We start from the raw sequence: 72089 nt of genomic DNA, 5'->3' as shown, positions 1-72089 counted from the left end.
GCATAATGAAAAAAATACATTCAACTTCCACTACTACTACTACTTATAATTTCTAAAGCGCTACTAGACGTATGCAGTGCTGTACACTTGAACATGAAGAGACAATCCCTGCTCGACAGAGCTTACAATCTAATTAGGACAAACAGGACAAACAGGAGATAAGGGAATATTAAAGTGAAGGTTGATAAAATAAGGGTTCTGAAAAAGTGAATAAGGGTTAAGAGTTAAAAGCAGCATCAAAACGGTGGGCTTTTAGCTTAGATCAAGCTTCCAGCAGAATATAGAGCTATACACATATACCCCAAATTCTATATAGCGTAATCTTAGTTGCCCGTACAAATCTAGTTGTATTCTGTTTTGTGCACACAACTTAATTGGCTTATCAAGCCAATCAGCGCCAATAATTGCCACTTAACAAGCAATTACTGCCACCAATAGGCTTTAATTACAATTTACGTGCACAACTTTCTAAGCATATTCTATAAAGTGAAGAGCATAAATTCTAAGATGAAGATCTGAAAAGGGGGCATTGCCATGGAAGGGGCATGGGTGGGTCACGGGCATTCCTAGAATTTACACACAGTGTTACAGAATATGCCCATTTTACGTGTAACTTAGGTGACAGCATTATACTAGGTTTTAGTTTGTTAAATGGCCATGACTGTTACGATCTCAGAGAAAGTGAGCCCTCAGGCCGCTGCTAGATACTGGCTAGTGGCATGCGACCCACTTGGGCAGGGCAGAGCAGAACACTAAGGCAGAAATCAGGCAAAACAAGGCTGGAGCTGGAGACAAGCAGAAGTGGGGCTGGGGTCAGGCAAAGCTAGAACTGGAGGCAGGCAGGGTTGAAAGTAGAGCTGAATACAAGCAGAGCTGGAACTGGAGCCGAAGATAAACAGGGCTGGTGCTGGAGTTGAAGACAGGAAAAACAGGTAAAATCCAAAACAGGAGAAAACACAACACCAGGCATGCACAATTAGGCAGGAAACCTTGTTGTGAAGGCAATGAATGAGAGTCCCATTGTTTTTTTTTGTTACATTTGTACCCCGCGCTTTCCCACTCATGGCAGGCTCAATGCGGCTTACATGGGGCAATGGAGGGTTAAGTGACTTGCCCAGAGTCACAAGGAGCTGCCTGTGCCTGAAGTGGGAATCAAACTCAGTTCCTCAGTTCCCCAGGATCAAAGTCCACCACCCTAACCACTAGGCCACTCCTCCTTATAAAGGCCCTCAATAATGATGTCACAACCTCTGGTGCTCTGGAATGAGGCTTGGAATGAACCGAAGAACACAGCAAGGACTCTAGAGAGAAGCTAGAATACTGGGCTATTGACTGAAGCTTAAAAAGTCTCTGGAATGAGGCTAGAATGCTGGAACATCAGAGTGAGGGTTAGATAATCTCTGGATTGGAGCTCGGAAACAGGAAAACAGGTAGCAGAGGCATCAGTGCAGGAGGAATGTAGTGCCAGGAGGCAGTCTGGAGACGCTTCGGAGCCCAGCCACTGGAAGAAAAGGTGAGTCGGGACATAGGGACATGGCCATGACTGTAACAGTACCTCCTCCCCAAAGCCCCTCCTCCCTTCAGTCTGACCTTGAGTCTATGAGAAATCACTCAATGGAAACTGCTGATGAGCTTTGGAGCATGAGTGTGGACCGCAGACTGGTGCTTGTAGACAGGACTGGATCTTGTAGAGAGGACTGGTGCTTGAGAACAGGGCTGGAGTAAAACAGCAGCCAGCAGACTTCCACAGACCATAGGCCCATCTGGAATCAGGGATGTCCTGGACCCCTTATCTATGATCCAGTTATTCGGCCATGGTACACGACATCGGAGCTTGAAGATGTTTCTTAGGACAACCCCTAGCTAAGGGCTGAATCTCGGATACATAAATTGAAGAGGTCTTATTTAGAAGAATGCTCCCTCCCAGGAGGAGATCTGCAGCATGCTCGCACATTGGACATGGGAAACTTGTCACAGCTTGCTGCTCAGGATAGGCATTGGCCTGAAATCCACTGGTCCAGTGCAGAACATCAGGAACACTAGCGGTGGATAAGTTGATAGCAGCTGACTCAGAATCCAAGCAATGTTGTTCACAGGTGTCACTTCAAGCTATAATCTCACCTTTCTCCCGGTCTACAGGGTTGTGTTTCTGTAGCCAGGGCTAACCCAAGACGATGGGCTTCATGGATGTCTAGAGGACATATCAAGTGATGCCCTCCTTGTGGTCACCAATACACAGGTACACTGGAACAGTCTGGGTTTTCAGGTGTCCTTGAACATTACCATAGACTAATGAAACTGGGATGGTCTTAAACAAATCTTGCATAGGGATCTTGAAAGGCTGGGCCAGAGCTATGTAGTTTCCGCCTGCCTCAGAATCTAGGAAACCTCAGTATTCTTCTCTCCTTGATATAGATTAAGCACTGCTAGAACTAAGAATTGGGTGTGAAGAATCCCTGGAGGTGGACCTAGCATTGTACCCATGGCTAGAGGTAGGTTTGAGGGTCCAGACTTATTTGAGCACTTAAGTGCATAGTGTCCACACTCGCCACAATACAGACATAGATTAAGGGTCTGACACCTCTGTTTCTATTGTACAGAGAAGGGAGAGCAATTCACATGCCTGGGTTCTACATGATCGAGGGTGGGACTGGGAGCACATAGAGGGTACTGATAGCTAGGTGCCTTGTCAAGGCCATCTTTCTCTGAGGAGCGCCATTTCCAGGCTTGCTCTTGGAATCGAATATCTATCACATTGCATAGACCACTAATGTCAATCTGATAGGTCTTGCCTGCTTTTACTACATTCTCTGACAACAAATTCTTCTCTGACAACGAATTCCAGAGTTTTTACACATTGAGTGAAGAAATATTTTTTCCAATTTGTTTTAAATTTACTACCTTGTAGCTTCATTATGTGTCCCCTATCCTAGCATTTTTGGAAAGAGTAAACAAGTGATTCACGTCTACCCATTCCACTCCACTCACTATTTTATAGACCTCAATCATATCTCCCCTCAGCCACCTTTTCTCCAAGCTGAAAAGCCCTAGCCCTTTAGCCTTTCCTCATAGGGAAGTTTTTCCATCCCCTTTATAATTTTTGTCACTCTTCTCTGTACCTTTTCTAACTCCACTATATATTTTTGAGATGCAATGACCAGAATTGCACACTATATTCGAGGCGCAGTTGCACCATGTAGTGATACAAAGGCATTATAATATCCTCATTTTTGTTTTCCAATCCTTTCCTAATAATACCTTTAACATTCTATTTGCTTTCTTTGAAGCTGCCACACACTGAGCAGAGAGTTTCAACGTATCATCAACAATGATGCCTAGATCCCTTTCCTGGTTGGTGACTCCTAATATGGAACCTTGCATTACGTAGCTATAGTTCAAATTCCTCTTTCCCACATGTATCACTTTGCACTTGCTCACATTAAATATCATCTGCCATTAAGGTGCCCAGTCTTCCAGTCTCGTAAGGTCCTCTTGTAATTTTTCACAATCCTTTTGCGATTTAACAACTTTGAATAACTTTGTGTCATCAGCAAATTTAATTACTTCACTAGTTACTGCCATCTCTAGATCATTTATAAATATGTTTAAAAGCAGCGGTTCCAGCACAGACTCCATCTGCCCTTCTCCATCAAGAATACTGACCATTAAACCCTACTCTCAATCTTTTAACCAGTTTTTAATCCATAATAGAACACTACCTCCTATCCCATGACTCTCCAATTTCCTCTGGAGTCTTTCATGAGGTACTTTGTCAAACACCTTTTGAAAATCCAGATACACAATATCGACTGGCTCACCTTTATCCACATGTTTGTTCACCCCTTCAAAGAAATGTAATAGACTGGTGAGGAATGATTTCCCTTCACTAAATCCATGTTTCATTCTCAAGACCAACCCTCTTCATCAAAATTCAAGATTTACTGTATATTGCAAACTTCCATTTATCAGATAACTTGAGAAAGAATCCTGAAGCAGGCCTAGTGGTGGAGTGCAGAATTACACTTGTAAATAATTTCAGCAGATAAAGACACAGTGTTTGGGGTTTCCAAAGAAAACTCCACACACAAAGGGGATTCAACACAAAATTGAGTAAATATTTTATTAAATAACAACAATAGTCATAATAATAATAACAGTAATAATAATATTAATAAAATAAAAAAATGATAACATTCAATTATGTTTCATTAATGGGGTACCATTAGTCGAGGTAGGATGATATTACAGCAGAATGGTACCAGGTGTTGAATACTTTACAATAAATAAGAACAGTAATAAGATGTCCAACTTAGCAGCAATAAACACTTCAGTACTTTCAACCTTAGCTATCCTAATTATGCAAAATACCTTCCATATAGAGGGTACTGATAGCTAGGTGCCTTCAAAGATATTTTCTCTGAGGTACGCCATTCTTGAGCTTGCTCCTGGAATCAAATATTTATTATATTGCAGAGACCAATAACGTCATCTAATCTGATTTGGATGCCTTGCCTGCTTTTACTACATTCTCTGGCAATGAATTCTAGAGTTTAATTATACATTGAGTGAAGAAATATTTTCTCTGATTCGTTTTAAATTTACTACCTTGTACCTTCATTACATGCCTCCTATACTAGTATTTTTGGAAAGAGTAAACAAGCGATTCACATCTACTTTTCTTAGGTGGACCTTTCTCTTGGAAGCAGGTGCGTCAACTGGGACACACTTTAATTCAGGCTTTCTTGGGATCTGGACATACAGCTCTGGTGGGGCAGTTTCCTCTTCAGGACAGGACTTCATTTTACTGGGCAAACTGTCATAGGGCCAGCTTCACTCTCTCTGGACTGGGGCACATGCAGCTGGACACACACACAGACTGAACTCTTCAGGGATGTGGGGCCCCCAGCCACACCACTCCCTCCCAGATTCTCGCTCTGGCCCTGCTCTCCTCAGCACTGCCCTGGACTACACGGCTCCTCACGACCAACACTCCACCCAGCACAGCCCTGCACTTCTCCCGGGGTGGTTCTGCCCCAGTCTCAGCACAACACCACTTCTCAGCACAGTCCCACTGGTTTCTCTGCCTCCCTCTCCATCTGGGCTGGTCTCTGTTGTGGCTACTGTGGTTTCACACCTGCCTTACAGCAGCTCAACTTCTCCTGTGTCCCAGCTTGCTCCAGAACCCCTCCTTTCCCTTACTTGCCTGCTTCCAGTACCCTACACTTCCCCAGACTTGCTTGGAGCTCCCACTCAGTCTCTCAAATTACTCACAGTTAATGTTTCTTTCTTCTGTGTAGGCTCACCTCTCTCAGCCTCTAGCTATTGTCTCCTCTACTCAGGCTTGTACTCTCAACAGCATGCAAATCTTTCTGTGTGCTGGATTGCCTCTTTCCAACCTGCAGCTTCCTTGCATCTCAGGCTTTCTTCCCTGCCTTCAACCAGCATGCCACCTCTCCTGTCCAGGTTTATTCTCTTTTGTCAGCATGCAGTCTGGCTGGCTCACTCTCCACATGCCTTTTACAAGCCCAGGGTTGTTCTCTGTTGCTTCCTTCTCCCAGTTCTTCCCTGGGCTGCCCCACCTCCTGCCTCCCAATTGATTAAAATGTGTGCCCTTTACCAGGCCCTGGCTCCTATTGGCTGCCTTCCACACTGCCCTTCAGGCTTGCCTCACATGCCCCTCAAGCTCCTAGCTTCCCTGGGGCCTCCAATAGCCAGTCAGGGACCTTGTAACAGACCTTCCCACTGCCCAGCCCCACAGTTTCCAAACCTATAAATATTAAATAGTAAAACTCCTTTGTCTGGCTCTTAAACCTCTCACACCCTTTGAGCCATGCTTTAGAGTGGTCTGTGAAAACTGCACTGTGAAATGTTGCAAATTATGAGTTTCCTGGATTGGGGGTTAAAAGTTATTTTAGCACTTAAAAGAAGGTCACAGCTCACAGCTCTCCTCTGGCAGGCCTGGGCACCTGAATTCTCAGGTTTACAACATTAAATGAGCATTAAAAGTATTTTAAACATTTTATTAAAAATAAAGGTGTCAGTGCCAGTCTACTTTAAGAGATTGGGCATGTGCTGTAAATTTGTACCAGAAACAGGCTCCAAGGAGCTTCCTCTGCCCCCCACCCTCACCTCCCAGCATCACTAGAACCATCAATAACAAAACATGTGAATGCACAGTGGACCCCCCCCCCCCCCCCCCAGCTTGAGGCAGTGTCAGAGATGGAGCCCCTCCTGCAGCTCCGCCTCCTAAAACTAGCCTCTGCCAGTTCAGGGATGTCCCTACTCATCCCGGACTGCTGGCTCCCGAGGCGAGACTGCCAACAGCATGACTCCCACCTGTGGGCACCTTCAGAGGCCTCCTCCATGTCTGAGACACCCTGAAGGTAATAAAAAAAAAAAATATATATATATATATATATAAACTTTAACTTCTGGTTACAATACCAACGCCTCATACACTCTGTTTCACTTGGCACTTAGTCCAGAAAAAATTAGATCCAATCTTCAGCAAATGTGGTGAACAAAGTACTAATAATGAGCTGAAAAATGCTTAACTATCACAGTCTTCATTCAAATGCGATATCCAAATAATTGCACCTTATATATTTTTCTTAAAAGTGGAGAAACAACCTCAGTAATCAAAGCATGGCAACCAAATAATATTTATATTTAATGCCAGCAATCACTTGATTCCGTTCTTATCATTGGTCTGTAAACTCCACTTGTGTGCAAGTAAAAGGCTCTACATGAGATTATATATACCCCATTAAGAACACCTTAGGCAACTGCTTAAATAGTCATGTTACGTAGCTTTATTTGGATACCGCATTTGAATGAAGACTGTGATAGCTAAGCATTTTTCAGCTCACTTGGCACTTAGCCATTTCTTTACCAGACACATTCACTTGGCGATTCTGCAAGTTTTCTAAAGAGTCTTTCTCAAGACCATCCCTCTTTATCAAAATTTAAGATTTACTGTATAATGGAAACTTCCATTTATCAGATAACGTGGGAAAGACTCCTGAAGCAGATCTTTGGCCGAAACACAGTACTGTGTCGAGTCAACCCACTTAATAAAATAAATTAAGACTTTCAAAACCATTTTCCCGGTCCCTGGAGTTCATGGTCTACTTCCTACTGTCCTCTGCACTTCGTGTATCTTCCATGGGAATTCAACGTTCTTCCACCTTGGTGGATTTTCTCTGGTCTAAAATGGATGACAAATATCTCCTGGTACATAAACAGTTGTGTTGCTATTTTTGTAACATAAACATACATGTACTGGTGAATAAGCATTTATGTGCCCATATTGACCTGTTAATATTTTAGTTTATGATTCTAAAATGAATGTTCCAGCCACATATAATTGGCGCATAAAGGTGCATTATACCATGTATTTTAGACCAGGCTCTACATTTGCAGATCCTATTCTAAAATACTAGAACTTGAGAAGTCCCAACACAGACATCCCATGTTCTATCTAAAATTTGCCTCTAAATGTTTAGTTATACCTTATCTTTCTGATTAATATGGCAAAGGCTGGATTCTAAAAGTGGGAACAAGTTAACTACAGCCTAATAGAGGAAATCTTTGATATAATGGCTAATTATGGTACATTAACAAGCAATTAAGCAATTTAAGTGAAAAGAGAATGATATGGTTGGATAATGGATTTGTGACAATTACACATTAAAGTAAATCTAGAAAGGAACAAAGAACAGAAAACAGTTATACGCTCAAGGCATGTTTAAGGGCTTAATTATGGTGAAGCTTTTAAGCAGAAGGAGGTTTCAATCTACTGAGTGCACACTGAAGGGGTAAATCAAAGAAAAAAAAAAGCAATAAGCATCATGTTCTTGAGTATCTATTAAATCATTATCTTAAGATATCTGGTAAATAGCTCTGTAACATCAAATTAATATAACATAAATCAAGGGTATGCTATGAGGCAATTTGTGCAGGTTGAAGAATAGTGCAACATTCTATTATCTCTTGTGTTGTAAATTTTGCACAATAAAATTGCAAAGCAGGTCAACATATGGGTCTTTTACTGTGTACTATCTAGTATATAATTTAGAAGAGTAATGAAAGTAGTACAAACACATGTATCAAACTGACTTCTTCTTACAGTTGTATAACACCCTAGTTCACCAGTCACAAGTGATACTTTGGAATAAGCAATATAAGTTCTATGCCACAGCTTTCTTTTTTTAATAATGCAGAATCCAATGAAATAGTGTTTTGAAATTTTCATATAAATAAAGGATAATATTTCAACATGACCTTTTGGTGTCAGTCATGCTGAAACCTTTGTAGAAAAACAAGAATTAAATGTTGAGTAATAACAATAGACTGGTATAATCAAAATAATTGGAGGGGGGTATATTTAAAATGATTTAACAGGTAGGAGAGGTTCCTTCTTAATTAAATCACACTGGCTGGATGATCCCCAGAATTTCAGCAGCACGTAGCCAGATTGTGCTGCTGAACATAAGAACATAAGCATTGCCATACTGGGACAGACCGAAGGTCCATCAAACCTAGTACCCTGTTTACAACAGTACCCAATCCAGATCACAAGTACCTGGAAAGATCGCAGAAGAGTAAAATAAATTTTATGCTGCTTATCCTAGAAATAAATAGTGGATTTTCCCAAGTCCATCTTAATAATGGCTTATGGACTTTTCTTTTAGGAAATTGTCCAAACCGTTTTTTAAACCCTGCTAAACTAACTATTTTTATCACATTCTCTGGCAATAAATTCCAGAGTTTAATTACATGTTGAGTGAAGAAATATTTTCTCCAATTCATTTTAAATGTACTACTTTCTAGTTTCATTGCATGCCCCCTTGTCCTATTTTTTGTTTTAATCAAATAACTATCTGGTTAAGCTAAGCAGCACAAAGACTGCCCTTAGCTATCTGGGTACCAGTGATAAAGATCAGCAATACCCAGATAATGGCACTGGATATCTCTGCTAGTATTTCCAGCACCACTTACCAGATTAGCAACTGGCACTGAAAAGCTAGGTATAGGTATATGTTTAATACATCAGCAGGCATTTAAGAGAAATGCCAACCATGGAGTTTAAATATCAGGGAAAGGGGCTATATCTAAAGCATTTTTTTTTCTTGGCCATTCTGTTTCAGTAGAAGCATTTTTGAAAACACAGTCTAAAATGCTGCAAGTCAAGTATTTTAATTTCAGCATTTACACTGTAATTAAGGTGTATTATAAACCTTTTAATAAATTAAAAGTGATATTGGGGAGAGTGGCTAGATGGAGTGTGGAGTAGTAGCTATCCAGCAATAAAACTCTACCCAGGAGTAGTTAGTACATAACAGTTTTTTTCTGTTTCACTTCTTGTCAGGTTTGATTGAGATCTTGATAGCGAGCCACATTCTACTTTTCTATTACAGAAAAAAATGAACCTGACTGCAAGAACTGAACCACCTAACTTATACTTTCTAATACAAAGTGACAGCTTAATTTAAAGTAGTGCTAGGAGCTGAAAAGACAATTAAAAGCACTGCTTAAGCATTGTCAAAGGGATGTAGATCAACTTCAGAAAGCTAAAAAAGGGTGCAAATAAAAGTCAATGATTTAGAAGATAACCTCTGAATTGATTTTCTTTGAAACCTTTTCAATTCTAATAAATTACATATGATCAGTGTCTGTAATGTATAATTTGAATATATATATATATATATTTTTTTTTTCTATATGTGGAGGTTAGAGTGTATATCTTTTCATCAAAAATGTCATATTTGCAGGTTTCATAAGGATGGTAACCTTCATGAGTTCCTTTTTTTTATATATTGTGATCACATCAATGTCAACTGAGGTTTCTTTTTTCTTCTTCTTTTCGACTGGCAGGCCATGGGATGAATTTCAATGAATTGCAAACTGCAGAGTTCCAAAAGTTGCCTTAGTTCTAGAGAAAATTGAATTCTTTGCATCCCTTGTTTATTTCAAAGCCATACTGATGATTTATCATCTTTCTTATTCTTAAGACCAAGATTTACCTTATATTCCATTGGTCCAGTTATTACATATAGTTGAGACATGTACCTTGTTGTAGTATGATTTGAGTTTAATTGTCAGAGTTATTGATTTTGCTGTATCAGATACAAATGTAAAAATATACAGCTGCAAAGACTTATTGGAACAGTATCAGATAAATTGGTCTGACCATCACCCTCCCTTAACAAAGGCTAGCTGGGTGGATACTTACAGTTAATCAACACATCTCCAAAGAACAAAAATCTGAAGATGGACAGCAATCACAGAGACTGGAGTTAACAAAGACATTGAAACTCCACCTATTCTCAGACAACGACTCAGAGACTGAAAAGCCCTTCTACTTATGTAATCTGACAAAAGAAGCCCACTTACTCTCAGACAAAGACTCTTTTAATCCTATCAGATGCCTTCTGAATGTATATCACAGCAGATGTCCAGACAGAAAGTCTTATGATGTCATTAAAACGTGACCAGTTACTATGCTCCATCTCAAAACTAGATGAAACCAGTTTTCAGCTATCCCTGAGTTTTCATTGGATTGAGTACACCCCACCTGACTTTAGCCTATGGTCCAATAAGAGATTATAAAAGCGTTGAAAATACTCAGTTGGCTCTTGCTCTTCTCTCTTGCTCTTGCCTCTCTTGGCTCCTCGATTCCTGATCTGCACCTCCATGATCCTTTCTAGACTTCACACACATCTAAAATAAGAGTCTCTCCAGGCTCCAGCAACAATTCTGCAAAAACAAGACTTCTTTTCCAGCAAGGATCTCCTTCATCACTCCAACCAGCAGCCTCCATCAAAGTGAGCTACCATTAAGCCAGCCTAATTTATAATTCAGATTTGCTATCTTGAAAGCACATTCCCCTTGTGAAAGATCTCTGAAAAACTGCCTCTCTCTTGTAACATTATTATATTACCTGTATTGTAAATAAACATTTTAAAGTTAAATATATGGTCCTTATGTTCTGAGCACATGTCCTTAAACCTTACAGTGCAGGTTAATGTAATTCAACAAATATAGTATTTAATTCCCCCCTTTCTTACATATTCTTATTCTTATCATATTACCTTATATTTAATTGGTGGAGAATAGAATATAGAAGAATAGAATATTATATTATTATTTTACATTTTAGTCTCATCTCTGTCATTGGACCTTCATTATGACACTCATTGCCAGTTCTATTGGGACATAAAGCAGATTTTCTTAGTTTTTGAAAGCATCTGAAAGCTTTCTTTCTTAAGTAAGCTTTCTGTTGCCTGCAAAGGCAGGATTTAAGTCAAATTTTTATTTGTTTAATTCTATCCCATCTATTTTTGATTTACAACTTTTCCATTCTGTCAGCAGGGATTGATTAAGGTTAATGACAATGAGATTCTCTTGAGTTCATTTGCTAGTAGTAGAATGAGATGTTGTGTAAAATATTTATAAATCTCAATACCAATACGGTTGAATTGCCCAAAGTGGAATATAATCAGTATAAAAAAGTGAAACAATACTAAAAGCATCAATATATATTTAAAACATAAGAAAATGACCACCTAACACATAACCAATGTGGCTTTAATTATATAAAGACATGGAACCTCTGGCAATTGCTTTTGGGACAACTGCAATGATTTACATGGTTGGTATCCTAATAATCTATTAGATAAGTAATCAGGTGCATTGTCCAAAGGTGCTCTAAAATTCACCTTCAAATTTTTACATGAGGTTGTAGTCTTAAATGGAAGACAGTGTTCAGTGTCCATTAAAGGAGAATAATGTGACCAATGGGAAGGTGGGGGGGGGGGGGGGAGGCAGCACAATCGCCATAGTTGCGGCATTCTGTAAATCCTGCAAACAATGAGGCAGTTTCTCTGGGAGATTTAGACATGGACAATTATAGTATTCCAGATGAGAAATTACACCTGAACCACTGAATGAATTCTTTGCTTCGGTCTTTACCAAAGAAGATGTAAGACATCTACCTGTTCAAAAGAATCCACCAAGGGCGGAGAACTCAAACGTCCCATGGGAAAACACAGAGGGAAAACACAGAGATAAGACAAAAAAAGTGGGAGTTGGACCACGGATGCCAAAGACTGGAAAGACGTGTATTTAAGATAAAAGGTTTATTGAGTGGAAAGACTCGACACAAACGTTGTGTTTCAGCCGCTAGGCCTGTATCAGGAGTCTACAATAAAAATATACATTCATAATGAAAATAGTATAATAAGTGAATTAAATTAAAAACACATAAAATAATCAAATATAGAACCATACACAAATACATAGAGACGATGTACTTGGTTATAACATATGAGTGCAATAATAAATATAAATGCTACAATAAGTGAATTCAATTAAAAACACACAAAAAATAATCAAATCAAAGAATGATAAAAATCATACACAGATACATAGAAACGATGTACTTGATTATACCATATGAGCACAATGATAAATATGATCTGGAAAAAAGTTATGATAAAACCATATGCAAATGCAAAAAAAGTACTCGGTCATAATATATGAGTACAATAATAAATGCTGTCTGAAGAAAGATAGACAAGTTAAATAACTTCACAGCGCATGCAGATATATGAAAGGAATTATATTATTACGTAAATAACTTCACAGCACTTGCAAATATATGAAAACAATTATGTAATTAAGTAAAGGATATTTCAATATATGTACCAAAAATGTTACATAAATAATCAAATGAAAAAACAAAAAAAGAAAAATAAAATAAATAATAAATAATAATAAAAATAATAAACAAAAGGAAGAAATTGACTAAGTAAAAAAATAAAAAAATAAGAAATAAAAAAGTAAAAAAAGTATACAAAATAAGGAAAATATAAAAAAATAAAAAATTGAAAAAATTAAAGAAAATTAAAAAGAATTATAAAAAATATATTTAAAAAGTTCAAAAATTAAAAAAATCAAAATTATATATATATATTGTAAATTTTAATATACAACTTATTGTCGATGCTTTATCTAACCATGTTTTAGTAAGTAGTGTATTTAAAGAGATGGAAAAATAAATGGAAAAAATGTATATATGTGTAGATGCAATAAAATCATTGGATTAGTTTAGTGAATAGTTTCCTTTTATCTAGCAGTGTGTTGGTATAATAACAATAATGCACATGCATATATTTAATCAGATAAACCATGATTTTAAAGATTTTTCACCATATATAGATATATAAAAAATATGGACAAAGAATATACAGAAAAAACGTATGTAAATTGAAACCGGAGGATTGTATCAATGCATATAAATGAAGTATAGTGAAAACAATTAATGGCTATAAATTATAAACATGTATTATCTATATAGGGAAAAGACAACAACACGTCTCTTTTAGTGTGGTATGGGGAATAGTGCATTGCCATTGAAATGCAAATATATGCGTTTAAAAAGAAATGACGAATGCCTGTATGTAGGGTAAAGCACATGGTGATGAACGTAAAAAGGAAAAGAACCGAGTGAATTACAGCCATGAAAGCACTGTGTGTGTGTAGCACATCTTAGCACTTACAGCGTGCAATCAGCTGTTTAAACAGGTCAGTGTTTGTTTTCATCCTTTGTTTCGGTAATGAGCTATCAAATACTTTGCAGAGGGTTTCAATGCATCATCAACGACAACGCCTAGATCCCTTTCCTGGTCAATGACTCCTAATGTGGAACCTTGCATTACGTAGCTATAATTCGGGTTCCTCTTTCCCACATGCAACACTTTGCACTTCCTCGCATTAAACATCTGCATTTAGATGCCCAGTCTCGTAAGGTCCTCCTGCAATTTTTCACAATCCTCTTGTGATTTAACAACTTTGAATAGCTTTGTGTCATCAGCAAATTTAAATACCTCACTAGTTATTCCTGTCTAATATAGAAACATAGTAAAGGACAGCAGATAAAGACCTGAACGGTCCATCCAGTCTGCCCAACAAGATAAACTCATTTTGCATGGTATGTGCTTCTTTAAATGTATATCTGAGTTTGATTTGTGCCTGCCTTTCTCAGGGCACAGACCGTAAAAGTCCGCCCAGCACTGTTCCTGTACTAAAAGTTCAGAAGCTAACGTCGAAGCCCCTTAAAATTTACACTCTAGCCCATCCATATCTATTCAGCCACGATCAGGGTGCAGACCATAGAAGTCCGCCCAGCATTGGTTTTACTCTCCAATTACCGGCGCTGCCACCCAATCTCCGCTAAGATTCCATAGATCCATTCCTGCTACACAGGATTCCTTTGTGTTTATCCCACACATGTTTGAATTCCATTACTGTTTTCATCTCCATCACCTCCCGTGGGAGGGCATTCCACATATCTACCATTCTTTCCGTGAAAAAATACTTCCTGATATTACTCGGAAAGTGTGGTAGATACATGGAATGCCCTCCCACGGGAGGTGATGGAGACCCATATAAATTGAAGTTAGGGATGAGAAAACAGCTGTTTATCAGGGGGCGAGTAGGGGAGGGCTGGAATTGGCAAAGTACAGAGGACTCAGGGTTGTTGGTTGCTGACTGTGAGAAAGAAACCAGACCTAGGGGTGTGATAACCCACTAGAGTAGACAAGTTGGGAGCACAGGAGGCAGAAGAAGAAATGCAGTTTTTATTCCTTGACTGCTGCATTGTTCATTGATGAGAATGAACAGAAAAAGAAACAGGGCCAATACCTTATTTGTCTTGTGGTTAATAAAACTACCAACAAACGAAACTGAAGGCTGTATTCTAAAATGGGCAACCTGGCTTCTTTTTGTGATATGTTTTATGTCCTGTGCCATATGTTTATAGAGAAACAGTGAATTGTGGTTGCCACGTTATTCCACTTGGATATGAAGAAATATGGGTCAGCAACCAAGTTGTAGGTGATACCTTTTTACTGGACTAACCTAATATTTTTTACAAGCTTTGGAGACTACAACCTGATTAAAAGAAGATAACCCTCCAAAGTCTGCCAAATATAGGTTAGGTTAGTCCAGTAAAAAGATATCACCTGAATTCAGTTATTGACTCTCATTTCTTTAAACAGTTAAATCCACCTTTTCTATGAAAAATTTGGATTTGTATGATATCTTGCAAAATATTTGTTTTGGTTAAAGGTCAGGATTTAACCTGTAGCAAAATTGTGCTGTTTATCTTTCAAGTTGAACAACATTAAACTGAGCTAATAATACTATATTTATTCAGCTGTAGTCTAATATACTGAGAAACAGCAAGGGATTATATCCACAGTGTGTTCACTGAACATTAACAATCTGGCTACTTAATGGTGGTTTTATCTATTTTAATGTAATTTCTCACATTTCAGAAATCTGTGCTTTTGTTCAGTCTTTCTGTGATAGTTTAAGGCAGTGATTCCCAAATCTGATCCTGGAGGCACCCCAGCCAGTCAGGCTTTCAGCATATCCACAATGAATATTCACGAGAGATTTGCATGAGGTGGAGGCAGTGCATAGGAATCTCTCTCATGAATATTCATTGTGCATATCCTGAAAACCTGACTGACTGGGATGTCACCAGTGCCCGGTTGGTTTGGGAACCATTAGTTTAAGGTGTGCACAGAACTAAGGGGTCCTTTTACTAACCTGCAGTAACAAATGGCCTTAGTGTACCTTAAACGAGTCATCCCTGCGTGCTAAGGCCATTTTTATCATGGCCATAAAAATCCTGTTGAAGGACCGTGGTTGTCTGCCGAGGGAATATCTGGGAATGGAGTGGATACTGCGCCATTTACAGATGAAAGAGTTTATAAACAGCTGGAGAATCTGAAGGTGTACAAAGCTATTAGGCAGGATGGGATACATCCCAGGATACTGAGGGAGCTCAGAGAGGTCCTGGCGTGACCTCTTAAAGATTTATTTAATAGATCTTTAGAGACAGGAGAGGTTCCGCGAGACTGGACACAAGCACATGTGGTCCCTCTTCACAAAAGTGGAGACAGGGAAGAAGTGGGAAACTACAGACCGGTAAGTCTCACGTCAGTAGTAGGAAAATAACGGCGTTGCTGCTGAAAGAAAAGACAGTTAACTTTCTAGAAGCCAATGGGTTACAGGACCCAAGGCAAGGAAAATCCTGCCAAATAAATCTTACTGACTTTAGACTGGAAACGGTGCAAAAAAAAAGCTACAAAAATGGTATGGGTTTTTGCGTTGCAAACCATATGAAAGACTTGCTGACCTGAACATGTTTACCTTGGAGGAAAGGAGAAACAGGGGTGACATGATATAGATGTTCAAATATTTGAAAGGTATTAATCTACAAACAAACCTTTTCTGGAGATGGGAAGGCAGTAGAACTAGAGGACATGAATTGAGGTTGAAGGGGGGCAAACTCAGGAGTAATGTCAGGAAGTATTTTTTCACAGAAAAGGTGTAGATATGTGGAAAATGGCAAGGACAAATCAAACTCGGGTATACGTATAAAGTATCACATAAGTTTATCTTGTTGAGCAAACTGGATGGACTGTGCAGGTCTTTATCTGCAGGAGTAGCCTAGTGGTTAGTGCAGTGGACTTTGATCCTGGCCAACTGAGTTCAATTCCCACTGCAGCCGCTTGTGACTCTGGGCAAGTCACTTAACCCTCCATTGCCCATGGTACAAAATAAGTACTTGAATATATGTAAACTGCTTTGAATGTAGTTGCGAAAACCTCAGAAAGGTGGTATATCAAGTCCCATTTCCTCTTTCCCTATGTTACATGGGAAAGTGCTAGCAATACTCTCTTTTGAATGCTTGTGGTGGCAGTGTGCAGGGGGTATATTATGTCTATTCCTGCAGTGTAAACATGCACAAGATATTTTGGAAGGTTCATGGAGACTGAATGTGGCAATTTGAATATCATAATTTACAAGCATTATAAATCATACACAAAATGTCAACTGAGTTATCTTTTGGGGCCTGGTGTTGCTCATTTGTTTGCATGAGGACATTTTATTTGCAGTTCTTGTTTCCTGATTCTTTATCCTCAGTGTCCTGGTTTATTTTTTTCATTTACTTGTCTTCTCTCTCTCACTCTCTCTCTCTCTCTCTCTCTCTCTCTCTCGATCTCTACCCCCCCCCCCCCCCCACACACACACACACACACTATTTCCCTTTCCTCCTTTCTCTGCCAATCCTGCTCTCTATTGATCTTTTAATCTGTACATTTGCTTGTATGTCTTTCTCTGCTGCAGTGAGTTCCTAGCTGTCCTTCTGTGGCTCTGCCCTCCCTCCCCACCCCCTGCTGTTTACACCATTTTCAGATATCTGTTGATTTTAGTCTGTACATTTGTCTGCTTGTTTTTCTGTGTCAGAGGTTTCAGAGACCATCATGAGTGACATGAACAGCTGGGCATCAATTTTCTGCATCATCAGTTACTGTTTTAACTTAAATGCTAGTGCTGATATGTATTTATTTAATCATATTCAGAGCCACTATTTTCTGCGTCAATTTTTCATTTCAAACTGCCATCGTGGGCAAGGTTTGGATGCTGTTCCTCCGAGGTCTTATTTGTTCATCATGAAGAAGAAAAACCGAAATGCGGTCCCGCATTGGTGAGCGACTGAATATTATATTTGATAGCCCATTCATCGGATGGAGTATATGTACCATGTGACCAGATTACCATAGTGGTTTTGAAGATCTACATAAGTACATAAGTAATGCCATACTGGGAAAAGACCAAGGGTCCATCGAGCCCAGCATCCTGTCCACAACAGCGGCCAATCCAGGCCAAGGGCACCTGGCAAGCTTCCCAAACGTACAAACATTCTATACATGTTATTCCTGGAATTTTGGAGTTTTCCAAGTCCGTTTAGTAGCGGTTTATGGACTTGTCCTTTAGGAAACCGTCCAACCCCTTTTTAAACTCTGCTAAGCTAACCGCCTTCACCACTTTCTCCGGCAACGAATTCCAGAGTTTAATTACACGTTGGGTGAAGAAAAATTTTCTCCGATTTGTTTTAAATTTACTACACTGTAGTTTCATCGCATGCCCCCTAGTCCTAGTATTTTTGGAAAGCGTGAAAAGACGCTTCACATCCACCTGTTCCACTCCACTCATTATTTTATATACCTCTATCATGTCTCCCCTCAGCCGTCTCTTCTCCAAGCTGTATAGCCCTAGCCTCCTTAGTCTTTCTTCATAGGGAAGTCGTCCCATCCCCGCTATCATTTTAGTCGCCCTTCGCTGCACCTTTTCCAATTCTACTATATCTTTCTTGAGATGTGGCGACCAGAATTGAACACAATACTCAAGGTGCGGTCGCACCATGGAGCGATACAACGGCATTATAACATCCTCACACCTGTTTTCCATACCTTTCCTGATAATACCCAACATTCTATTCGCTTTCTTAGCCGCAGCAGCACACTGAGCAGAAGGTTTCAGTGTGTTATCGACGACGACACCCAGATCCCTTTCTTGGTCCGTAACTCCTAACGTGGAACCTTGCATGACGTAGCTATAATTCGGGTTCTTTTTTCTCACATGCATCACCTTGCACTTGCTCACATTAAACATCATCTGCCATTTAGCCGCCCAGTCTCCCAGTCTCGTAAGGTCCTCTTGTAATTTTTCACAATCCTGTCGCGATTTAACGACTTTGAATAACTTTGTGTCATCAGCAAATTTAATTACCTTGCTAGTTACTCCCATCTCTAAATCATTTATAAATATATTAAAAAGCAGCGGTCCTAGCACGGACCCCTGAGGAACCCCACTAACTACCCTTCTCCATTGTGAATACTGCCCATTTAACCCCACTCTCTGTTTCCTATCCTTCAACCAGTTTTTAATCCACAATAGGACATTTCCTCCTATCCCATGACCCTCCAATTTCCTCTGTAGCCTTTCATGAGGTACCTTGTCAAACGCCTTTTGAAAATCCAGATACACAATATCAACCGACTCCCCTTTGTCCACATGTTTGTTCACTCCTTCAAAGAATTGAAGTAAATTGGTCAGGCAAGATTTCCCCACACAAAAGCCATGCTGACTTGGTCTCAGTAATCCATGTCCTCGGATGTGCGCTGTAATTTTGTTTTTGATAATAGCCTCTACCATTTTCCCCGGCACCGACGTCAGACTCACCGGTCTATAATTTCCCGGATCTCCTCTGGAGCCTTTTTTAAAAATGGGCGTTACATTGGCCACCCTCCAATCTTCCGGTACCACGCTCGATTTTAAGGATAAGTTGCATATCACTAGCAGTAGCTCCGCAAGCTCGTTTTTCAGTTCTATCAGTACTCTAGGATGAATACCATCCGGTCCAGGAGATTTGCTACTCTTCAGTTTGCCGAACTGCCCCATTACGTCCTCCAGGTTTACCGTGAAGTCAGTAAGTTTCTCCGACTCGTCCGCTTGAAATATCATTTCCGACACCGGTATCCCACCCAAATCTTCCTCGGTGAAGACCGAAGCAAAGAATTCATTCAGTCTCTCCGCTACGTCTTTGTCTTCCTTGATCGCCCCTTTTACCCCTCGGTCATCCAGCGGCCCAACCGATTCTTTTGGCCGGCTTCCTGCTTTTAATATACCGAAAAAAATTTTTACTATGTTTTTTTGCCTCTAATGCTATCTTTTTTTCATACTCCCTCTTGGCCTTCTTAATCTGCGCCTTGCATTTGCTTTGACACTCCTTATGCTGTTTCTTGTTATTTTCAGACGGTTCCTTCTTCCATTTTCTGAAGGCGTTTCTTTTAGCCCTAATAGCTTCCTTCACCTCACTTTTCAACCAGGCCGGGTGTCTTTTGGACTTCCGTCTTTCTTTTCTAATTCGCGGAATATGTATGGCCTGGGCCTCCAGGATGGTATTTTTGAACAGCGTCCACGCCTGTTGTACAGTTTTTACTCTCTCAGTTGCCCCCCTAAGTTTTTTTTTTTACCGTTCTTCTCATTTTATCATAGTCTCCTTTTTTAAAGTTAAACGCTAACGTATTTGACTTTCTGTGTACAGTTACTTCAAGGTTGATGTCAAAACTGATCATATTATGGTCACTGTTATCAAGCGGCCCCAGTACCATAACGTCCCTCACCAGATCATGCGCTCCACTAAGGACCAAGTCTAGAATTTTTCCTTCTCTCGTCGGCTCCTGCACCAGTTGCTCCATAAAGCTGTCCTTGATTTCATCAAGGAACTGTATCTCTGTAGCGTGTCCCGATGTTACATTTACCCAGTCTATATTTGGATAATTGAAGTCACCCATTATTATCACATTGCCCATTTTGTTCGCGTCTCTGATTTCTTTTATCATTTCTGTGTCTACCTGCTCATCCTGGCGAGGTGGACGGTAGTACACTCCTATCACCATTTTTTTCCCTTTTATACATGGAATTTCAACCCACAGTGATTCAAAGGTGTGATTTGTGTCCTGCTGAATTTGTAATCTATCTGAGTGAAGGCTCTCTTTAATATACAATGCTACCCCTCCACCAGTCCGGTCTACCCTATTATTACGATATACTTTGTACCCCGGTATGACAGTGTCCTACTGGTTATCCTCCTTCCACCAGGTCTCAGTAATGCCTATTATATCCAATTTTTCATTTAGTGCAATATATTCCAACTCTCCCATCTTATTTCTTAGACTCCTAGCATTTGCGTATAGACATTTCAGAGTATGTTTGTTGTTCTTATTTGCATGATGCTTAGTACCTGACACTATTGATTTGACATCTTTTGTCTGATCTTTAGTTGTATTTAAGGGCACCTGGCCTACCACGGTCTGTTGTGCAACCTCACTATCCAGAAACCCTATCTTCCCTGTTTGTGAGGTATCTTTGCAAGATACCTTTTCCCGAACCATGCGCTTTTGAGCGACTGTCGGCCTTCCTCCCATTTCTAGTTTAAAAGCTGCTCTATCTCCTTTTTAAATGCCGACACCAGCAGCCTGGTCCCACCCTGGTTAAGGTGGAGCCCATCCTTTCGGAATAGGCTCCCCTTTCCCCAGAATGTTGCCCAGTTCCTAACAAATCTAAAACCCTCCTCCCTGCACCATCGTCTCATCCACGCATTGAGACTCTGGAGCTCTGCCTGTCTCTTGGGCCCTACATGTGGAACAGGTAGCATTTCAGAAAATGCTACCCTAGAGGATCTGGATTTGAGCTTTCTACCTAAAAGCCTAAATTTGGCTTCCAGAACCTCTCTCCCACATTTTCCTATGTCATTGGTACCCAAATGTACCAAGATAGCGGACTCCTCCCCAGCACTATCTAAAATCCTATCTAGGTGACGCGTGAGGTCAGCCACCTTCACACCAGGCAGGCAAGTCACCTGGCGATCCTCACGTCCACCAGCCACCCAGCTATCTATATGCCTAATGATCGAATCACCAACTACAACAGCTGTCCTAACCTTTCCCTCCCGGGCAGCACTTGGAGACATATCCTCAGTGCGAGAGGATAGTACATCCCCTGGTGGGCAGGTCCTGGCTAAAGGAGTACTTCCTACTTCACCAGGTTGATGCTCTCCTTCTAGGAGACCTCCCTCCTCCAAGGTAGCACAAGGGCTACTAGACTGGAGGTGGGACCTCTCTACAACATCCCTGTAGGTCTCCTCTATGTACCTCTCTGTCTCCCTCAGCTCCACCAAGTCTGCTACTCTAGCCTCAAGAGAACGGACATGTTCTCTAAGAGCTAGGAGCTCTTTGCATCGGGCGCAAACATATGACATCTCACCAACTGGGAGATAATCATACATGTGACACTCAATGCAAAAGACTGGATAGCACCCCTCTCGCTGCTGGACTGCTGACTCCATCTTAGTGTTTTTGAGTTTTCCAATATTTTAAAACTTGCCACAGTATTAAGGATATTAGCCTAATATAAAAGTGTCTTTTACTTTATATAGTGTATTGTATGATTTTAGTATTTCCTTCTTAGATGGTAATGAAATGTATTTAAAACTCTATAAGAGCACTCCTTGCTTGTTACCCTAATTACAATAACTGACTATAAATGAGGAGTTGTCCTAGGAGTGGGTGGGTGTTGGGGAGGGTGGGTGGGAATACTAAATTAGATCCTGCAGTGGCTGTTAGATTCTATCTGTTAATGCTGTGGTACAAGGCTTTTAAAACTAAGTGGAAAAGACTATGGAGATTAGCTGTTTTCTGTTAGCTGTTGAAATTTGCTTTTTAAGAGGCAGATGCAGCAACCAAACGTAAAAAAATCTAAATCGTTAAAGTCCCTAACGATTTTAAAATAACGAAAAATGCACCAAAAAAAAAAGTCACACATGCTGAGATCGGTATTGAAACGTACAATGTACCAAAGAATCACAATACACATCGTTAATCGGCCCCCAAACCATGCGCAGAGCAGCCAAGCGTTATGTTAGCTGCTCTGCGCATGCCACAAACAGTCAAAACACAGTCAAATAACAAGCACATGGCTCCCAAATCAAATCAAAACAAAAATTTAAAAAAAAGGGTCGGGAGGGGGCAAGGGCGCTCATCAGGAGCGTCCTGTACGGACGGCCTTGCCCCCCCCCCCCCCCGCTGCTCGCCACTTTCCGCCGCTCCCCCCACCCCTAAAAAGCAAAATGCTAGCTGCCCCGGTCCCCCTCCCTTCCTCACTACTCTGTCACCTCAGCTCCGCCTCCCGACATCCTCCGTCCTGTGCCCCGCCCCCTTTTGGGGTCGTCGCCGCCATTCCCCTCTTCCATCGGGCCCCCCTCCCTACGTAGGTTACTGACGTCAGACAGGGGCGGGCCCAGCAGGAGAAAGACGCGCCATCGAAGCTGGGCGAAGGCAGCCATCAGCTTTCTTCTTGCCCGTGCAGCGCCTTCGGACAGAGGAGAGAGGCGCTGCACGGGCCCGGTAAGAGGGAGGGGGGCCCGATGGAAGAGGGGAATGGCGGCGACGACCCCAAAAGGGGGCGGGGCACAGGACGGAGGATGTCGGGAGGCGGAGCTGAGGTGAGAGAGTAGTGAGGAAGGGAGGGGGGCAGGGGCTGCTCGAATTTTGCTTTTTCGGGGTGGGGGGAACGGCGGAAAGTGGCGAGCAGCGGGGGGGGGGGGGCAAGGCCGTCCGTACAGGACGCTCCTGATGAGCGCCCTTGCCCCCTCCCGATCCTTTTTTTATTTTTATTTATTTTTGTTTTTCTGACGTCCTTTGGACCAATCACAGCGCTTTTAGCTCTGCTAATGCGCTGGGATTGGCTCAAAGTTTGTTTATTTTTTCTCTTAATGATTTTTCCTGCCACAGAGCTGACCTAACGAGTGGTCCAGACCTCTCGTTAGTTTTCCTGCCTTTTTCCTGCGTAAAGGCAATCGGAAAAGGTTAGTGCATGTCGTTTCAATGGGGTTTTCACACTAATTGCTCATCTCCATTCCGTTTTCGTTAGCTGCTGGCTTCCTCGGTAAAAGCCCTTTGATGCATGCAACGGATCAAATTTTCCTCGTTGGAGAGTCATTAAAGGCTCATTTAGCTTTAGTGCATCTGCCTCTTAGTTTGCCTAACACTAACTTACAATTCCTCCTTTAAACCCCAATCTTTAAGTTCCCAAAGCACGAGCTGAAGCACTGCTGTGCCCCTCCCTCCTTTGACTGGAAATCTGCCTCAGAGGAGGGATAGACATATTTAGACTTCAGCTCAAGCTTGTACCTACAGGGCTTATGCAGCGTTTACTCTTCTTTAGTCTTTGGGGCTGGCGTTTGAGAAGTCTGGGGTCCGCAGCAGTAGGGGAAGTTCTCTCATGCACCAGAACTGTGTTGCTGCTCTCCCTCCCCCAATCCTTCCGTCTTAGATGGACGCCTAGTGCAACTTGTAGCAGGGCCATTTGTTGGGTTTGGGCTTTGCATGAGAGTTGCCACCATTTGCACAAAAAACCCCATGGGATGAAAATATTCTTTGCATATGCTAAAATCGCAAACCCCAGCAAAAGCTTAGTACAGCTAAATGTTTCTATTTCCAGTAACAATTACTGTATACTTGCTGATAAAATCTCCCTCTCTGCCTTTAACCTTGCAGATAAAGTAACTCCCTCCTTGTCTTGCTGTAGCTTTGCTATGAAGTAGCTCCTTCTTAGCTTCACTAACAAGCTCCGCTTTCCGAGAAAAGAAACACTTTTCTTTTAAATGAGGTAGGATAGAAAAAAATGTGCTGGACCTGGATAGGTTGTATATTCTTCCACCCCCCCCCCCCCCCCCCCTCTTTAGCTGCTGTTGCTAAGGGCATTACGGTATTAAGTATATATATTCACGTAAAGCACTATTTTCATTGACTGTGTTTCCAGGAGTAACACAGTCCTGTAATTACAATAAAGCATAATGTCACTATCATTTCTTTCTGGTTCCTTTGTTTGTGTATCTCCATGACACATCTGAATGGTGGAAAAGTCTGCCACTTAGATATCTAGATGCATTAACGGGTTCACTAATGACTTGCCTGTACAAATGCTGCACTACAATCATTTCTGTGTCCATTACACTATGGTCCCTCTGCTGGTTCTTAGACATGTATATGGTATGATTTCCCCCCACATAACAGGTATTTTTTGTGATGTACTTTTTTTTCCCAGACCTGTTATCCTGAGGGCAGCAATGAAAGTACATGGGATCTGTAAGGGAGTGAAAGGGAGAGTAGATGGCATGGTTGGGCAGACTGGATAGGCCATGTGGTCTATCTGCCTTCATTTTTCTCTGTTTCTTTGAAAGGCTAACCTTTTGTCAAATATGCCCTGGCCATTCTGACCTGGATATTCCAGTCCCTACCAAAATGCCCTACAGAAAATTTGGGTTAGAAGGCCCCAGGAAGACATTTACAAATGCTACCCCAAATATAGAAAACAAGCTGCTAAAGAAACATTCCTTCTTAAATCCTGAATTTTAGGGAAGCAGTAAAGGGCTATTTTTTGGAGATTTGTAATAATTTCTGATGAACAGTATACAGAAAGGTATGTTATTCAGTTTTATGGGTATATTTTAGGTTCTTTTTACTGTTTGTTATTTTAAAATGAATTTAGAATGTGATATTTGATGTTCTTTTATTGTAATACTAGTAAAAGAGGCTCGTTTCTGGAGCAAATGAAACGGGCGCTAGCAAGGTTTTCCTCCCCAACACCCCCCCTTCTCCCTCCCTCCCTACCGACCCCTTCGTCGTTCTGACGCCATTGATCCGCACCTCCTGATGTACGCCATTGCTCCGCCCTCGACGTCATCACTTTTGACGCGAGGGCGGGGCCCCGAGACTTGCCAATTTCGGTGGCTTCACCACCACGAACCCTTCGAACCCGTCTTGAAGGAAGTGACGTCAGTGTCTTCAGAACGTTGAGGGTGAGTTTTATTATATAAGATGGGCTGAATTAAATATTGGAAAAGTGGTATTAAACTGTTAATGTGAATTATTTTGAACTATTATTCCCTATGGAAGTAGGATTTTTAGCTTATTTTATGACTGTTTCTTGAATATATGTTATTTGACCACTGAGAATTCCTCCAATGTGGATTTTTCCTCACTGTGAGCACATTATTTTTAAAAGCAAACACCATTTTCATTAATTTAATAATTGATTTGAAAACATGGTTTGACAAAAGAAGCCTTTATTGTCAGTAAACAAATGAAATCCATGATGAAATAATGCAATAACCATTTATTCTGTAAAGTCTTTAGTACATCTACTTCTTCTGGGAAAGTTTAAAGGAGCAGAATATCAACAAACTGATTTGCAAAATCACTTCTAACTTCAATACAAATAAATTGCTTCCTATTCTTAAGCATGTTGAAAAAGCTTAATTAAGATTAATTGAGTTCCTGAATGGCATCAATTAAATATGAATTGACTGTGGAAGAGTACTTAAAGTTGTTAAATCTTAATAGATAGCTATTTAGAAACACCTTTCAGTCATCATAGGCAATCGAGCCAATTAGAAAGTTATTCCTTATGATATGGATTTTCAATCAGGTTTTTTATATTATACAATAAAATTCACCATGGCAGTTTTTACATGACCATTAAAGACTTTGCTCATAATAAAACTGTTAATCTATCACTTTCATGTAGTGAGTATAACTACAGTGCTCAATTTCAAAGCCTGTGAAACTTCTTAAGTGCTAAGGTAACAAGGAACATTAAAGTTAATGCCAGTGCTTAATCCATATTAACCATTATGTTACCTAGTATTAGAATGGGAATGGACACAGATATTTGGAAAAACAAGCAAAGACAACTACTTAGGGATAACTTTATAGAGCTTTTTTCTGCACGTAAAGTCTGTGTTTACATGATCTTTTCATAGATATTCCTGGGAAGTAGTTTGAGTGGAGTGGATACAGAGTTGTATTGCACATGTGTATTTTATAAAGGACACATGTTAACACATTAAGTAGATGTGCACATTATACCCTTTTACTAAGCAAGTGTAAATTTGTACATTGACATTTAGGTGCCGTTGGAACTAAATCTGGGATCCTATTTTTTTTCAACTGTATCATCAAGTTTTAATACTCTTAAATATTTATCCAAACTGTACTTACAAAATACACATGTTCAGAAACTATAATTAAAAGGCTTATAATGAAAAATAAAAACTACAGCATTCTTATGACTGCTTCAAGGCAGCAAACTCTAGTCTCATCTTTCACAAAGAACTTGCATTTTGCGGTGGGGAAAATGGAGAGAAATCCTGTCACTGATGAACACAGAATCTGTGTGTGTAAGGCTGATATAGTATGACAAGATAGGCACAGACACAATTTGCTACAATGTCATTATCTGCACTTACTTGTAAGGCTCTAACCATCACAAGTAAGGGACAAAGGAGTCACTACCCAATGTAACCAAACAGATCAGTTTCTCCGGACTATTTAACTAGTCTGAAAAAGCATTAACCCCACTAGGAAATTCCTGATGTTAAAAGACTGAGCATTACGACAGCCCCTCATCCCGATTCCAGAGACAGTTGTAAAAATTAGTGTGATCATGGCTGGGCATCAGGGGAGTCAGAATTTATCCATGAATCATGTTTTCTAAGCTGCAAAAAGGAACAGCCTACAAATTTAAGGAAAGCTACAACTCCAAGTTAATCTGACATTTGCCAGGGCTTGACTATTCCAGCCATTCAACTCCCTTATAAAGGTATCAGAAACAAGGAACTCACTGCAAAAATCAACCACTATCAAATGGCAGTAAACTTGTAAAAGGGCCTGATGCTGTGCTCGAATACATATGTGTGCACACTTGGAAACACAGAATGGATCCTTTTGTAAGTTAGTACAGAAGCACCAAAAAACAGCAGTGATGTAGCAGTCTAGGGTGCCATAAAAGAACTATGTGTTGAATCCCAAGAATACCTGCTTCAAACACTACTGATGTTTTAGTCAAAACTGAACAAGAGTTCTTGGCATATCACCTGCCTGTGAGGGAAATTCAGGTCAGGCACCTTGAGACAGCAGACAACTAAAGCCTGCAAGAAATGTGAAACACTTGGGAACAACTACTTTAAAACCCAGCCCCATCTTCCTCTGTTTTAAATACAGCATTTTAAAAAAAAGTACACACATACCTGTGAGGTATACGGGTAATACTGTGAAAAAATTCTAGGAAAGGCCAGAGTCAGGTCCAAACAGTTTTGGGGAAAACCCAACATATTTCAGTGAAACTGAAACAACCTATAAACAAAAGGAGAGACTGCCCTGCTCATCACCACTGGGGAAAAACATGGGAAAATAAAGACTGAAAAATGCAGTGTCTGCAAGTCATAGCACCTGAGCCACTATTTCCCCCTCCCTTCTCACAACCCAGGGCAACAAGCAGACCTTATTCAGGGTTATACAGCATGTGGCTTATTAAAGAGGCAGCTTGAACTATGTATGTGCTGGCAGTCTCCTCCTCTCTCAGCATTTATCACTTATCACAGGTGAGGAGGCGCAGCTCCAAAAGGACATGGCAGTAAGGCTTAAACAAACAAAAAAGTTCTGCAACACCCAACATTTTCAGACAGCAGGCAGTATATTCAGCATTTTCTGCTCAAATCCTCCCACACCCAGCATGCTGGAGATCAGAGCAGAAAACCCCCCAAAACCCGTTAAACACACATACATATTGGAGTCAGGATATTGGTCCATCCTGAGCTCTTCACTGGGCCATTTGTACTGTGCTGGTATTATCTGGCTTTGTCTTAACATATGGGGGAAATTAATAGGAGAAAACACTTGACTAAAGGAAGTATTTTGAGGCAGTGGAGCAGGATTCAAAACGCAAACACCTCTGTTATATCCAGCCAGCCAGAGATGCCAAATCCACTTCTGAAGATCATGAAATAAGCACCCTCTCTTGGCCATTACTATGTACTTCTTCATAGTAAAAATAAAAAGCCTCCATCCGTAACCCCTGAAACCACTGGAAATAATTAAAATATCAGTCTGTTAGGGTTTTGGAGTTTGTGGGTCCTACTACATTCGCTTCTTCCTTATACCAAAAAGACAACACTCTTCACAGTTTGCTTTTCCTTTACACACCACAATTTCTTATCTGTCTCCTATTCACAACTTTCTTGCATCACCCAAAAGCACTTTTACATAAATCCTGTATAGCAAGCTCCTGAACAAAACAAATTTATCAGTCAGGGTAGCAATTTATGAGCACATTACTTCCTCATTCCAAGGCTGGCTGTTAATTAACAGTGTAGGAACATGATGTCCATACACAGAAGTATCACCAACACTATGACTTCCGTTAGTTTTCTCCAATCTACAGAAACAATGGTTAATAAATAAAAAAGGGTCTTCGCTTCTATTTTTTGGTTAACATCACAACATTCTGAGTAGCTTTCAGGAGTGAAGCCCCCCTTGCTCTTCAGGTGTTAGCTTCTGAAAGCTAATCTGTGCACCAACCCAGCAATTGCATGACTTTTACAAAGTTCTTTCAAGAAAATCATCCAGTGGACAGGAAGAGAGTCTCATGCCGTGGCTTTCCAGGACTAAAGAGTAAAGACTGGTGCATTTGTGTACGTATCTATGTGCAAACAAACAAACAAAAAACAACAAAAAAGCCCTTTTCAATCTTTGAAGATGAACATCTCATCGTTAGGCAGTGATATCACTTTCAAGAAAATCATCCAGCGGACAGGAAGAGAGTCTCATGCCGTGGCTTTCCAGGACTAAAGAGTAAAGACTGGTGCATTTGTGCACGTATCTATGTGCAAGCAAACAAACAAACAAAAAACAACAACAACAAAAAATCCCTTTTCAATCTTTGAAGATGAACGTCTCATCGTTAGGCAGTGATATCACTTTCAAGAAACTCATCCAGTGGACAGGAAGAGAGTCTCATGCCGTGGCTTTCCAGGACTAAAGAGTAAAGACTGGTGCATTTGTGCACATATCTATGTACAAACAAACAAACAAAAAACAACAACAAAAAAGCCCTTTTCAATCTTTGAAGATGAACGTCTCATCGTTAGGCAGTGATATCGCTTTCAAGAAACTCATCCAGTGGACAGGAAGAGAGTCTCATGCCGTGGCTTTCCAGGACTAAAGAGTAAAGACTGGTGCATTTGTGTACGCATCTATGTGCAAAACAAACAAACAAAAAACAACAACAAAAAAGCCCTTTTCAATCTTTGAAGATGAACGTCTCATCGTTAGGCAGTGATATCACTTTCAAGAAAATCATCCAGCGGACAGGAAGAGAGTCTCATGCCGTGGCTTTCCAGGACTAAAGAGTAAAGACTGGTGCATTTGTGTACGCAACTATGTGCAAAACAAACAAACAAAAAACAACAACAAAAAAGCCCTTTTCAATCTTTGAAGATGAACGTCTCATCGTTAGGCAGTGATATCACTTTCAAGAAAATCATCCAGCGGACAGGAAGAGAGTCTCATGCCGTGGCTTTCCAGGACTAAAGAGTAAAGACTGGTGCATTTGTGCACGTATCTATGTGCAAGCAAACAAACAAACAAAAAACAACAACAAAAAAAGCCCTTTCAATCTTTGAAGATGAATGTCTCATCGTTAGGCAGTGATATCACTTTCAAGAAACTCATCCAGTGGACAGGAAGAGAGTCTCATGCCGTGGCTTTCCAGGACTAAAGAGTAAAGACTGGTGCATTTGTGCACGTATCTATATGCAAAACAAACAAACAAAAAACAACAAAAACCCCCTTTTCAATCTTTGAAGACGAACGTCTCATCGTTAGGCAATGATATCGCTAACTGCATTTGGGGCCCCTTTTACAACTGTGTGGTAGCATTTTTACCAAGTGCCAACCGTGTAGGCACACATAGGAATATTATGAACATTTACATGGTTAGCACTTGCTAAAAACGCCAGCACTCCTCTGTAAATGACCCCCTTGGACAGCAGAGAAAAGTTTATTGTCATTTTACAAATACATTTTGTGTGTGGTTTTGTAAAAACACAGTTCTGGTGCTGCTCACTGTCCAAAACAGAGAGCTTTCCTCTTTGGTTAAATCAAGGAAACCTGCCAAAAACTGGGCACTGGTTGCCCTATTATCAAAAATAAAAGGTACCACCCAGGACTTTGCTATCTGATAGCTGATCAGGCTTTCTGCCCCCACAAAGAGATGTTAGTGCTGAGGTTTCTCAAATACTACCATCTTGGTCCTCTGCTAGCAGTTGGCTCTTTACATAGGAGAAACATTAATGATGCCTTTATTTAAGAGACATTCCATTTTTCCCAGTTATATCAAACTAGCACAACCCTTACTCCCAAGGAAAAATAACAGAAAAATCCTTCATTAAGTGAAATTGCTGCTCAGTCTGAGCTAATAATTTCTGGTGCTGCTTTCATGGCAGGGTCACCTGCTCTCGCATCTACAATGGGGTTTAGACAGCGTTGCAGGGACCACTGATAACACATTTGGTAAATGAAAAACATCCCTGTGCTCTGCACTCTCCAGCAGCAGACAGAAACCCTGGTACGGGTGAAGAAGGTGTATAAACACCCCTGGCTTCCAAGGCTCTGCAGAAAGGACATACATAGCAGTTCTACTATGCCACAAATATCTTCACCACCATATGAATCTGTTTTTTGCAAACAGGACAGGGAAGTTGGCTCTTCTGCAGTATTTTTGCACACAGGAAGCAGGTGACAAGGTGAGCTGTCCTTCCGTGGATAATGTTGCCATTGCGTGGTCTCCGCTTGCAGAGTCTGCAGGGCTCCAGAAGCCCTTTGCAGTCTAACAATGTGTCGTTCTGCAGCTCTGCAGTCTGTATACTAGAACTCTGCCTCCTGTCTTTGTTCTCTGAAGTAGAAGGTGACAGAAATGTGGACTCTTCTAGATCCAGTGACAAAATGGAACTGCAGGGAGCCAATCTGGGTTTCTCCAGAATAGAATTCAAGTCTTTAGGCTTGATGACCGGAGCAGAGATGGTCCTGTGGCAGTCTGGGATATCAATCCCCTTGTCATCCTCCTTGAGCGGCTTGGAGCTGATATTTGATGTGGAGAGGGAATGTACCAGCTTGGGGCAGTCTGCGTACCAGTCTTTCCGCAATGCCCAACAACGAAAGCAGTAACGTTTTATAGGTGAATTAAACTTCTTACACTTGGTGCACTGCCAGGAGTCCTCTGAGTCGTTGCCAGGATCAGTGGCGTCACTTAAGCATTGTGTGCCATCCACCTGATCTTCATAAATCGCAACCTCTATCATCTCTTGGTCATCTGTTTCTTCTCTTCCTCCCTCCCTATGCTCTTCCGAATCTTGACTCTCCATTTTCACCTCCATACTGAGTTTCTCGGATTCACTCTCATTCAAGAACCAGAGATCATCTGTAGTGTCAGAGACAACAGCAATGTCTATATCCTGATCTGTTTGCATGTCCGTTGACCCATTACTCAAGGGCTCATAATTATTTCTTAGATTGCCAACAAACCACCAGGGCAGACCGGCCACATCCCACTCTTCAAATACAAAGTCTAGTCGAGGCTGCTTCCTCTGAGGTTGACTCCGCTCTTGCATTAGGTCATCATCATCGTCAGAAATCTGGCGTTTGAGCAAGGTAGACACCACTGCAGCATCTCCATTGTCTGTTGTTCCCAAGGCAGGGATCCCTCCCTGAACTGCTCTCTTCGTTTGGTCCTGGCTGGGGCTATCGATGCTCTGATCCTTTGGAAGAGTAAGCGCCTGGGCAGCACCTGCACCTGCTGCTATAGTTGTTAAGTTCTTTCTCAGCATGTCATACAGAGGGCTGGGCTCCTTCACAGAGAAGCTCTGGATACCAAGAAGCAAGCCCAACTCATCATCTCCACAGTAAACCATGTGCTGATGCTGTTTATCATAAAGCTGCTTTAGTATTATATACTGTCCCAGGTAATGCATGACCTCCTTCATTGTGAATGTTTCTCCTCGTGCTCCTGCTGCCCGCAGCACCTTCAGAAGTGGCAGTTTTGGTCGTAGTTGTTTTCCTTGTCCGATCGGTGCAACAGTGGAGGGACTCATCTCAGCAGCAGAATACGTGGGGGTAGATGACGAAGTCATTTTGGCAGTGATTGAGCAGCTTACGAAAAAAATCCTATCCCCACGCTATGATCTCTCTCTCTCCTCTGCAGCCAGGCCACACGGTTCTATCTCACGGCAATCTCCCTTTCCGCTCTCACAAAACAACATGGCGGAACAGATCGCTTCCGTCGGCGCGAGCAAGGGAAACCATAGAGCTTCGCGCAGGAAGGGTTCCGCGTGCCGGGGGGCGGTGCCAGCAGGTTCACAGAGAAAGAGGCGCGAGGCCCTGGGGTCCTAGTTTATAAAAGGCACATAGGTCAGGTCTCTATATTGCCTTCATAAAATCGGCATAATATAGGCATCTTTTATAAGACAGGCTTTTCACATAGGAATCCAGTTATAAATCAAGCTCCTTATAGTTACAATGCAAGCTAGGCAGTGCTGTACCCTGGACAGGTTAAAACAAATGAGTTGCGTCAGTTGCAACATTGCAGAGAAAGGCGGTCTTTTTACACATCTGCTGGACCTGACCTATTATTCAGATATAATATAATAGAAATCATATTTTGGACATATCAAATAAGAAAGATTCAATTGCCTTTTGGTTTATTAGTAATCCAAATTACATTATTCTCAATGTCTCCACATCAAATTTCTGCAATCAACCAGGTGGTAGCCATCGGTGCAGAAGGATAAATTGAGGGCCCCTGTGAAATAAAAAGGACATGTAGAGGGGCATTTTCTGTATGATGCCTGTCTGACTTTGGACATTTTGCTCAAAATGTCCAGAATCCAAATTGTAAACATAGCTATTTTCAAGTGCTAACTGTGCATCTAAATTATTTGTTTATTCTATGGTTATGATTAGAGTTTAATCCTGTTAACTTAGAGATTGCAAAGCATCTTTAATCTTCTGCAGATATGAAGTCCAGTCTTCACTGTTGATGATTACATTATTTAAATTTATTACCCTGTAGACCTGTGTATCATGTTCACAAGCTACTGAAAACTAGCAATAGACTGGTGGAAACCGAACAGGATGACTTTCAACTGTTATACAACTGTAGGTATAGCATCTTCCCTAAAGTACAAATGAAAGAAATCTGCTGGTATCCTTCATCTTATTTAGAACAGATGAAAATCTAGCTTTCCTCAAATGATCCAGCAGTTCATCTACTCTGGATGGGGTGGGGGTAGGGGGGGGGAGGATATGCATTAAATTTTAATATTGCCTTTTTTGCCCATAACAATGTACAACTGTACCTTCTATATCTTTTCTTCTATGCCCAATTACATTTATACCCTATATAATCAGTCCATAAGATTTGCCATAAGTGAATTATAACAGTTGAAAAACATTTCATAACAATACATTTCATATAATGCATTTGGAAATAATACATGACTGCTTTTGGCACTAAAACTATTAGACTCACCCACTCACTGTTGGATTCTTCAGCGGCATTCAATTTGAGCAATGCCTATTCCTTTCATATTTAATTATATACACTTGCTTATGTATTCCACTATTATAACACTAAATCTCGGTGGATTACAGCAAAATTTGAGCATAAGAATGCAAGAAAATCCATGCTGAATTAGACTAAAGTCCATCAAGCCCAGCAGCATGTCTTCAACAATGGTAACAACTGAAGATGTTCCAAAACCTATTAAGCACAAAAAGCTGTTCTCTAGATAAATAGAAGCTTTTTTATTTTTTTTTTTATCAAAGTTTCAATTACAATCAAGCGCACTTGTACAGAAAAGTATAGACTGGCACAACAATACTCCAAGGTGTTAAACAATGGAAATTCAGTTATAGGATACATTATAGGAATTTGCTTCATCTGACAGTCCTAACGATACCAGTTAAATAAATGTAAAGAGATCTATTATTGGGACACCCCAAAAATTCTTTTAGCTGATAAAAAAAGTTGAAATTTGGGGAGGATAAAAAAAAACATATTTAATCGACTGGTATTTAATGATGCATTTACAGGGGTATCTCAAAAAGAAAGTAGCCCCCCACTGAAGAACACCTGGCTTCTTCAGCAAGAATTGCTGGCGCCTCTTCTGGGTTTCCTTGGAGACGTCAGGGAAAATTTGGATTCTCAGTCCCAAAAAAGTTTTATCTTTATTCTTAAGGAACAATTTCATTAACCAGTTCTTATCAGGTGTCAGGGCAACAGTGGCAATCAAAGTCGATGCCAAAACCAGTTCACTATCTGAAGACTCCAGTAGTGCAGAAACATCCAACTCTTGATTGTCTTGATCTTGCAGATTTATCATTGATTTAGTAAGCAAATAGTATACTTGTGAAAATGGTGGAATATTTTCTTCAAGCACTCCTTAATATATTTTCTCAAGATATCTCTAGGAGAAACTGTAAATTGTTTAGGAAAATTAAGAAATCATAGATTATTACTCCTTGAAAACTCCTTGAGATCCAGTTTTTCTCCTTAAATATGACAAATCTTTAATAGTAATATCTTGGTGAGACCATATCTGCTGCACTTCTTTTTCATATGCCTTATTTTATTGAGTTAAAGTTTCCACCCTAGAGTCAACTTCTTTAGTTTTCTTTTCTAATTCAGACAAATCTTGTGTCAATTTTTGTATTTGGGGACATAATGCTTTGCCTAAATCCACTATTAAAGTCCACAAGCTATCCAGGGTTACCTCAGTGGGTTTAGCTATAGATATAGGAAATTGAGTCGTTATTGCCTCAGATTTTCTATTAGGAAAGTCTTGCTCCAAACCTACAGCTTCAACTTCCCGAACTGCATCGGATGTAGCTGATGCTACTTCTTCCATCGAGGTCCTGAGCTCTCCATTGATCCGAGTTCCCTCGGCTGGTTAGACCACCTCCCGTCTCTCTTCTCCCGTTCCGACTGCAGGAAATGGAGTTGAGGACGCCAGTAGCAGACAAGTGCTGCCTCTTGGTTGTGGGGGAGGAGCTCTCGTGTTGGGGCTGAGCTATAGCTCTAGCCCAGGGAACACTCCGGGGTCTCCATCCGCCCCTGAACAGACCAGCGGGCTGCCTCCCGACGCCTCTGGGATCCCCGTTCTCTGAAAGTATGCCTGAAGAACACCAGCACCTGAAGGAGGGTTTTGCCGCTGAGGGGCAGTGGAGGCAGGACGACCTCTTCTCTTCAGCATCCCAAAAAGCGGTAAGAATTCATAGGTGTGTCAGACGCCAGCAGTGGCCATGTTGGATCGCACCAGAAGCTTTTATTTTCATGAATTCTAGCCAAAATAAGAATTTTTTTCACTGAATATCAATGTAATCTCTAACAACTGTTAAATGTAAGCCATATTGAACTGGAGTTTTTGGATAATTGTGGGATACAAATATGAATAAATAAATAAATAAACCTTACAATTAAATGCCTTTTAATGCAAATTTCACACATCCTATGGTTATCTAGAAAGGCATTCTGTTGCCGGTATCAACTCATTTTGGAAAAAAAATGTACTTAGGTTTTGAAACTCACCTTTTTAATTACCCAGCAGACCCCCAAAAAGTAGATTTATTTCTAATAACCCATTTCTAGGGATAAGCAATGGCTCTCCAAAGCCTGTCTAATAATCTTTTATAGATTTCTCTCCAGGAACTTGTCCCAAACTCTTTTGAACCATCCTATGCTTGTCACCTTGACCACATCTTCCAGCAGCAGATTCCACAGCTTAATTATGCACTGCATGAAAAAAAAAATTGTAGCTCGTTTTCAGTCTGCTGGTGGTTAGTTTCATGGTGTGTCCTCTTGTCTTGGGAGTTGTTTGAAGCTTAAACAACTGTTCTCTCTATTGCGCTCTACTTATAATTTTATAAAGTTTTATATCCTCCTTTCACTTGTCTTTTCTCCAAACTGAAGATCCCTAACCTATTTAGTTTAGTTCAATTTATTAAAACTTAATATACTGCCTATACAGTGGACAAGTCAGTTTACAATAAAACTAAGTAGGGAAAGGAACTATAACCAATAAGAAAAGGAGTGACAGAAAAGGAAGAAACTAAAGAGAGGGTAAAGAAACAGCTGTGGAGGAGCCGAAGTCAGGGCACCCAGAGCACTAAGAGGTTTCGAAAAAGGCCTTTATCAATAGGTGAATCTTCAGGTCTGTATTAAAGCACTGTAGGAGCACTCAGAAAAGAGTGTAAATAGGAGAGAATTCCAACAAGAGGGGCTAAGAAAAAAAGAAGGCAGAACGGTGGGTTAATTGAAGTCTGGAATGAGCAAGTGCAGGGATAGCCGTTCTTTATAAGTGAAGGGAACTTAGATTTACTGCCTGATTGATTTATTTATTTATTTATTTATTTATGGGTTACTTATACCCCATATTTTCCCACTCATGCAGGCGCAATGTGGCTTACAGAGAATTAAAAATTACAAAATGAAAAGCTTAGGAAAGTGTACAAGAAGCAAACAGGAGAGGGGAATCTAACAGCGTGAGCTAGGCAGGGTAAGGGACAGGGGATGCATCAATCAACGGTGTAAGTTGGGGAGTTTACCAAACTGCGCTAGCAATTCTCATGCGGCAATGCCGACGAAGCCAGTTCAAGTGAATGGGCTTTGTCGGCATTGCCACTATGGGAATCACTAGTGTGGTTTGGTATAAGTGGCCCTTAGTTTGTGCATTTTCAGCAGTAGCTCAGGATGAATTACATTCAGGACGCACAGTGTTTGCATCTGAGACAGCAGAGAGCTATGTACTTGTTCAGGATCACCAAGAGCAGTAATGGGATTTGAAGGCTGATTCCCTAGTTCTTAACCCACTAATCTGACCATTAGGCTACCCCTCTAGTTTGCTTAATTCATACCTTTTAACAATTTGGTGTCATCTGAAAATTTGGTCACCTCACTCTTCATGCCTGTCTCCAGATCGTTTATGAATATATTAAACAGCACAGGTCCCAGTACAGGTCTTTGGGGCACTCCACTACTGACCCATTTCCATATGAATAACTGATCATTTAGTCCTTTTTTGTTTCCTGTCTTTTAGCCCATATCCAATCCACCAAAGGGCATTCACTTTTATCCCATATCCAGTCCACCAAAGGGCATTGTCTTTTATCCCATGACTCTTAGACTAATATCATATACTATCATACTTTAGAAATTAAACACCAGTTGAATAAATGCTGCAGCTTGACAAGGAAAGAGAGTACAGGAAAGGGGGATGGTGTGAGATACTAAGAGGCAGGGGAGGGACAGGGGCAAGATGCTACTGGATGCAGGAAAGGAAGAGAGGAGGAATGATGGATGTAAGAAAGAGAGTAGGGGAAATGCTGGGTGTTAGGAAGGGGGAATGCTGGACAAAGGGAATGAGGGAGGTAAATGCTGGATGCAGGAAAATGGGAGAGGGTGGGGATAGTTGCCTGATGCTGAAAAGGGGGATGAGGGAGAGAGTTTAAAATGCTGGTCACAGGGAACAGAGAAATTCTGGACAAAGGATAGGAACATAAGAATGTAAGAGTAGCCGTGAAGGGGCATAATCGAACGGAAACATCTATCTCCATGGGCGTTTATCTCCGAGAACGGGTCCATGAAGGGGCGGACCGAAGCGTATTTTCGAAAAACATGGACGTTTATCTTTTTTTGAGCTGAGCGTTTTTGTTTTTCAGCGATAATGGAAACCGAAAGCGCCCAGCTCAAAACGAATAACTCCAAGACATTTATTCGTGGGAGGGGCCAGGATTCGTAGTGCACTGGTCCCCCTCACATGCCAGGACACCAACCGGGCACCCTAGGGGGCACTTTTACAAAAACAAAAAAACAAGGTAAAACAGCTCCCAGGTGCATAGCACCCTTCCCTTGTGTGTTGAGCCCCTCAAAACCCACTGCCCACAAGTCTACACCATTACTATAGCCCTAAGGGGTGAAGGGGGGCACCTACATGTCGGTACAGTGGGTTTGGGGGGTGGGGGGGATGGGCCTGGGTCCATCTGCCTGAAGTCCACTGCACCCCCTAATAACTGCTCCAGTGACCTGCATACTGCTGCCAGGGAGGTGGGTATGACATTTGAGGGTGAAAATTAAAAGTTGTGAAACGGCATATTTTGTGGTGGGAGGGGGTTTGTGACCACTGGGGGAGTCAGGGGAGGTCATCCCCGATTCCCTCCAGTGGTCATCTGGTCATTTAGGGCACTTTTGGGGCCTTATTCGTGGAAAAAACAGGGTCCAGGAAAAGTGCCCTAAATTCTCGCTAAAAACGCATATTTTTTTTCCGTTATTGGCGAAAGGCGCCCATCTCTGATCGCCCAATAACCACGCCCCAGTTCCGCCTTCACCACGCCTTCGACATGCCCCCATCAACTTTGTCCGCATCCGCGACGGAGTGCAGTTGAAAACGTCCAAATTCGGCTTTCGATTATACCGCTTTATTCGTTTTTGTGAGATAAACGTCTATCTCCCGATTTGGGTCACAATATAGGCGTTTTTCTATTTCGATTATAAGCAGGATACTGGGTCAGACCAATGGTCCATCTAGCCCAGTATCCTGTTTTCCAAACAGTGGCCAAGCCAGGTCACAATTACCTGACAGAAACCCAAATCGTGGCAACATTACATACTACCAATCCCAGGGCAAGCAGACTATGGAATTTTCCTCCAGGAATTTGTCCAATCCTTTTTTAAACCCAGAAAAGCTAACTGCTGTTACCACCTCCTCTGGCAAAGAGTTCCAGAGCTTAACTATTCATTGAGTGAAAACATATTTCTTCCTATTTGATTTAAAAGGGGAGTTGGTTACTGTAGCTGGATCAGGGCAAAGGCAGCAGTGGGGGAGGGGGGAATAGTGCAGGAGAGTCAGTAGAACAGAGATGCTGCAGCTAGAAGTGAGACAAGCCCTTGTTGGCATCAAGCCACACTTAGCTGCTTGATGCTCCCAAGGAAGAGGATGACACAGCTGGTGAGGTTGATTGCATTTGCCATGGCAGTTACTAAAAAGGAAGAACACCAAACCCAAGAACATTCAACATACTCAACAAGAGGACATGTAGAGATGAAAACATTCTGGCAACTAATATACAACAGTGATTGGACAGCACAAACAGAATCCCAAAACTACCTCTCGGAATGGGATAAAATATGCAGACACATTTTAGATGAACTAGCACCACTACGAACAAGATCCACACGCAAGCATAGCTCAATACCATGGTTCAACGATGAACTGAAAAAACTAAAAACACAAGTCAGGAAATCCAAACGTGCATGGCAAAAATCAAAAGATGAAAATGCACTCAGCACATGGAAATAAGTACAAAGAAAATACAAATACGCAATAAGATGGACCAAAAGATCTTACTATAAAACCAAAATAGGGTTAGACTACAAAGACACGAAGAAATTATACCAATTCGTGAACAAACTATTAGATACCAACCCGATCACAGCAACTAACACAGACATTCCATCCACAGACAAACTCGCTAAATACTTCTACGAAAAAATAGTAAACCTACGCAACACGCTACCCAAAGACAACTCCGACATCGAAAACTTCCTTGATGAACTTGCCCCATCCATAGGAGAATACCCAGCTGACCGCATCTGGCTGAACTTCACCCCCCTAACCACTGACATAACAGCCTGAGCGCTCAGTAGGTTCGCCAACACCCACTGCAAACTAGATACCTGCCCCAACTACCTACTGAAATCCGCCCCTGTCTGCTTCATAGAAGATCTCACATCCCACCTAAACTACATGCTCCAGCAAGGTCTCTTCCTGAAGGAACATGGCAACATTCTACTCACCCCAATACCAAAAAAACACATTGAAAAAAGCAAATGAAATCACCAACTACCAACCGGTAGCATCCATCCCGCTGTCAATCAAAATAATGGAAAGCATGGTGTCCAAACATCTTACAGACTACATAGACAAATTCTCAATACTACATGAATCACAGTCAGGCTTTTGCTCTCTACACAGCACTGAAACAGTACTACTCACTCTCCTAGCCAAATTTAAGCAGCAAATAGCAACAGATAACAATATCCTCCTCCTCCAATTCAACATGTCTAGTTCATTCGACATGGTAAACCATAACATATTAATGAGAGTACTCGACAAGCTCGGGATTGGAGGAAACATACTCAAATGGCTTGAAGTTTTCCTAACCACAAGAACATACCAAGTAAATTCAAAATCAAGCATATCATCATCTTGGAAAGCAGACTGTGGAGTACCACCAGGATCACCACTATCGCCGATCCTCTTCAACCTAATGATGACCCCACTAGCCAAGACCTTATCCAACCATGGCCTTAACCCTTTCATCTATGCAGACGATGTTACTATATACATTCCTTATAGGTCCACCTTGACAGAAATCACCAATGAAATCGGCTTCAACATCATGGACGCATGGGCAAAGGCATTTCAACTTAACAACGAAAAAACACACTGTCTCTTCTTCTCATCCTAATACAGCACGGACAACCCCACAACTATCAGCACTCCAGATCACACCCTCCCAGTCTCACACAGCCTGAAAATCCTCGGTGTAACATTGGACCGATATCTAACGCTAGAGAGCCAAGTTAAATCCACAACAAAAAGAATGTTCTTCACAATGTGGAAACTCAAACGTGTGAAACAATTCTTCCCGAGGGAAATATTTTGCAACCTGATACAATCGATGGTGCTAAGTCATGCTGACTATTGTAACGGAATCTATGTGGGATGCAAAGACCAAATCTCAAGGAAACTCCAGACCGCACAAAACACGGCGGCAAGACTCATCTTCGGAAAAACATGATTTGAAAGTGCAACACCCCTACGCAAAAAACTACACTGGCTCCCAATCAAAGAATGCATCACCTTCAAATTTGCACTATGGTTCACAAAATCATCTACGGCGAAGCACCGGGATATATGACAGACTTGATCGACCTACCAACCAGAAACACAACCGCATCAGCTCGTAAATACCTAAATCTCAACTTTCCAAGCTGCAAAGGATTAAAGTACAAATCAACTTATGCATCTAGTATTTCCTGCATCAGCACACAATTATGGAATGCTCTACCAAAAGCTGTGAAAACCACGTATGATTACCTCCAATTCAGGAAAAAACTAAAAACTCACCTGTTTCAAAAGGCAAACCCTCCTGACCCAACATAAATGCATGAACGTAGCGACACCATAACACTACAGTTCATAATGATCATCAACCAACTCCATAACACTACAGTTCGTAATGATCACCAAACAACCTGCTCTTGATTTCCTTCATGTGGTCCCACCACATGAACCTTATGTGGTTCCTCCACATGAACCTTTTCCTACCACAACTTAACCTTGTAACTGTAATTGTTTACTCCGGAGTCAACCAACACCTCTCTGGCACCATGTAAGCCACATTGCGCCTGCAAATAGGTGGGAAAATGTGGGGTACAAATGTAACAAATAAACAAATAAATAAATAATACTGAATTACTACAGGTTAGTGAATCATATGGTAAATTAAGCTGCAATAAAATGTAATCTTTTACCACAGCTAGTGTAAGTATGTACCCACTCACGCCTGTGTATGATGTAAGATAGAGCAGGATTCCAGGAAGCCAGATGTTGGCAGTCGTGGCAACTTCTTGAAAACTAGCACACAGGAATGAGGGGCAAGCTACAGAAACTAACCACGTCACCTACCCTCGAAGGATAGGTGAGGAAACGTAAACTAATTTTTAGGATTTTACCCTGTTTTAGACAACAAACACGACTGCAAGAAATACTTAGAGTCTATGTACGATTTAAAAAACATTTATTTAAAATGTTTCTTTAGTTGTGGTGTAAATAACCTTTATGTTGGTATCCTATTTAGAAAGTACAACTAACAGTTTTATAACATTTGAATTTGTGTTAAGAAAATATAATTCTGAATTAAAATATCATTAATAAACAATAATGAGTAAACTTTTATCTCTTGTCCCAGTTCCCTTCACTTTTCAAACATCTCAACCCAAAGAATAACCTTTTAACATGTTATCATTCTTTTCCCTTACAGGACACCCTTCTACAATCAGCAAAACCAACAGCGATCAGATAAGTGTTATTCTTAGTCCTCTCTCATTCTTCAATTTGTTTCTTTGTATCTGTTTCAATATTGCTATTAAGAATTTGATACTTTGTTTCTCTTTCTCTTTTCAGGTATTTCTAAGATCTTCACTCCCGGGAGACTCTAGGTAAGTATAGTTTTAGACAGTTTTATTTTTATTGTATTCTTTTACTACCCCTTTTTTCACAACAGTACTTAGCTGTAGTATAGCATCTGTCCACGGAGTCTTTCTTGTGGTGGGGCCCTTTGAAATGGTTGTTCCTTTCAGCCGTGCAATCTTCTGGCTACACCTCACTCTTAACAAAATAAGCGGAAGCAAAAACCCTGTCTTCCTACTTTTCTTCTTAAGGAATTCCTATTAATAAGTGACCTTAACAATTAACTGGGGGCCACTATCTCAAGTAAAATAAAATTAATTTGAATTCCCTTTCTTTTTCAGACCTGAGCTATGTTTTTTTATTCCCTAAACTCAATCAGAGTGTTTGATCTCATTCAGCAGTGCAGCACAGCTCTCAACATTCCGCTGACAGGCTTGTTCCCCAACATTCCACTTCATTACTCTCCCTGCACACATACAGCCTTTAAAAATTATTTCTCTTTTCCCACATGTGATTCCCAAACCCCACCTTTAATCACACTCAACACCGTCACATAGCCTCCCTCCTACCTTAATTAACCTTACTTCCTCTCTCACCCACCTCTTTCACTCCCAAAACATCCAAACTCAAAAATACTAATGGAAGCACTCTTCACTTTAAGCTATTACTTCCACTAAGATGTTCCTTAATCACCCTTAATTATCAAATTTCCCTAAAAATATTCTTTTCCTCCTTTTCCTCCCAAAATCACCTCTCTTTCATTCACAGACACTGCAGCACTTCCACTCTCTCCAGGGATCAAACTCACTCTCGCTTAACTGCCAGCTACGCCATTGCCCAGGTTACGGAGCTTTGGCTAGCTATTCCAAAGTCCTTTTCAGCATTCCAATCTTTTCTGCTGACCAACGGAATGTTGGCCAGCACTGCTAAATCCCCATTTTAAATAATCCTCATAGGAATCAATGGAGAGATTACAAAATTAAATTAAAAAAAAACATCCAAATATCAACCAGATTACCCCAAAATTTACCTAATAATTAAACTCTCCCCTCCCTCGGATCCCAGATAAACTAAAATAAAAAAATATTCTTTATTATTTTCCTAACCCTATGTTACACTAGCAAATTCCTCCTCTGGAGGGTAATTCTATAAACGAATGCCTACTGGATCAGGCGACCCTCAGGGGGAGGAATGCTGTCTTAGGCCTAACCCCTGGTAAGCCTTTCCTCGGCTGAGAGGTGCCCAGCTCTACCACCGGCTGCCTTTCAGGTGCTGTGGAGGACATGCAGCTCATCTGCATATCCTTTACAGCCTTCTCTGGGGTGACTCCCAGGTCCACTCCAATCCACTCAGGGCCTCCACTCTATGTGCCGCGCACCATCAGGCATGAGGGGCATTTTTCTCTTTACGTTTATTTTTCTCCCAGTTAAGTACTTATGGCTCCAGTACACTTTTTCTTCTTGGTACTGTCCCTTCCTAATCTATTTCTCCATCTGAAACCACTGTATACTGCAGGAACACATTGTCCACCCTCTGTATTCATCATCTCACCATCTCTTTTTTCCTCTTCCTTTTTCTCAGCTCTCAACCTTCAACATTTCCTTCCTTCCATTCATCCATCTCCTTTCTATCCGAGTACATCTCGCCTTCGTTGCTGTCGTCATACCTCTCCTACTCTTCTCCATATTCTCTTGCTCCTTCTCCTGCCCTCCGCTGGGGACATTAATCCCAATCCTGGTCCTCCACATCAGCTCTCATCCTATTTGTGCTGGTCACACCATGATACGTCCAATCTAATTTCTGTTCCTCTACTCCCCCCTTCTTCCCTGCCTTTCTCTTGCGCTCTGTGGAATACCTGCTCTGTCTGTAACAAACTTTCCTACATCCATGACCTCTTTATCTCTCGTACTCTCCATCTGCTTGCCCTAACTGAAACTTGGCTTTACCCTGAAGACTCTGCTTCAGTCACGGCCCTATGCCATGGAGGTTATCTTTTCTCCCATACTCCTCGCTCGGTTGGCAGCGGAGGTGGTGTCGGGCTACTACTTTCACCCTCTTGTAGATTTCAACCTCTTCTTCCACCTCAGTCTCACTGTTTTTCTTCCTTCGAAGTCCACTCCATCCGTCTATTTGCTCCTCTGCCTCTCTGAATAGCAGCCATTTATCGACGCCCTGATAAGACCCTTTCTTCCTTTCTCAATGACTTTGATGCCTGACTTTCCTTCTTTCTTGAACCTTCATCTCCTTCCCTCATTCTTGGGAATTTTAACATTCATGCTAATGATCCCTCTGACTCTTATGCTTCGCAGTTTTTTGCTTGTCATCCTCTTTCAATCTTTAACTGTGCTCCACTGCCCCCACTCACCAGAATGGCCACTGTCTTGATCTTATCCTCTTCTGCTCACTCTCCAGTTTCTGTGCCTCAACTCTTCCCCTCTCTGACCATCATCTGATAACTTTCACACTTAAACACCCTCCCCCCCCCCCCCCCCCCCCCCCCAGTCTGGTCCAATCTTAACCAATACATTTAGGAATCTTCAGGCTATTGACCCTTCTACTCTGTCCTCCAGTGTTTCAAATCTCTTCTCTACCACTATGTTATCCAAGTCTGTCAATGAGGCTGTCTCTTCCTATAATACTATTCTCTTCTCTGGCTTGGTACTCTCGCTCCTGCCATTCCCCGTTCTGTAAAACATACCGAACCCTAACCTTGGCTGACCACTAGAATCCGCTACCTACGTTCCTGTGCCCGCTCTGCCGAACGCCTTTGGCTGAAATCCCATGCCCATGCTGACTTCATACATTTCAAATCTTGCTGACCTCCTCCAGTCTGCTCTTGTACTTGCCAAACAGGACTATGACATCCAGTTGACAAATTCGCTTGGCTCGAACCCTCGACGCCTCATTGCCATACTGAACTCTCTCCTCAAAGTGCCTTCACCTCCAACTCCCCCTTCACTTTCCCCCCAGACTCTGGCTGAGTTCTTTGATGATAAGGTTCACAAGATTAAACTTGAATTCTCAACCAGGTCACCTCCACCTCTCCTTCCCTTAGTCCATTCTTTCAACCCTCCAACCCCTGCCTCATTTTCTTCCTTTTCTGAAATCACTGAAGAGGAAACTACACATCTTCTTTCCTCCTCTGATCCTATTCCCACCCATCTACTTAACACTATCTCTCCTACTGTCATCCCTTTTATCTGTCATATCCTCAATCTTTCACTGACCACTGCAACTGTTCCTGATGCCTTCAAACATGCCGTAGTCACACCACTCCTTAAAAAACCTTCGTTGGACCCCACTGTCCTTCCAATTATCGCCCCATCTCCCTCCTCCCTTTCCTATCCAAGATACTTGAACGTGCTGTTCACCGCCGTTGCCTTGACTTTCTTTCATCTCAAGTTATTCTTGATCCACTTCAATCTGGCTTTCGTCCCCTTCATTCAACTGAAACAGCACTTGCTAAAGTCTCCAATGATCTGTTCCTGGCCAGATTCAAAGGTCTATATTCTATCCTCATCCTTCTCAATCTATATGCTGCTTTTGACACTGTTGATCACAGCCTACTCCTTGATACGCTGTCCTCACTTGGATTTCAGGGCTCTGTTCTTTCCTGGTTTCTTCTTATCTCTCCCAGCGTACCTTTAGTGTATACTCTAGTGGATCCTCCTCTACTTCTATCCCACTGTCAGTTGGTGTACCTCAGGGATCTGTCCTTGGACCTCTTCTTTCCTCCATCTATACTTTTTCTCTTGGAACTCTGATCTCATCCCATGGTTTTCAGTATCATTTTTAAGCTGATGACTCCCAGATCAACCTCTCCACACCAGAAATCTCAGCTGTAATCCAGGCCAAAGTATCAGCCTGCCTGTCTGACATTGCTGCCTGGATGTCTCAGCGCCATCTGAAACTAACATGACCAAAACTGAGCTTCTTATCTTCCCCCTAAACCAACCTCTCCTCCTCCCCCGTTCTCTATTTCTGTGGATAACACTCTCATCCTTCCTGTCTCATCAGCTCGTAACCTTGGGCTCATCTTCGACTCCTCCCTCTCCTTCTCTGCACATATTCAGCAGACTGCTAAAACCTGTCGTTTCTTTCTCTATAATATCACCAAAATTTGCCCTTTTCTTTCTGAGCATACTACCAGAACCCTCATCCACACTCTTATCACCTCTCGCTTAGACTATTGCAACTTGCTTCTCACAGGTCTCCCACTTAGCCATCTCTCTCTTCTTCAATCTGTTCAAAATTCTGCTGCACAACTAATATTCTGCCAGCATCGTTATGTTCATATTAGCCCTCTCCTCAAGTCATTTCACTGGCTTCCTATCCATTTCCGCATACAGTTCAAACTCCTCTTATTGACCTATAAGTGCATTCATTCTGCAGCTCCTCAGTACCTCTCCACTGTCATCTCTTCCTACATTCCTCCCCGGGAACTCTGTTCGCTGGGTAAATCCCTCTTATCTGCACCCTTCTCCTCCACTGCTAACTCCAGACTCCGTTCCTTTTATCTTGCTGCACCATATGCCTGGAATAGACTTCCTGAGCCGGTACGTCAAGCTCCATCTCTGGCCGTCTTCAAATCTAAGCTAAAAGCCCACCTTTTTGATGCTGTTTTTAACTCCTAACCCTTATTCACTTGTTCAGAACCCTTATTTTATCATTCTCACTTTAATATTGCCACATTGGGCTGGCGGTAGTTCCAGATTGCCACACAGCAACCCTTTAGTAAAAGGGGCTCCTATATAATGTATGCACCTGCCCATGCTCTACCCTGACTCTGCCCATATATACAACCATCATCAAACTACAAAGTTTGATTCTATCAGAGACTGTGAATTCTTTTGCATTGCCTCTTCTCTCTGGAATGCTCTACCAAGGTCATTTTGCCTTGTACAATCTTTTTTAAAATTTAAATCAGTTTTGAAGACCTTCTTATTCAAGAAGGATTTTGGAGATAGGTTGGGATGAGGTGTTTATGGCAGAGTGATGACCTTTATATCCTATTGTATTGTGTGGTTGGCCGTGTGAAACATCGCTGTTTGTTTGTTTTGCTGGATGTCTGTTTTTTCTTGTACTTCTTCTGTCCTGCCAAGTTAGGTTGTTCCTTTCCTTTTCAAAGTCTGTAGATTGTAAACCTCTCTGCTGTGTGCTCATGAAGAGCAATATATCAGGTATAATAAATCATAAACCGTTCATGCCATCACATTTAGAATAATGCATACCTGGAATATTGGAATTAAATACATATACATGCATACATTGCTATTATATGTCAGTATTCTGTACATACCACAAGATGTCCATCCAGTGGTAACAGAGGTAAAGGACTTCAATAGCGGTTCAAGCCCTGACACACAGTGGCTGAACATACCTTATAGCAAATTAATCATTGGTTAAAAAACTTCCAACCATAACTGATACTAATACATTATCACTGTCATTTCACACTTTTTAAATACATTTTAATAATACATTTTAAGAACATAAGAATAGCCTAGCCATACTGGGTCAGACCAATGGTCCATCTAGCCCAGTAACCTGCTTCTAGTGGTAGCCAATCCAGGTCACAAGTACCTGGCAGAAACCCAAATAGTAGCAAAATTCGATGCTACCAATCCCAGGGCAAGCAGTGGCTTCCCTCATGTCTATCTCCATAGCAGACTATGGACTTTTCCTCCAGGAACTTGTCCAAACCTTTTTTTTAAACCCAAATTCATTAAACGCTCTTACCACATCCTCCAGCAAAGAGTTTCAGAGCTCAACTATTCTTTGAGTGAAAAAATATTTACTCCTATTTGTTTTTAAAGTATTTTGATGTAATTTCACTTTCTACTTTTTGAAAAAGTGAAAAATCATTTCACTTTTATCCGTTCTACACCTCTCAGGATTTTGTAGACCTCAATCATATTCCTCCTCAGCAGTCTCTTTTCCAAGCTGAAGAGCCCTAACCTCTTTAGCCTTTTCTCATATGAGAGGAGTTCCATCCCCTTTATTATTTTGGTCGCTCTTCTTTGAACCTTTTCTAATTCTGCTATATCTTAGATACGGTGACCATAATTTAATCTTAGATACAGCAACCATAATTGAATGCAATACTCAAGATGAGGTCGCACCATGGAGCGATACAGAAGCATTATAATATTCTTGGTGAACAGACGGATGCAGAAATATTAAAGGAAATTAGGGACGCAAACAAACTGGGCAACACAATAATAATGGGTGATTTCAATTACCCAGATATTGACTGGGTAAATGTAACATCGGGGAACGCTAGGGAGGTAAAATTCCTTGATGAAATCAAGAACTGCTTTATGGAGCAGCCGGTACAGGAGCCGATGAGAGAAGGAAAATTCTAGACCTAGTCCTTAGTGGAGCGCGTGATCTGGTGTGGGAGGCAATGATGCTAGGTCCGCTTGATAACAATGATCATAATATCCATCCTGGAAGCCCAGGCCAAATATATTACGCGTATTAAAAAAGGAGGACGGAAGACCAAACGACAGCCAGCATGGTTAAAAAGTGAGGTGCAGGAAGCTATTAGAGCTAAAAGAAAATTCTTCAGAAAATAGAAGAAGGAACCAACTGAAAATAATAAGAAATAACATAAGGAATGTCAAGTCAAAAGCAAAGCGCTGATAAGGATGGCTAAGAGGGACTTCGAAAAAAAGATTGCGTTGGAGGCAAAAACACATAGTAAATTTTTTTCAGGTATATTAAAAGCAGGAAGCTGGCAAAAGAATCAGTTGGACCGCTAGATGACCGAGGGGTAAAAGGGGCGATCAGGGAAGACAAAGCCATAGCGGAGAGATTAAATGAATTCTTTGCTTCGGTCTTCACCGAGGAAGATTTGGGTGGGATACCGTTGCCAGAAATGGTATTCGAAGCTGACGAGTTGGAGAAACTGAATGAATTCTCTGTAAACCTGGAGGATGTAATGGGGCAGTTCTACAAACTGAAGAGTAGCAAATCTCCTGGACCAGATGGTATTCATCCCAGAATACTTATAGAACTGAAAAATGAACTTGCGGAACTATTGTTAGTAATATGTAATTTATCCTTAAAATCGAGTGTGGTACCATAAGATTGGAGGGTGGCCAATGTAACGCTGATTTTTTAAAAAGGTTGTAGAGGAGATCTGGGAAATTATAGACCGGTGAGTCTGACGGCGGTGCCAGGCAAAATGGTAGAGACTATTATAAAGAATAAAATTACAGAGCATATTCAAAAGCATGGATTAATGAGACGTCAACATGGATTTAGTGAAGGGAAATCTTGCCTCACCAATCTACTACATTTCTTTGAAGGGGTGAACAAACATGTGGGGTTAAATGGGCTGTATTCACAATGGAGAAGGGTAGTTAGTGGGGTTCCCCAGGGGTCTGTGCCAGGATCTGCTGCTTTTTAACATATTTATAAGTGACTTAGAGATGGGAGTAACTAGTGAGGTAATTAAATTTGTTGATGACACGTGGAAGCGCATAATCGAAAGGGGCGCCCAAGTTTCCTGAGGACATCCTCATAGGACGTCACCGCGAAGGGGCGGGGAAACCCGTATTATTGAAACAAGATGGACGTCCATCTTTCGTTTCGATAATACGGTCGGGGACGGCCAAATCTTGACATTTAGGTCGTCCCTAGAGATGGTCGTCCTTAGACTTGGTCGTTTCTGATTTTTGGCAATAATGGAAACTAAGGATGCCCATCTCAGAAACGACCAAATGCAAGCCCTTTGGTCATAGTAGGAGCCAGAATTTCTAGTGCACTGGTTCCCCTGACATGCTAGGACACCAACCGGGCACTCTAGGGGGCACTGCATTGGACTTCAGAAAAAGCTCCCAGGCACATAGCTCCATTACCTTGTGTGCTGAGCCTCCCAAATCCCCCCCAAAACCCACTACCCACAACCGTACACCACTACCATAGCCCTTAGGAGTGCAGGGGGGCACCTACATGTGGGTACAGTGGGTTTCTGGTGGGTTTTGGAGGGCTCATATTTAACACCACAAATGTAACAGGTTGGAGGGGGGGATGGGCCTGGGTCTGTCTGCCTGAAGTGCACTGCACCCACTAAAACTGCTCCAGGGACCTGCATACTGTTGTGATGGACCTGAATATGACATTTGAGGCTGGCACAAAAGATTTTTAAACTATTTTTTGAGAGTGGGAGGAGGTTAGTTACCACTGGGGGAGTAAGGGGAGGTCATCCCCGATTCCCTCCCGTGGTCATTTGGTCACTTCGGGCACCTTTTTGTGGCTTGGTTGTAACAAAAAAGAACCATGTAAAGTCGTCCAAGTGCTCGTTAGGGACACCCTTTTTTTCGATTATGGATCGAGGATGCCCATGTGATAGGCACGCCCAAGTTCCGCCTTCACTACACCTCTGACACGCCCCCGGGAACTTTGGTCGTCCCTGCGATGGAAAGCAGTTGGGGACACCCAAAATTGGCTTTCGATGATGCCGATTTGGGCGACACTGGGAGAATGACTCCAATCTTCGATTTGTGCCAAAAGATAGGCATCCTTCTCTTTCGAAAATAAGCCTGAAAGTTATTCAAAGTCGTTAAATCTCGGGAGGATTTTGAAAAATTACAAGAGGACGTTACGAGACTGGGAGACTGGGCATTTAAATGACAGATGATGTTTAATGTGAGCAAGTGCAAAGTGATGCATGTGGGAAAGAGGAACCTGAATTATAGCTACGTCATGCAAGGTTCCACATCAGGAGTCACAGACCAAGAAAGGGATCTAGGTGTCATCGTTGATAATACGTTGAAACCTTCTGCTCAGTGTGCTGCTGCTGCTAAGAAAACAAATAGAATGTTAGGTATTATTAGGAAAGGAATGGAAAACAAAAATGAGGATGTTATAATGCCTTTGTATCGATCCATGGTGCGACCGCACCTCGAATATTGTGTTTAATTCTGGTCACCACATGTCAAAAAAGATGTGGAGGGGCATTTTCGAACGGGGACAACTATCTCTAAGGGTGCCCAACTCTAAGGAGTGTGCCGCGAAGGGGCGGGGCAACGCGTATTATCGAAACATGATGGACGTCCATCTTTCGTTTCGATAATACGGTCGGGGACGCCCAAATCTTGACATTTAGGTCGACCTTAGAGATGGTCGTCCTTAGGTTGTTTTTCAGATGGTTGTCCTTGGTTTTCGGCGATAATGGAAACCAAAGATGTCTATCTCAAAAACGTCCAAATCCAAGCCCTTTGGTCGTGGGAGGAGCCAGCATTTGTAGTGCACTGGTCTCCCTCACATGCCAGGACACCAACCGGGTACCCTAGGGGGCACTGCAGTGGACTTCAGAAATTGCTCCCAGGTGCATAGCTCCCTTACCTTGGGTGCTGAGCCCCTCCAACCCCCCCCCCCCCCAGGTCCGCCTGCCTGAAGTACACTGCACCCACTACAACTGCTCCAGGGACCTGTATACTGCTGCGATGGACCTGACTATGGCATTTGAGACTGGCATAGAGGCTGGCAAAAAAGTATTTTTAAACTGGTTGTTTATGCTGGGAGGGGGTTAGTGACCACTGAGGGAGTAAGGGGAGGTCATCCCCGATTCCCTCCAGTGGTCATCTGGTCAGTTCGGGCACCTTTTTGAGGCTTGGTCCTGAAAAAAAATGGACCAAGTAAAGTCGGCCAAGTGCTCGTCAGGGATGCCCTTCTTTTTTCTATTATCAGCCGAGGATGACCATCTCCTAATCACGCCCCAGTCCCACCTTCGCTACCCTGTCGACACGCCCCCGTGATCTTTGGTCAGCCCCGTGACGGAAAGCAATCGAGGGTGTGAAAAAATCGGCTTTCGATTATGCCGATTTGGACGACCTTGCGAGAAGGATGCCCATCTCCCGATTTGTGTCGAAAGATGGGCGTCCTTCTCTTTCGAAAATAAGCGTGATAGTGGAATTAGAAAAGGTGCAGAGAAGGGCGATGAAATGATAAAGGGGAGGGACGACATCCCTATGAGGAACAGCTAAAGCGGCTAGCGCTCTTCAGCTTAGAGAAAAGGCGGCTGAGGGGAGATATGATAGAGGTCTATAAAATAATGAGTGGAGTGGAATGGGTAAATGTGAAGCGTCTGTTTACGCTTTCCAAAAATACTAGGACTAGGGGGAATGTGATGAAGCTACAAAGTAGTAAATTTAAACCTAATTGGAGAAAACGTTTCTTCACTCAACGTGTAATTAAACTCTGGAATTCATTGCCAGAGAATCTGGTAAAGGCGGTTATCTTAGCAGAGTTTTAAAAATGTCTGGACGGCTTCCTAAAGGAAAAGTCTATAGACCATTATTAAATTGGACTTGGGGAAAATCCACTATTTCTGGGATAAGCAGTATAAAATGTTTTGTTCTTTTTTGGGATCTTGCCAGGTATTTGTGACCTTTATTGGCCACTGTTGGAAACAGGATGCTGGGCTTGATGGACCTTTGTTCTGTCCCAGTATGGCAATGCTTTTGTACTTATGTATAAGTTCTGTTCTCTGTAATCTATATGCAACCTTTATTTTCCTTTGTAAGAAATTTTCTTTTATCCTTCTTTTATAATATAGGATTTCCCCATATGGTGGATTTGTGATGAATGTTATTTGCCTTATATTGAGGAAAGGTTACTGTTTCTTTTTCTTTATTACTTCAGATTTCTGTACAAGTAATTTACTTGTGTGTATTATCTGAAGCCTATAAAAATAAAAAGTTAAACAGTATAGGTCAAAACTATAATGTACACTGAGCTGAGTATTTCATTATATTGTCCACTATGACTCCAAGATGGTTTTCTTGAGCAGTAACTATTAATATGGAACCCAGTATTGTAGTTATAGATAGTCAAATATAACCTAGAGCAATGTGTCTGTGTCATATTTCTTGCATGTGCTTCACAACTTGCTCATTATTTAGAATATGCTATGCATATAATCTAGTCTACGTCTTCTGGTTTCTATGGTAACAATTTCATAAAGATATAGTTTCAAATTTAGCATTAGACTAAGCATAGCATAATTTACAAAATACAGAATGCAATCAATTTATAATGTTTTTCTGCTTCTGAAATCTAAAGAAATAATAATAATGAAGTTTGCTTCTAGAAAATGTTTTAAATCAGCAAAGAAATACTCAGCATTTGCATGTTTCTCTACTTAGTCTCCTTGCACTATTTCCAAAAGTGAATCATGTAAAGCCCATTTCATTTATTTTAGCTAATTCTGCAGCTGAATTTCAGTTAACCAACCCAAGCAAAAGTCAGTAGATTTAAGACAGCTGTGTGTGTCTGTGCTGAATTTGTATGGATATATTTAGCTGGTAGCACTGAATTTGACACTAATTGGCTAAACTGAAAAAAAAAACACACCCCGAGAACACCTTCGTTTGCACCTGTTATTGCCCAGTAAAATTTGCCCCACATAAATTTGGCTAGTTAGATAGGGCATCATTAACTGCAGAATCTACTGTCTCTCTAATAATGGGTATTAGGGGTCATCCATAAATGATTACACAATTTTGGTGCAAAATTGACCCCATCACATTTCATCACAAGACCCTGACCACCTCCCTAAAACAATGTCACAAAATTATGATCCCCCCCACAAGCCTCAAACAAATGAAATGCTTACAGTAGTTGCTACTGTTTTAATAAAGCAAAAGTGCTTACCAGTGATTTCTAGTTTACTAATGGAAAACATTATAATAAAAAATGTGCTCAGTTTTTAAGTCAGCTGGAAATAGCTACTTTGACACTATATACAGTCAGTTTGTAATTAGTTCAGTATTGCTAACACCATATTATGCTGAATTGTTCCTTGAGGTGGGAAGGCATTTTCAATATGATGTCCAAATGGGGAAATAAATGTTTAGCGGAAAACATCTAAAAACACAAGTCCATAATTGAAGACCAAAATAGGAGGATCCGAGATGGCAGCGTAGTGTTTAACTGCTCCAGACGCACACAAATACTCTCCTAAAGTGCTGTTGGGAACGGCTCCTGACCTCCATGGACAATGGGGAAAAGGAGAGGGAAGGTGTGGGAGAATCCCTCGAATCCCACCGAGACCCACCTTCTTCACCAGACGACTTTGGGAGCAATTTGGGCTGACGTCCGGTCCCAGGCAAGCTTCTTCTCCTGCTATTGGAGCGGATGTGTCAGCATGGGCCAGCAGTGTCGACGGGCTCTCCTTGTGTCCCGTCTTACATGCAGCTTCCCCACAGCCAGGAAGGAAGGAACGGCATGGAATCAAGTCCTGTAGCTCGGTCTCCGAACGTAGAAGTGCTAAGCATGCAGGGAGGGAACCTGCCCACGCTGAGAAAAACGGCTAAGGGTAATTTGGTGGAAGAACAAATTGCTGCACAAATATTACCTTCACAGATAGTGAGTACTCTGAACCAATCCCTTAATGCCCCCATTCCTGCTTTTTCTTTGGGGGCTTTGGTAAAACCAGCCTTAGTGACAATGGAGTCACTCTGGGACCTGACATTTAACTTACAATCCTCTTTACAATTACTGATAACTAAACATTCTAGTGAAATTAAAGTATTGTCTGAAGCAGTCCTTATCCAGGCACAGGCAACTGCTCAACAATCCTCTGAAGTGAAACTTCTAGATGAAAAAATACAAAAACTGGAATCTTTGGGACAAGTCTCAATTAGGGACAGAAACTTTACCTTTCATCAATTGGAATATTTAGAGAATCAATCTAGGAGACTTAATTTGAGACTGACCAATTTTCCCAGGCCACCTTTAATAACACCGATAGAAATGGTTAAAAAATATTTGGTTAATATTTTAGGAATGTCTGGGGATTCATTGCCTCCAATAACTTGGGCACAGTATTTACAGAGTAATGTAAAATCTATGGCTGGAATTTCTCAACCCCAAGTAGGAGACGCTATGAACCTCACATCCTTCTTAAAATCCTCACTAGAGGATATTACTCAGAGAACTACCGTGGTGGTTTCCTTTGCTCTGGAGATGGATCGAGATGCTGTTTTTGAAAGTTTTATTCTGAGATTTATACTCTCTGTTTTTGAGATCTAAAATAAGAATTTATCCTGACTTGTCTAGAGAAACACAGAAAAGGCATAAAGCCTTTTTGGTTCTACGCCTAAGGACTTTGGCTTTAGGTGCAAATTTTGTACTTAAATTTCCTTGCATATGTCGAATACTATTTCAGTCTAAGCAATTTCAATTCTTTGACCCCAAGCAGTTAGAAGAATTTTTGCTGTCTAAAGAAGAGGTTAATGTTATAGTCTTGTCACAGATAATACACTGTATGATAGCTTGGAGAAAGCCAGCCTGGTAGCATTCATTTAGTAATTCATTTTCTAAACATAGTTATTATGTGTTGTTATTATCTTCTTGGATCCGATTTACCTAAATATAATGGACAAAAGTGGTGAATTAATTTCTGTTTATTGGTAACATTGAACATTTCTTTATGTTAAGACTTTCCAATTTCCTGTATTATCTCTCTTTGAGTTGTATAATATATAATCAAATAAAAAATAAATTAAGATTAAAAAAAAAAGGAAGACCAAAATAAACATTTTCAGGTATTTGAAAATGTCCAAAATAAACATTTGGCAAAGGGACATACTAAATCGTCATAGCTGATCAGCAATAGACATTTCCGGAAATTGAAAATACATTACACAAAATGTCCATCAGCGGTATTGGACCCTGCGTTGATAAAATGTCCATGGCAATGGCAAGATGTTCCCTCAACATGCAAAACCTCTATGGAAGAATGTCTTTCAGAGTACCTAGATATGTCATTAAGAAGGGAGCTCAGTTACTTAGTTGAGGAAACAGAGCTGCTGGTGCTCTTGTGCATGAGGCACAGGAGACACATTTTCAAGCACCAGCACCACCTGCCCTCACATAATGTCTCCATGAGGGCATGGAGAACTATTAGAGCCACCCTTTGAAGGTAAGTGTGCAGCATTGTCCCCCAGGATCACAATACCACCTATGTGAAAGCATCATACATAGGTAGGATCACATGCACTCAGGTCCCTTTCTTGTTGCAATACATGTTGTTGTTGTTGTTGTTGTTGTTCTTTTCAGAAGAAAATAAAACCATCATTGAAATCATTATGCACAACTAATTATGGGCTCCCCTCCACTAACCATTCAAAAGTAGAATGAAGGACTGCACACATCTTCACCCCTTAACCCCATCCCCCATTCTGACCCGCATTTACATACTGATAGGAACGTTGACAGCAGCTCTCTAAAGTACATTGAAATGCCCAAAGGCACACTTGCTTTACCTCACTGTCCATCCCCACCTTCCAGCAGTAGTACATATGCTCTATAGAAAGGCCACCATGCCACCCTCTGGCCCCATAACCATCTCACGTCACACAGCACTTGTACCTGTGTAATGCATACCCATCCCCTTAGTCCACCATCTGCCTGTTGTTATCTGTCAAGGCCTATGAGAGGAGCGTTGAACAACATGTTATAAAAAAATAATAATGGATGTGACACCAAGAAGGCCCATCACCTGAACTCTGTCTCCACCAACTTGTGTTTTGTGGCACATAGGCATGCAGAGTGACAATGAGTTGCTCCGGTACTGGTACCGGCATGTTCAGAAGGAAGAACCAGCCTTAATCCTGTGCATGTGGGAGCTCCTCAGGGCCCGACGTAAGTACCACAGACATAGCACCCCTATCAAAGCCTCAGTATGCAGCTACCTTCCTCACAGTGTGCCTGCAACCTCCATATCTACTAGAATGTGTTGCAGCCAACCCCCAACCTAGTAGATGACATGGAAGAAATGAGGGAGGGGGTAGACCTTGGTCATCATCCTTCAGCCAACAATATAAAAGTGCCCAGCATGTCACACACACCTATCTAGCACATTGCAGCCACTATGGCAGAGGAAATAAAACAGTACCCACAAACACCCACAGTGAAAATCAAACCCATGCCCACTGCATTAAAGAAACAGAGCCCTAACCCCTACACCAACCACACATCTGGCAAAGAAGTGTTCAAGGAGGACAGTACTCTGAACCACAGAGGGCCTTCACAGTATCAGTTGCTCCACAAATGGATACTCTCTCATGTCCTCTAACCCACACTCATTGGATGGACCATTGTCTGCTCCAAAGGTCATTATGCTGCGCTGTGAAGCATCCCTCAAGACCCAAGCTTTAGGCCCATGAGATCTACACATTATGGTGGGCTCCACGCCCCCCCCCCCCCCACACACAACACACATTATGCTGCGCTCCACCCCCCCCCCCCATAGAAATTTACACCTATGTATATGCTTCCCTTTCACGAGCACCCCCAAATTATGGCAATGATTCATGTGGTGATATGCACCTATCGCCATCAGTCAGGGCCCTAAAATAGCAAGCCTAAGTACACCACAGATAGATGCCCACAAACCTAGGTTTCCAACCTGTACATCTGAGAACCTAGGAATCCCAGCAGAAGTGCCAGAAGGATTGGCAGTGCTGAAAGGGTCTCCTGCCATCTCCCACCCAACTGTTGGACATATAGGCATGGGGATGTACACACTCCCACATCTCTGACAAAAATGGCAACAACAGAAGAATGGCCCACTGGTTAGTGTAGTGCCCTCTGACCCATGTGTCCTTGGTTTGATTCTCAGTACTGCAGTTTACCTTGAGTATTATGTTCAGTTCTAGGTGCTGTATTTAACAAAAAAGATATAGCAGAATTAGAAAAGGTTCAAAGAAGAGCAACCAAAATGATACAGGGGATAAAATTCTTCTTACATGGGGAAAGGCTAAAGAGACCGATGACGGAAGATATGATTGAGGTCTACAAAATCCTGAGTGGTATAGAAGTGAATCAATTTTTTACTCATTCCAAAAGTACAAAGACTAGAAGACACTCAAGGAAGTTACATGGAAACACTTTAAAACAAATAAGAGGAAATATTTTTTCACTCAACAAATAGTTAAGCTGCGGTTAGCGTATCTGGTTTTAAAAAGGTTTGGATAGGTTCCTGGGGGAAAAGTCCATAGTTTTCTATTGAGACAGACATGGGGAGGCTACTGCTTGCCCTGGGATGGGATTTGGAGCATGAAATGCCACTGTTTGGGTTTCTGCCAAGTACATGTGGCCTGTCTTGGCCACTGTTGGAAACAGAATACTAGGCTGGAAGGACTATTGGTCTCACACAGTATGGCTATTCTTATGTTCTTAATGGCCCCATTCATGCAACACCACAGTACCATTCTATCTCCCAGCCAGTGCTTTCTCACCCAGCGCACTCTAACACACCCAGAATCCATCCAGCTTGCCCATAGCCAACTCACCCTCACAGGAGAACAACACCTTTGATATCATTGCCTCCAAGATTCCCTGTTATGTCTTCTCATTGGTGCCACACCTATGCTAACCACGTAGGATGTGTTGATATCAAATGCAAATCTTTAACACACACAGGCACCTTCCAGCTGCTGAACAGGCAGCCCAGGACCAGCCTGAACCACCGGAGCCAGCACAGAATCAGCCTGCAATACCTGAGCCAGCCTAGGACCAGCCCACTTCCGAGAGGGCATGAGAGGAGGTGGAGCTGGACCCAGGGCGCTGGGAGGTGCCACTCAACCCATAAGTTGTGGAGGGTGAGAAGGGGGAGTACCACTGGAGTGATATTCCCCCCTACCCCTGGGGGGGGGGGATGAAGAGGAGGAGGAACAGGCCCCCCCTGCGACTCTAAAAGGGCCAGCTGCTGTGGCCGAAGCTGGCACATCTGCTGTGCCTGCTAGTGGGCCCAGCCAGGCTGACCCCCAGCTCCTGCAGCAAGTCTCAGTGATCCACAGAGAATTGATGCAGGAGCTGGAGACACAAAGGCTGATCCTAATCCAAATTGTTGGTCTGCTCCTGAGGCTCCATAAGGGCCATGGACTGTATTCCCCAATGTTTGTATGTTTTCATGTTTCAATTATAAGGTTGAAAAAGTTTTGCATACAAAGGTCTGGCTCCCCACTTTGTACAAAATGTGTTGATATCCTAATATGAAAGACTGATAGGTGCTGTGTTGCCACTGCTACTAGGCAAGCCCTGGGAAAGGGAAACTACAGAATGTGTGTGTGGGGGGGGGGGGGGGGGGGAACCACAGGTCTGCAGTCTCCCTTAGCACTCGCTTCTCTCAGCTCATGGCTGTAGGGACATCGGGGAGTGGGGCCGAGTTTAGTCTAGAGGCCAGATATTGACCTGTCTGCTCCTGGGGGTAGGCCAGCCCCTAAGCTGACCAGGAAATGGGCAAGACAACTGTATGAGAGACATGTGCAAGGAATGTTGATGCTGCATGCACATATGTCTTCAGTCAGACTCCTAGCCCAGCTCCTCACCAACTGGGGAGTCCAGTCGACACCCAGGACCTAGCAGGCCAGTATCTGGCCTCTTGTCGCTACTCATGAAGGGCTCTACCTCCAGATATCTTACAGCCATGAGATCAGCCAGGTCCCATCACAGGTGCCCCTTGCCAAAGATCCTAGGCATATAGTAGCTCTGCTGGCCCAGTAAGGGTTCACATGTACTGATGTGGGCCACAATTTGCCTACTCAAAGCATTTCCCTGTCTGTTCCTTAAAGCTTGCATCACGAGACCAGCCCCATAAACCCCCTCACCTTGCAGCCTCACACCCTTTTGACACATAGCATAGAGCTCCTCAAAGTAAAGGTATGTTGTCTCACACTAGCAACCCACCAGGTACCAACCAGCAGATGTGCATAGGCAGTACCTAGACTCTAGTTTACTCTCTGCTCTACATGCTTCCTTACCCACATCCAACATGGCTGAGGGCTTGGGAAGATGCACAAATAGCTGCTTTCTATATATATACATTTACATATTTACAACAATGGTAGACATCAGAGGACAGGGAAGGAAAATCTACTACTACTTATCATTTCTAAAGCGCTACTAGACGTACGCAGTGCTGTACACTTGAACATGAAGAGACAGTCCCTGCTCGACAGAGCTTACAATCTAATTAGGACAGACAAACAGGCCAAACAAGATATAAGGGAATATTAAAGTGAGGATGATACATTGAGGGTTCTGAACAAGTGAATAAGGGTTAGGAGTTAAAAGCAGCATAAAAAAGGTGGGCTTTTAGTTTAGATTTGAAGACATCCAGAGATGGAGCTTGATGTACCGGCTCAGGAAGTCTATTCCAGGCATATGGTGCAGCAAGATAAAAGGAACGGAGTCTGGCGTTAGCAGTGGAGGAGAAGGGTGCAGATAAGAGAGATTTACCCAGTGAACGGAGTTCCCGGGGAGGAATGTAGGGAGAGATGAGAGTGGAGAGGTAGTGAGGAGCTGCAGAGTGAATGCACTTATAGGTCAGTAAGAGGAGTTTGAACTGTATGCGGAAATGGATAGGAAGCCAGTGAAGTGACTTGAGGAGAGGGCTAATATGAGCATAACGACACTGGCGGAATATTAGTCGTGCAGCAGAATTTTGAACAGATTGAAGAGAGAGATGGCTGAGTGGGAGACCTGTGAGAAGCAAGTTGCAATAGTCTAAGCGAGAGGTGATAAGAGTGTGGATGAGGGTTCTGGTAGTGTGCTCAGAAAGGAAAGGGCAAATTTTGGTGATATTATAGAGAAAGAAATGACAAGTTTTAGCAGTCTGCTGAATATGTGCAGAGAAGGAAAGGGAGGAGTCGAAGATGACCCCAAGGTTATGAGCTGATGAGGCAGGAAGAATGAGAGTGTTATCCACAGAAATAGAGAATGGGGGAGGAGGAGAGGTTGGTTTAGGGGGAAAGATAAGAAGCTCAGTCTTGGTCATGTTTAGTTTCAGATGGTGCTGAGATATCCAGGCAGCAATGTCAGACAGGCAGGCTGATACTTTGGCCTGGATTTCAGCTGAGATTTCTGGTGTGGAGAGGTAGATCTGGGAGTCATCAGCGTAAAGATGATACTGAAAACCATGCGATGAGATCAGAGTACCAAGGGAAGAAGTACAGATGGAGAAAAGAAGAGGTCCCAGGACAGATCCCTTAAGTACACCAACTGACAGTGGGATAGAAGTAGAGGAGGATCCACTAGAGTATACACTAAAGGTACGCTGGGAGAGATAAGAAGAAAACCAGGAAAGAACAGAGCCCTGAAATGCAAGTGAGGACAGCGTATCAAGGAGTAGGCTGTGATCAACAGTGTCAAAAGCAGTAGATAGATCGAGAAGTATGAGGATAAAATGGAGACCTTTGGATCCGGCCAGGAACAGGAAATCAACTATATACAACTATGGGGGATAGATGCATGAGGAGGAAAAGGAACTGTCGGTTGTCTGTGGGTACCAGCCAGGAGCCATTGCTTAACTTTTAATGCAATGTACCTATTTATTGTTTAGTTTGTATCACAGTTCACCGCTGTCCGTTGTGTTCCTGCTGATCAGTGCCTGTGCTCTATTTTGTCCAGCAGTCAGATCTTGCAAAAAGCAAGGATTTTTGGTTGGCAGAGACATTAGACAGTCTCAAAATACTAGTCCCATAATTTAGAAACTAAAACAAAACCATTACCAAATCATCCAAAAGAATATTTTACATTTTTGAAAATGTGCTCATTTGAACTACCACAGACCTGCTGGTCTTAAATTATGCCCTCAGGCATCTAATCATTGCACATTCCACAATTATTTATGGTACCTACTCATATATTGTGCTTTTTGAATTAGGAAAAAGTATTTAACTTGCTGAAGTGTAGAGTATTAGGACTCAATATGCTACACTTCAGCAAGTTAAGTACTTTTTCCTAATTCAAAAACTGCAATATATGAGTTGGCACCATAAATAATTGTGGAATGTGTGATGATTAGATGCCTGAGGACTAAATCTAAGGCCAGCAGGTCTGTGATAGTCTATCTGAGAACATATGAGCAGATTTTCAAAAATTAAAAAAAATATTTTGGATGATTTGGTGATGCAGTTTCTACATTATGGGGATAGACTATGGGGGTCATTTTGGAGGTAGACTATGGGGTCATAAGCCAAGTTCACTTTAGGGAAACCTCTGTTACCTGTGGGGAAGCAGAATGACAGACATGGGTGTGTATTGGCCGGTATAGAGATCTTGTGGAGGTAGGGTCACGGTTGCGGGTTCTAGGAGCATCTTGAGAGAGGGAGAATGTGGAAGGTTAGAATGGGGAAGGGGATGGTGTTTAGGAATCCCAGTACTGCTTAACTACAAGCCAGCCACCGTGAAACCTATGGTAGATTCCTGAATGCTGGAGGGTGTAGATCATGGGTGGACTCTGGTTAGTGAGCACACACATCCACAATCTCCCCCTGGACATCACACACAACCTGCATATTCATAGAGTGAAATGGTTTTCTGTTTCTATAGGTTTCCTCAGGTGCCCGAAAGTGTGTGTGTGTGGGTGGGGTGTCTGAATGTGACATGTGTGCAATCAGTGATGCCTTTGACCAAGGGGAAGCAGTCTATGATGTAGAACTGAGTCACGGTATACTGCAGTGCCTGGGAGGTAGTGAGGAAGGTAACATAGTCAGAGGTATGGGTAAGGAACGCATCGATGGCATTTGGAAATGGTGACCTGGATGAGGCCTGGGCTGACTGCTAGCACTGACTGGAAGTTGCCGGTGGCCAGAAAGGTGAGTTAAGCAGTGACCTTCAGGTGGACAGGCATGGGATTATTCCTGCATGGCCTGACTGGAGGCGGGATTGTAGCTGGTGACAGAGGTGCTGTCTGGCTGCCCTGTTAAAGCAGAACCTAATCAGGCATTCCTGGTCAGTGAGATCCAGGAAGCAGATGCGGAGCCTGAAAACTCTCTGATAGGGATATCTTCTCTGGGGCCTCCCCTCTAAACTCTCCTCCACCTCCAGCAAGGCATGAGCTACCAAAGAATTCAGTGCATCCATTATTGGCATGCGTGTCCCACCACCACAGGTGTAACCCGCTGACCCCAGAAACACCACTGTGTGCACCTCCACCTACTGCACTTAATGAGACCCAGCAACAGCTCCCGCACAGGCACACAATTGTGAGACACACATACCAGCTTCCCAAAGCACTCACTCTCCCACCACCATCAAAAAATGCAGACACACACAGCTCCAGCATAAAGCATTCACTCTCCTAGCAGCAACAAACAGTCCTCACACACACAACAGCAGTAGAGTGTATGGTGACAAACTGGAACTGGAAAAACAGAACAACAACGATAGACAGAAGACAAGCAGGTAGGAGGGTACAATGGGGAGTGTCTGGGTTTGGGGACAGCGAGTGTTAGGTGGGGAAGGGGAGCGAGATGCAGAGGAAGATGTAGTTGGAGATATGTAGCTGTGTGGCTCATGGATGTGAGGATCCATTTGCCTACCTGGTGCAAAGTTGGCGGACCTCACGCGGCACCTAGTTAAGACAGTGCTGGGGAGGAACTTGCTGTCTTGGTACATGTGGGTACCAATGACATAGGGAAATGTGGGAGGGAGGTTCTGGGAGTCAAATTTAGGCTCTTAGGTAGAAAGCTCAAGTCCAGAATCTCCAGGGTACCATTTTCAGAAGTGCTCCCCATTCCACGTGCAGGACCCAAGAGACAGGCAGAACTCCAGAGTCTCAATGCATGGATGAAGTTAAGGAAGGAGGGAGGAGGGTTTTAGATTTGTTATGAACTGGGCAATATTCTAGGGAAGGGGGAGCCTATTCCAGAAAGATGGACTCCACCTTAACCAGGGTGGAACCAGGCTGCTGACATCAACATTTTAAAAGAAGATAGAGCAGCTTTAAAACTAGAAACTGGGGGAAGGCTGACAGTCACTCAAAAGTGCATGGTTTGGGACAAGGTGTCTTTAAAAGATATCACCAAAAAAGGGAAGATAGGGCATCCCGATAGCGAGATTGCAATAGAGACCATAGTAGACCAGGTGGCTCATTTTCAAAGCACTTAGCCTCCCAAAGTTCCATAGAAACCTATGGAACTTAGCCTCCCAAAGTGCTTTGAAAATATGCCTCCTGCAGGTGTCTTTAAACAGAACAGACAGATTTTCAAGATTGCAAATTATTATTATTATTTGTTACATTTGTATCCCACATTTTCCCACCTTTTGCAGGCTCACTGTCAACTGCTGAAAAAGTTGTAAATAGGAACAACAAACATTGTTTGAAATGTCTATATTCAAATGCAGAAGCCTAAGAAATAATAGGCATCTCTGGTGGAAGGAGGATAACCAGTGGGACACTGTCATACCAGGGTACAAATTATATCGCACTGATAGAGTGGATCGAATTGGTGGAGGGGTAGCATTATATGTTAAAGAGGACCTTGAATTGAATAGACTAAAAAATTCTGCAGGACACAGAACACATCTTGGAATCTCTAATGTAATCCTATGGGTTAAATTTTAAAAGATTACCTGGCTCATTCTGAATCTGGTGTGGAGACAGTGAGCACTGCAGTTAAACTGAGTGGTCTATGTGCATGCGCTGAGTGTTCCACATGCTGATGGAACTTTCAGGAGAGTGACAAAACAGCTCAGGCTGGCAGTTGGGAAGGAGCTGTATTGATGAGAAGATGTTACTAGGAAAAGACGGGAAGAAAGTTTATGCTGGAGATCATCACCTGAAAGAAAAGGCGCCCACCGTTCAAGAGAGAGAGAGAGAAAACAGAGAGAGCAGCTAAGTGACAGACTATTTTAAAAAGTGTACAAAAGAGAAAATAGTAAAGGAAACCTGGACAATAAGTGAGAGATAACTAAGGAAAAAAAGAGTAGAGTTACATGTTGAGATCCTTGAGGGTCTATGGAAATCTGAAAGACAGGAGAAAAGAAATGTTAAAGAATCTAGTGTTTTGTAAAATTGAATGTGCTTACATGATTTAACTACCTAATATTTATAGTTATCTGAAAATGCTCCCAATGTTTAAACCTGTAATTGAAATACATATGTTGAATGTGCAAGTTGGTAAAATTTAATTAACATTTAAATATAATTTTAATAATAAAAACATATTTTATTTTTATTGTTAAACTCCCTGGTTGGTGTTGAGTCATTTTGGGGAAACACTGTGACATATTTGGTACCATCATTGTAAAACCTTGCTCTGCCACCAGGGGGTTTACAATTGGCGTCACGAACAGGATAAATCACCCCACATAACACCCTGGGGGTGGCCTTGCCTGTAAATTTAAAGTGTATTGTGGAATGTGTATCAGTGGGTTCTTTCTGGCTAATTTTTAGGTCCCCTGAGGGTCTGAGTTCACTCCCAGCCACAGAATGGAGAAACAGAGAAGATTTTGGGATCAAGGAGCACATTATAATAGAGAAGATTACTGGGAAGAAGAAGAATACTGCAGAAAAAATGCAGGTTGGCATCATGGACAGTGGTGTGAGAATGCTGGGAGGTTCTCATTTCAAGAGGACCGGACGCCTCTCATATGTTACAAGTGTGGTCAAGCAGGTCATGTCTGGCGACACTGCCGAGCTGAGTGGGCAGTGGAAGATCTCCATCATGAGAGGATGCCAAGGACCATGGCAACCAGAAGCAGGGACCGGAGGCCTCCCATATGTCACAAGTGTGGTCAAGCAGGTCATGTCTGGCGACACTGCTGAGCTGAGTGGGCAGAGGAAGACCTCCATCATGACAGGATGCAGAGGTCCATGGCAACCAGAAGCAGCAACCTAGGCCTGTGGGAATATGAGTCAAGCCCTGAAGTTGAAAAGGTCCGGCAACCCAGGTCTAGTCCAACACAGTGGTACCAGGTCTATCAGACCACTGAGGTCGTGACCCTCTCGTCTGAGGAGTTGGTTCTGATGGAAGAGAAATTACATAAGATTGAGAGGGCGTTTGAAAAGTTGGTTGAGGAAGAAAGAAGGAAAAAGGAGGAAGCTGTGGAAAATTTGGGTGTTCAGCAGGACGTGGAGTCACAGGTTCTGGTGTTTGAAGAGGAGCGGCCAGTTGCAGAGGGGAATGGAAATGAAGAAATGTTTGTGCAGCGCTGCGTACGCCTTGTAGCGCTATAGAAATGCTAAATAGTAGTAGTAGTAGTAGTAAGCCTCAGTTCCTGAGTTGGTGGAATCACTTCCTAAATCAAATTTGTTCTCTCACTCTGAAGAAGTCGAGCTGCCAGAAGGAGAAGTGGTATATGAGGATCCTCTGGTGATACAACCACACAGGGAACCTGTGCAAGAGGAAGAGCTCCAGGTGGAGGAGGAGATGGAGCAGCAGGAAATTTTGGAACCCCTTGTGGAAAACAGAAAACTCCAGGCAGATGTTGATGAGGTAAAGAAAATAAATCCTGAGAGAAATGCTTCTGAAAATGTAATATGGTCAGAAATAAGTGAATCAGCACATTCAGAAGAGATTGAATGGACAGTCAGTTCAGAAAGAAAAGAAATGGTACTGAAGGAAATGTTACCAGAATCTGAAAATAAATACAATAAATTAAGGAAAATTGTGATTAGGAAAGACACTAAGAAATAAAGCAAAGAGAAGTAAGGGGCCAGGATAAATGGACAGAGATGCAGCTAGATTCTGTTGCGGGGCAAGAACTGCAACTGTTTTCCTGGCCTGTGAGACGAAAAGGTACAGATGGGGAATTGGACTTCAGTCAGAGAGATCCAGCCAGAGAGTGTAAGGCGGAGAAGCATGTAAGAAGACGCAAGGAAAGAAAGACCTATGATTTCAAGAAGAGGAAAAAGAAGAGACATGTTGTGACTGAGAGGTGACTCTGACCTGAGGGGAGGACTGGGGGGTTACCTAGAAACAACCTTCTCAGTTTATGCTAGAGGCTGTGCAAACATGAGGTAACATGCAATTAATTATTGTGCTTGTGGTAAAAGAAAAGTACATTGAAACATATTCACCACATTAAAAAAAATTGATAAAAACTGAAGTTAAAAAGGGCGGCATGTAAAAAGTAAATGTATATGTGGGTAAAGTGCATGGAAATTGTAATGTTGGGGATAGTTGAAGATGTATTTATTAGACAAATGTAGATGGAATGGATTGTCTAAGGGGGTGTTGGTTTTGGGGTGGTGTTTGGATAAAAATTATTATATACATTTTTTTTATTTTGCCAGCCCGAATGTAACCCTATGGGTTAAATTTTAAAAGGTTACCTGGCTCATTCTGAATCTGGTGTGGAGACAGTGAGCAGTGCAGTGAAACTGAGTGATCTGTGTGCATGCGCTGAGTGTTCCACATGCTGATGGAACTTTCAGGAGAGTGGCAAAACGGCTCAGGCTGGCAGTTGGGATGGAGCTGTATTGATGAGAAGATGTTACTAGGAAAAGACTGGAAGAAAGTTTATGCTGGAGATCATCACCTGAAAGAAAAGGCGCCCACCGTTCAAGAGAGAGAGAGAGAAAACAGAGAGAGCAGCTAAGTGACTGAGACTATTTTAAAAAGTGCACAAAAGAGAAAATAGTAAAGGAAACCTGAACAATAAGTGAGAGATAACTAAGGAAAAAAAGAGTAGAGTTACATGTTGAGATCCTTGAGGGTCTATGGAAATCTGAAAGACAGGAGAAAAGAAATGTTAAAGAATCTAGTGTTTTGTAAAATTGAATGTGCTTACATGATTTATGTACCTAATATTTATAGTTATCTGAAAATGCTCCCAATGTTTAAACCTGTAATTGAAATACATATGTTGAATGTGCAAGTTGGTAAAATTTATATAACATTTAAATATAATACTAATAAAAAAATATGTTTTTTTATTGTTAAACTCCCTGTGACATATTTGGTACCATTTTTAATACCTTGCTCTGCCACCAGGGGGTTTACACTATGGTTAGAAATTCCATATATAAAGAAGAAAAGGATAGTGATAGAAGTGTATTATCATCCACCTGGCCAAGATGAACAGAGAGATGTCGAAATATTATCAGAAATTAGGGAGGCCAACAAACTGTGAAACGCAATAATGGATGATTTCAATTATCCAGATATTTACTGGGTAAATGTAACATCAGGGCAAACTACGGAGGTTAAATTCTTGAAGAAATCAAGGGGTGCTTTATGGAGCAGCTGGTTAAGGAACCAACAAGAAGGGGAACAATTCTAGACCAGGGCCACCGAGAGGGGGGGCAAAATTCCCTAGGCCCGGGCCTCCAAGGGGTACTTGGCGCCGGGGTCTCTCTCCCTCTCCTCCTGGTGGCTACCAACGGCAGAGCGGTGGGGGCGGTCCGCCCCTGTATTTTTTTAAAAATCTCTGAAGCAGCAGTGCAGCGCCAGCGTGCAGCACCTCGCATCTGCGTGAAAGAAGCAGAACTCATGAGGCCTTTCCTCACTGTGTTCTGCCCTCGTGAAAATAGGAAGTTACATTAGAGGAGGGCAGGATACAGTGAAGGAACGCCTGAGGCAATATGCTTCTTTCACACAGACACGAGGCACTGCACGCTGGCGCTGCGCTGCCAATTCAGAATTTTTTTTTAAATGCAGGGGGCTGGGTGACAGGCAGAAGGGGGCTGTCGAGGGAGCTGAGGGTAGACAGGTGGAGACTGGGTGGGGGGGCTCAGATGGGAGAAGGGGGCTGGAGCTGGAACTGGGGTCTAAAAAGGGGCAGGAGGGAGAATGGAGCCATGCCTGGGGCAGGGGCAGGTGGGAGAATGGGTCTGGGGCTGAAAAGGGGGGGGGGAAGATGATAGAGTGGGTCTGGGTCTGAAAACGGGGGTCGTAATGCAAGACAGGTGGATGAAGAGGACTGGAACTGGGGGCTGAAAAGGAGGGTAGGGGGACAAGGGGGCTAGTACTCGAACTGGAGGCTGAAAAGAGGCAGGGGCTGAAACTGCTGAAGACCCATCTCTTCGACAAAATATACCACAAAGACCAATACATGTCAAACCCCCACACACATATATAGTTACGTTAAGAATGTCTATATCATATTACTATCATGATTTCCATTACCACGCAACTCAAAACACTTCTGTAATACTAAATGTCAATTCTCCTATCATTTCCACTACCCATGATATATTGTAAGCCACATTGAGCCTGCAAAAAGGTGGGATAATGTGGGATACAAATGCAATAAATAAATAAAATAAATAAACTGTGGGGACTGGGGGCTGAAAAGGGGACATGGAGAAAGTGGCTGGGGCTGAATCTCAGGACTGGTGGTGGGAGAAAAGGGCTGGGGCTGAAACTAGGAGCTGAAACTGGGGACTGGTGAGATAATGAGGCTGGAACTGGTGCCTGAAAAGAGGGGGTAGAGAGAGAGAAGGGACAGATCCTGGATGGAAGGGAGAGAGAGAGAGGGAGAGCAGACCCTAGATGGATGGATGGATGGGAGAGGGAGGGCAATGGTGGATGGAAGGGGCAAAGATAGCAGATGCTATCTGCTAGATAGAAGGGAGAGAGGGCAGATAATGGTTGGAAGGGGCAGAGGGAGAAAGAGAGAGGGCAGATGGGGGATGGAAGGGAGAGAGAGGGTAGATGGCCTGATGGGAAAAGCAGCCGCAGGGGAAAGCCACGAGGCAGAACGAAGAAGAGCAGCACTGGAGGACGATCTCTTCTGCTGGCAGGGCCTTGGGATCCCCGCCAGCCAAGGTATTTAACAGTTGCGGTAGGCAGGCATCAGCAATCGGGGAGGGTGGGATGGCAGCAGCAGCAGCAAACGGGGGCAGTGACGATCCTGGGAGGGGGCCGGCGGCGGTGGCGACAATCCTGGGGTTGGGGGGGGGGGCGGTGGCAGCCTTCCCCCGGGCCTAGCTCAGTCTCTCAGCGGCCCTGTTCTAGACCTAGTCCTTAGTGGAGTGCATGATCAGATTTGATATAAGCTCTGGAGTAAATACAGGTATAGGAGAAAGTGGGCTGTATGACCACGGAAAACCAAAGCCTGGATAGATTGATCTTAAAAACACTTTTTTATTGATGAAAAAAGACTTGACACAACCGTTGTGTTTCGGCCGTTAGGCCTGCATCAGGAGTCTACAAAACACATATATACACGTGTATATTAGTAAAGAACGTTGACTATACAGATAAAACAGAAAACTCAAATATTAAAAAACTCAAATATTAAAAAACTAACGAAATTTATAATGAATAACAGTACAAGCTAAAAACTAATCAAATGAAACAATAATCAAAAATATAAATATATCAGTTAAAAAACAGATAAAAAATATGTATACTTCAATTACTATACATAACCATACACACAGGAAATCCAATATGTTAGCATTTAACTTTCCAAAAGGATACTACGAGAAAATGAGAAGAACAGTAAAAAACAAACAAACAAACAAAAAACCTTAGAGGAGCAGCTTCAAAGGTCAAAATTTTACATCAGGCATGGATGCTGTTCAAAAATACCATCCTGGAAGCCCAGACCAGATATATTCTATGCGTTAAAAAAGGAAAGCCAAATGACAGCTGGCATGGTTAAAAAGTGAGGTGAAGGAAGAAATTAGCGCTAAAAGAAAATCCTTCAGAAAATGGAAGAAGGATCTGACTGAAAATAATATTGTCACGTCTGTGGCCGTGACCACCCTCAGACTTACCCTGTTTCTAGGAGTCAGTGTCTGTGCTGGCTTCTGCCTGTCTCTGTGTCTGTCTCTGTCTTAGTTTCTCTCTGGCTCTGTGTGCTGATTGCCCTACTGAATCTCACCTGTGTGGGCTTTGCCTCTTCCAAGATGGCTGCCGCCTCTTCGTCTCTGCCAGTATCCAAGATGGCTCCCGCTGTTACTTTCTATGGGATGCCTGCTCTGAGTGTCAAGCCTCTGTTTGGTTGCAAGGTGATTGCTGCACCTGTGGCTCTGGTGTTGGGCTTTATTAGTCATCTGAAGACTACAGTCCTGGCCTTTGCATTGCCATTCCCTCCGCAGTGCTTTAGGTCCCGAGGTTAGTGTGCTGTTAGCACCGTGTGCTTTCCTTGTTATTTGCTCTGTAGATTCCCTGCCCCTCTGTGTTTATTGCGCTATGGGCTTCCTGCCCTTCTGTGTTTAGCGCTTTGTGGGTTTCCAGCCCTTCTGTATTTTTGCTCTATGGGCTTCCTGCCCTTCTGTGCTTATCGCTTGTGGGTTTCCAGCCCTTCTGTGTTTCTTGTTCTGTAGATTCCCTGCCCTTCTGTGTTTATTGCGCTATGGGCTTCCTGCCCTTCTGTGTTTAGCGCTTCGTGGGTTTCCAGCCCTTCTGTATTTTTTGCTCTATGGGCTTCCTGCCCTTCTGTGCTTATCGCTTGTGGGTTTCCAGCCCTTCTGTGTTTTGCTCTGTAGATTCCCTGCCCCTCTGTGTTTATTGCGCTATGGGCTTCCTGCCCTTCTGTGTTTAGCGCTTCGTGGGTTTCCAGCCCTTCTGTATTTTTTGCTCTATGGGCTTCCTGCCCTTCTGTGCTTATCGCTTGTGGGTTTTCAGCCCTTCTGTGTTTTGCTCTGTAGATTCCCTGCCCCTCTGTGTTTATTGCGCTATGGGCTTCCTGCCCTTCTGTGTTTAGCGCTTCGTGGGTTTCCAGCCCTTCTGTATTTTTTGCTCTATGGGCTTCCTGCCCTTCTGTGCTTATCGCTTGTGGGTTTTCAGCCCTTCTGTGTTTTGCTCTGTAGATTCCC

The 72089-nt window shown here is 42.3% G+C and overlaps 1 protein-coding gene across 1 annotated transcript; it reads right to left on the bottom strand.

The window, feature by feature from the left end:
• Positions 1-23356: 23356 nt before the first annotated feature.
• Positions 23357-32577, bottom strand: LOC115461625 (protein Mdm4-like). Its single transcript, XM_030191589.1, has 2 exons — positions 30340-32577; positions 23357-23366 (listed from the first exon to the last, which is right to left on the bottom strand). Exon 1 carries the CDS (start codon positions 32450-32452, stop codon positions 30965-30967), a length of 1488 nt encoding a protein of 495 aa, XP_030047449.1. The 5' UTR covers positions 32453-32577; the 3' UTR covers positions 23357-23366; positions 30340-30964.
• Positions 32578-72089: the final 39512 nt, after the last annotated feature.

This window comes from Microcaecilia unicolor, chromosome 2, assembly GCF_901765095.1.
Source record: "Microcaecilia unicolor chromosome 2, aMicUni1.1, whole genome shotgun sequence".
Taxonomy (NCBI): domain Eukaryota; kingdom Metazoa; phylum Chordata; class Amphibia; order Gymnophiona; family Siphonopidae; genus Microcaecilia; species Microcaecilia unicolor.
Note: the sequence above shows the minus strand (reverse complement) of the source record. Positions and strands in the feature narration are given on the sequence as shown.

Coding starts and splice junctions, on each gene's coding strand:
- LOC115461625 (XM_030191589.1), bottom strand. CDS start 32,452: ATGACTTCGTCATCTACCCCCACGTATTCTGCTGCTGAGATGAGTCCC.